This window comes from Peromyscus maniculatus, chromosome 11, assembly GCF_049852395.1.
Source record: "Peromyscus maniculatus bairdii isolate BWxNUB_F1_BW_parent chromosome 11, HU_Pman_BW_mat_3.1, whole genome shotgun sequence".
NCBI classification, from domain to species: Eukaryota; Metazoa; Chordata; class Mammalia; order Rodentia; family Cricetidae; genus Peromyscus; species Peromyscus maniculatus.
In genome coordinates, this window is record NC_134862.1 from 1,529,828 (window position 1) to 1,601,916 (window position 72,089).

Sequence of the window (72,089 nt, forward strand, 5' to 3'; positions counted from 1 at the left end):
AAGTTCTAGCAGCAAGTGTTCATTCAGGCTAAGAATAGAACACTTGTGCTATTCTGGCCATATACAGTGCAAATAGCATTCGCGTCTGTTCCCAGCCAGTACAGTGTATTGGACTGAAGAGAAGCTCCTGTTTTACTCAGTTTCGAATACTGAGTTGAACTAGATGTGCCCCGTTTGTGTAGGAAGCACAGTTCTTTTGTTCTGATCTAGCTCACTTACGGGCCCTATTGGAAACACAGTAGAGGGAAAGAATTCTGTTTTCTCTAAAACAGAGTGTTTTTCTTGCATGGCACACTAGGGTTCAATTAAACTTCCTAAACAGAGTTGAATCACGTTGAGATTCAAGTTCTAGCAGCAAGTGTTCATTCAGGCTAAGAACAGGACACTTGTGCTATTCTGGCCATATACAGTGCAAATAGCATTCGCGTCTGTTCCCAGCCAGTACAGTTTATTGGACTGATGAGAAGCTCCTGTTTTACTCAGTTTCCAATACTGAGTTGAACTAGATATGCCCCGTTTGTGTAGGAAGCACAGTTCTTTTGTTCTGAGCTAGGTCACTTACGGGCCCTATAGGAAACACAGTAGAGGGAACGAATTCTGTTTTCTCTAAAACAGAGTGTTTTTCTTGCATGGCACACTAGGGTTCAATTAAACTTCCTAAACGGAGTTTAATCACGTTGAGATTCAAGTTCTAGCAGCAAGTGTTCATTCAGGCTAAGAACAGCACACTTGTGCTATTCTGGCCATATACAGTGCAAATAGCATTCGCGTCTGTTCCCAGCCAGTACAGTGTATTGGACTGAAGAGAAGCTCCTGTTTTACTCAGTTTCCAATACTGAGTTGAACTAGATATGCCCCGTTTGTGTAGGAAGCACAGTTCTTTTGTTCTGAGCTAGCTCACTTACGGGCCCTATAGGAAACACAGTAGAGTGAAAGAATGCTGTTTTCTCTAAAACAGAGTGTTTTTCTTTCATGGCACACTAGGGTTCAATTAAACTTCCTAAACGGAGTTGAATCACGTTGAGATTCAAGTTTTAGCAGCAAGTGTGCATTCAGGCTAAGAACAGCACACTTTGCTATTCTGGCCTTATATAGTGCAAATAGCATTCGCGTCTGTTCCCAGCCAGTACAGTGTATTGGACTGATGCGAAGCTAATGTTTTACTCAGTTTCCAATACTGAGTTGAACTAGATATGCCCCGTTTGTATTGGAAACACAGTTCTTTTGTTCTGAGCTAGCTCACATACGGGCCCTATAGGAAACACAGCAGAGTTAAAGAATGCTGTTTTCTCTAAAACAGAGTGTTTTTCTTTCATGGCACACTAGAGTTCATTTGAAATTCCTAAACGGAGTTGAAACACGTTGAGATTCAATTTCTAGCAGCAAGTGTTCATTCAGGCTAAGAACAGCACACTTGTGCTATTCTGGCCATATACAGTACAAATAGCTTTCGCGTCTGTTCCCAGCCTGTACAGTGTATTGGACTGAAGAGAAGCTCCTGTTTTACTCAGTTTCCAATACTGAGTTGAACTCGATATGCCCTGTTTGTGTAGGAAGCACATTTCTTTTGTTCTGAGCTAGCTCACATACGGGCCCTATAGGAAACACAGTATAGTGAAAGAATGCTGTTTTCTCTAAAACAGAGTGTTTTTCTTGCATGGCAAACTAGGGTTTAATTAAACTTCCTAAACGGAGTTGAAACACGTTGAGATTCAAGTTCTAGCAGCAAGTTTGCATTCAGGCTAAGAACAGCACCCTTGTGCTCTTCTGGCCATATTCAGTGCAAATAGCATTCGCGTCTGTTCCCAGCCAGTACAGTGTATTGGACTGATGAGAAGCTCCTGTTTTACTGAGGTTCTAATACTGACTTGAACTAGACATGCCCCGTTTGTGTAGGAAGCACAGTTCTTTTGTTCTGAGCTAGCTCACTGTACGTACCCTATAGAAACACAGTAGAGTGAAAGAATGCTGTTTTCTCTAAAACAGAGTGTTTTTCTTGCATGGCACAGTACGGTTCAATTAAACTTCCTAAACGGAGTTGAATCACGTTGAGGTTCAAGTTCTAGCAGCAAGTGTTCATTCAGGCTAAGAACAGCACAATTGTGCTATTCTGGCCATATACAGTGAAAATAGCATTCGCGTCTGTTCCCAGCCAGTACAGTGTATTGGACTGATGAGAAGCTCCTGTTTTACTTAGTTTCCAATACTGAGTTGAACTAGATATGCCCCGTTTGTGTAGGAAGCACAGTTTTTTTTTTCTGAGCTAGCTCACTTATGGGCCCTATAGGAAACACAGTAGAGGGAAAGAATGCTGTTTTCTCTAAAACAGAGTGTTTTTCTTGCATGGCAAAGGGTTCAATTAAACTTCCTAAACGGAGTTGAATCACGTTGAGATTCAAGTTCTAGCAGCAAGTGTTCATTCAGGCTAAGCATAGCACACTTGTGCTATTCTGGCCATATACAGTGCAAATAGCATTCGCGTCTGTTCCCAGCCAGTACAGTGTATTGGACTGAAGAGAAGCTCCTGTTTTACTCAGTTTCGAATACTGAGTTGAACTAGATATGCCCCGTTTGTGTAGGAAGCACAGATCTTTTGTTCTGATCTAGCTCACTTACGGGTCCTATAGGAAACACAGTAGAGGGAAAGAATTCTGTTTTCTCTAAAACAGAGTGTTTTTCTTTCATGGCACACTAGGGTTCAATTAAACTTCCTAAACGGAGTTGAAACACGTTGAGATTCAAGTTCTAGCAGCAAGTGTTCATTCAGGCTAAGAACAGCACACTTGTGCTATTCTGGCCATATAGAGTGCAAATAGCATTCGCGTCTGTTCCCAGCCAGTACAGTGTATTGGACTGAAGAGAAGCTCCTGTTTTACTCAGTTTCCAATACTGAGTTGAACTAGATATGCCCCGTTTGTGTAGGAAGCACAGTTCTTTTGTTCTGAGCTAGCTCACTGTACGTGCCCTATAGAAACACAGTAGAGTGAAAGAATGCTGTTTTCTCTAAAACAGAGTGTTTTTCTTGCATGGCACAGTAGGGTTCAATTAAACTTCCTAAACGGAGTTGAATCACATTGAGGTTCAAGTTCTAGCAGCAAGTGTTCATTCAGGCTAAGAACAGCACAATTGTGCTATTCTGGCCATATACAGTGCAAATAGCATTCGCGTCTGTTCCCAGCCAGTACAGTGTATTGGACTGATGAGAAGCTCCTGTTTTACTTAGTTTCCAATACTGAGTTGAACTAGATATGCCCAGTTTGTGTAGGAAGCACAGTTTTTTTTTTCTGAGCTAGCTCACTTATGGGCCCTATAGGAAACACAGTAGAGGGAAAGAATGCTGTTTTCTCTAAAACAGAGTGTTTTTCTTGCATGGCAAAGGGTTCAATTAAACTTCCTAAACGGAGTTGAATCACGTTGAGATTCAAGTTCTAGCAGCAAGTGTTCATTCAGACTAAGAATAGCACACTTGTGCTATTCTGGCCATATACAGTGCAAATAGCATTCGCGTCTGTTCCCAGCCAGTACAGTGTATTGGACTGAAGAGAAGCTCCTGTTTTACTCAGTTTCCAATACTGAGTTGAACTAGATATGCCCCGTTTGTGTAGGAAGCACAGTTCTTTTGTTCTGATCTAGCTCACTTACAGGCCCTATAAGAAACACAGTAGAGGGAAAGAATTCTGTTTTCTCTAAAACAGAGTGTTTTTCTTGCATGGCACACTAGGGTTCAATTAAACTTCCTAAACGGAGTTGAATCACGTTGAGATTCAAGTTCTAGCAGCAAGTGTTCATTCAGGCTAAGAACAGGACACTTGTGCTATTCTGGCCATATACAGTGCAAATAGCATTCGCGTCTGTTCCCAGCCAGTACAGTGTATTGGACTGATGAGAAGCTCCTGTTTTACTCAGTTTCCAATACTGAGTTGAACTAGATATGCCCCGTTTGTGTAGGAAGCACAGTTCTTTTTTCTGAGCTAGGTCACTTACGGGCCCTATAGGAAACACAGTAGAGGGAACGAATTCTGTTTTCTCTAAAACAGAGTGTTTTTCTTGCATGGCACACTAGGGTTCAATTAAACTTCCTAAACGGAGTTGAATCACGTTGAGAATCAAGTTCTAGCAGCAAGTGTTCATTCAGGCTAAGAACAGCACACTTGTGCTATTCTGGCCATATACAGTGCAAATAGCATTCGCGTCTGTTCCCAGCCAGTACAGTGTATTGGACTGATGAGAAGCTCCTGTTTTACTGAGGTTCTAATACTGACTTGAACTAGACATGCCCCGTTTGTGTAGGAAGCACATTTCTTTTGTTCTGAGCTAGCTCACTTACGGGCCCTATAGGAAACACAGTAGAGTGAAAGAATGCTGTTTTCTCTAAAACAGAGTGTTTTTCTTTCATGGTACACTAGGGTTCAATTAAACTTCCTAAACGGAGTTGAATCACGTTGAGATTCAAGTTCTAGCAGCAAGTGTTCATTCAGGCTAAGAACAGCACAATTGTGCTATTCTGGCCATATACAGTGCAAATAGCATTCGCGTCTGTTCCCAGCCAGTACAGTGTATTGGACTGATGAGAAGCTCCTGTTTTACTTAGTTTCCAATAATGAGTTGAACTAGATATGCCCAGTTTGTGTAGGAAGCACAGTTTTTTTTTTCTGAGCTAGCTCACTTATGGGCCCTATAGGAAACACAGTAGAGGGAAAGAATGCTGTTTTCTCTAAAACAGAGTGTTTTTCTTGCATGGCAAAGGGTTCAATTAAACTTCCTAAACGGAGTTGAATCACGTTGAGATTCAAGTTCTAGCAGCAAGTGTTCATTCAGGCTAAGAATAGCACACTTGTGCTATTCTGGCCATATACAGTGCAAATAGCATTCGCGTCTGTTCCCAGCCAGTACAGTGTATTGGACTGAAGAGAAGCTCCTGTTTTACTCAGTTTCCAATACTGAGTTGAACTAGATATGCCCCGTTTGTGTAGGAAGCACAGTTCTTTTGTTCTGATCTAGCTCACTTACAGGCCCTATAAGAAACACAGTAGAGGGAAAGAATTCTGTTTTCTCTAAAACAGAGTGTTTTTCTTGCATGGCACACTAGGGTTCAATTAAACTTCCTAAACGGAGTTGAAACACGTTGAGATTCAAGTTCTAGCAGCAAGTGTTCATTCAGGCTAAGAACAGCACACTTGTGCTATTCTGGCCATATAGAGTGCAAATAGCATTCGCGTCTGTTCCCAGCCAGTACAGTGTATTGGACTGAAGAGAAGCTCCTGTTTTACTCAGTTTCCAATACTGAGTTGAACTAGATATGCCCCGTTTGTGTAGGAAGCACAGTTCTTTTGTTCTGAGCTAGCTCACTGTACGTGCCCTATAGAAACACAGTAGAGTGAAAGAATGCTGTTTTCTCTAAAACAGAGTGTTTTTCTTGCATGGCACAGTAGGGTTCAATTAAACTTCCTAAACGGAGTTGAATCACGTTGAGGTTCAAGTTCTAGCAGCAAGTGTTCATTCAGGCTAAGAACAGCACAATTGTGCTATTCTGGCCATATACAGTGCAAATAGCATTCGCGTCTGTTCCCAGCCAGTACAGTGTATTGGACTGATGAGAAGCTCCTGTTTTACTTAGTTTCCAATACTGAGTTGAACTAGATATGCCCAGTTTGTGTAGGAAGCACAGTTTTTTTTTTCTGAGCTAGCTCACTTATGGGCCCTATAGGAAACACAGTAGAGGGAAAGAATGCTGTTTTCTCTAAAACAGAGTGTTTTTCTTGCATGGCAAAGGGTTCAATTAAACTTCCTAAACGGAGTTGAATCACGTTGAGATTCAAGTTCTAGCAGCAAGTGTTCATTCAGGCTAAGAATAGCACACTTGTGCTATTCTGGCCATATACAGTGCAAATAGCATTCGCGTCTGTTCCCAGCCAGTACAGTGTATTGGACTGAAGAGAAGCTCCTGTTTTACTCAGTTTCCAATACTGAGTTGAACTAGATATGCCCCGTTTGTGTAGGAAGCACAGTTCTTTTGTTCTGATCTAGCTCACTTACAGGCCCTATAAGAAACACAGTAGAGGGAAAGAATTCTGTTTTCTCTAAAACAGAGTGTTTTTCTTGCATGGCACACTAGGGTTCAATTAAACTTCCTAAACGGAGTTGAATCACGTTGAGATTCAAGTTCTAGCAGCAAGTGTTCATTCAGGCTAAGAACAGGACACTTGTGCTATTCTGGCCATATACAGTGCAAATAGCATTCGCGTCTGTTCCCAGCCAGTACAGTGTATTGGACTGATGAGAAGCTCCTGTTTTACTCAGTTTCCAATACTGAGTTGAACTAGATATGCCCCGTTTGTGTAGGAAGCACAGTTCTTTTTTCTGAGCTAGGTCACTTACGGGCCCTATAGGAAACACAGTAGAGGGAACGAATTCTGTTTTCTCTAAAACAGAGTGTTTTTCTTGCATGGCACACTAGGGTTCAATTAAACTTCCTAAACGGAGTTGAATCACGTTGAGATTCAAGTTCTAGCAGCTAGTGTTCATTCAGGCTAAGAACAGCACACTTGTGCTATTCTGGCCATATACAGTGCAAATAGCATTCGCGTCTGTTCCCAGCCAGTACAGTGTATTGGACTGATGAGAAGCTCCTGTTTTACTGAGGTTCTAATACTGACTTGAACTAGACATGCCCCGTTTGTGTAGGAAGCACATTTCTTTTGTTCTGAGCTAGCTCACTTACGGGCCCTATAGGAAACACAGTAGAGTGAAAGAATGCTGTTTTCTCTAAAACAGAGTGTTTTTCTTTCATGGTACACTAGGGTTCAATTAAACTTCCTAAACGGAGTTGAATCACGTTGAGATTCAAGTTCTAGCAGCAAGTGTTCATTCAGGCTAAGAACAGCACAATTGTGCTATTCTGGCCATATACAGTGCAAATAGCATTCGCGTCTGTTCCCAGCCAGTACAGTGTATTGGACTGATGAGAAGCTCCTGTTTTACTTAGTTTCCAATACTGAGTTGAACTAGATATGCCCAGTTTGTGTAGGAAGCACAGTTTTTTTTTTCTGAGCTAGCTCACTTATGGGCCCTATAGGAAACACAGTAGAGGGAAAGAATGCTGTTTTCTCTAAAACAGAGTGTTTTTCTTGCATGGCAAAGGGTTCAATTAAACTTCCTAAACGGAGTTGAATCACGTTGAGATTCAAGTTCTAGCAGCAAGTGTTCATTCAGGCTAAGAATAGCACACTTGTGCTATTCTGGCCATATACAGTGCAAATAGCATTCCCGTCTGTTCCCAGCCAGTACAGTGTATTGGACTGAAGAGAAGCTCCTGTTTTACTCAGTTTCCAATACTGAGTTGAACTAGATATGCCCCGTTTGTGTAGGAAGCACAGTTCTTTTGTTCTGATCTAGCTCACTTACAGGCCCTATAAGAAACACAGTAGAGGGAAAGAATTCTGTTTTCTCTAAAACAGAGTGTTTTTCTTGCATGGCACACTAGGGTTCAATTAAACTTCCTAAACGGAGTTGAATCACGTTGAGATTCAAGTTCTAGCAGCAAGTGTTCATTCAGGCTAAGAACAGGACACTTGTGCTATTCTGGCCATATACAGTGCAAATAGCATTCGCGTCTGTTCCCAGCCAGTACAGTGTATTGGACTGATGAGAAGCTCCTGTTTTACTCAGTTTCCAATACTGAGTTGAACTAGATATGCCCCGTTTGTGTAGGAAGCACAGTTCTTTTTTCTGAGCTAGGTCACTTACGGGCCCTATAGGAAACACAGTAGAGGGAACGAATTCTGTTTTCTCTAAAACAGAGTGTTTTTCTTGCATGGCACACTAGGGTTCAATTAAACTTCCTAAACGGAGTTGAATCACGTTGAGATTCAAGTTCTAGCAGCAAGTGTTCATTCAGGCTAAGAACAGCACACTTGTGCTATTCTGGCCATATACAGTGCAAATAGCATTCGCGTCTGTTCCCAGCCAGTACAGTGTATTGGACTGATGAGAAGCTCCTGTTTTACTGAGGTTCTAATACTGACTTGAACTAGACATGCCCCGTTTGTGTAGGAAGCACATTTCTTTTGTTCTGAGCTAGCTCACTTACGGGCCCTATAGGAAACACAGTAGAGTGAAAGAATGCTGTTTTCTCTAAAACAGAGTGTTTTTCTTTCATGGTACACTAGGGTTCAATTAAACTTCCTAAACGGAGTTGAATCACGTTGAGATTCAAGTTCTAGCAGCAAGTGTTCATTCAGGCTAAGAATAGCACACTTGTGCTATTCTGGCCATATACAGTGCAAATAGCATTCGCGTCTGTTCCCAGCCAGTACAGTGTATTGGACTGAAGAGAAGCTCCTGTTTTACTCAGTTTCGAATACTGAGTTGAACTAGATATGCCCCGTTTGTGTAGGAAGCACAGATCTTTTGTTCTGATCTAGCTCACTTACGGGCCCTATAGGAAACACAGTAGAGGGAAAGAATTCTGTTTTCTCTAAAATAGAGTGTTTTTCTTTCATGGCACACTAGGGTTCAATTAAACTTCCTAAACGGAGTTGAAACACGTTGAGATTCAAGTTCTAGCAGCAAGTGTTCATTCAGGCTAAGAACAGCACACTTGTGCTATTCTGGCCATATACAGTGCAAATAGCATTCGCGTCTGTTCCCAGCCAGTACAGTGTATTGGACTGAAGAGAAGCTCCTGTTTTACTCAGTTTCCAATACTGAGTTGAACTAGATATGCCCCGTTTGTGTAGGAAGCACAGTTCTTTTGTTCTGAGCTAGCTCACTGTACGTGCCCTATAGAAACACAGTAGAGTGAAAGAATGCTGTTTTCTCTAAAACAGAGTGTTTTTCTTGCATGGCACAGTAGGGTTCAATTAAACTTCCTAAACGGAGTTGAATCACGTTGAGGTTCAAGTTCTAGCAGCAAGTGTTCATTCAGGCTAAGAACAGCACAATTTTGCTATTCTGGCCATATACAGTGCAAATAGCATTCGCGTCTGTTCCCAGCCAGTACAGTGTATTGGACTGATGAGAAGCTCCTGTTTTACTTAGTTTCCAATACTGAGTTGAACTAGATATGCCCAGTTTGTGTAGGAAGCACAGTTTTTTTTTCTGAGCTAGCTCACTTATGGGCCCTATAGGAAACACAGTAGAGGGAAAGAATGCTGTTTTCTCTAAAACAGAGTGTTTTTCTTGCATGGCAAAGGGTTCAATTAAACTTCCTAAACGGAGTTGAATCACGTTGAGATTCAAGTTCTAGCAGCAAGTGTTCATTCAGGCTAAGAATAGCACACTTGTGCTATTCTGGCCATATACAGTGCAAATAGCATTCGCGTCTGTTCCCAGCCAGTACAGTGTATTGGACTGAAGAGAAGCTCCTGTTTTACTCAGTTTCCAATACTGAGTTGAACTAGATATGCCCCGTTTGTGTAGGAAGCACAGTTCTTTTGTTCTGATCTAGCTCACTTACAGGCCCTATAAGAAACACAGTAGAGGGAAAGAATTCTGTTTTCTCTAAAACAGAGTGTTTTTCTTGCATGGCACACTAGGGTTCAATTAAACTTCCTAAACGGAGTTGAATCACGTTGAGATTCAAGTTCTAGCAGCAAGTGTTCATTCAGGCTAAGAACAGGACACATGTGCTATTCTGGCCATATACAGTGCAAATAGCATTCGCGTCTGTTCCCAGCCAGTACAGTGTATTGGACTGATGAGAAGCTCCTGTTTTACTCAGTTTCCAATAATGAGTTGAACTAGATATGCCCCGTTTGTGTAGGAAGCACAGTTCTTTTTTCTGAGCTAGGTCACTTACGGGCCCTATAGGAAACACAGTAGAGGGAACGAATTCTGTTTTCTCTAAAACAGAGTGTTTTTCTTGCATGGCACACTAGGGTTCAATTAAACTTCCTAAACGGAGTTGAATCACGTTGAGATTCAAGTTCTAGCAGCAAGTGTTCATTCAGGCTAAGAACAACACACTTGTGCTATTCTGGCCATATACAGTGCAAATAGCATTCGCGTCTGTTCCCAGCCAGTACAGTGTATTGGACTGATGAGAAGCTCCTGTTTTACTGAGGTTCTAATACTGACTTGAACTAGACATGCCCCCTTTGTGTAGGAAGCACATTTCTTTTGTTCTGAGCTAGCTCACTTACGGGCCCTATAGGAAACACAGTAGAGTGAAAGAATGCTGTTTTCTCTAAAACAGAGTGTTTTTCTTTCATGGTACACTAGGGTTCAATTAAACTTCCTAAACGGAGTTGAAACACGTTGAGATTCAAGTTCTAGCAGCAAGTGTTCATTCAGGCTAAGAACAGCACACTTGTGCTATTCTGGCCATATAGAGTGCAAATAGCATTCGCGTCTGTTCCCAGCCAGTACAGTGTATTGGACTGATGAGAAGCTCCTGTTTTACTTAGTTTCCAATACTGAGTTGAACTAGATATGCCCCGTTTGTGTAGGAAGCACAGTTTTTTTTTTCTGAGCTAGCTCACTTATGGGCCCTATAGGAAACACAGTAGAGGGAAAGAATGCTGTTTTCTCTAAAACAGAGTGTTTTTCTTGCATGGCACACTAGGGTTCAATTAAACTTCCTAAACGGAGTTGAATCACGTTGAGATTCAAGTTCTAGCAGCAAGTGTTCATTCAGGCTAAGAACAGCACACTTGTGCTATTCTGGCCATATACAGTGCAAATAGCATTCGCGTCTGTTCCCAGCCAGTACAGTGTATTGGACTGATGAGAAGCTCCTGTTTTACTCAGTTTCCAATACTGAGTTGAACTAGATATGCCCCGTTTGTGTAGGAAGCACAGTTCTTTTTTCTGAGCTAGGTCACTTACGGGCCCTATAGGAAACACAGTAGAGGGAACGAATTCTGTTTTCTCTAAAACAGAGTGTTTTTCTTGCATGGCACACTAGGGTTCAATTAAACTTCCTAAACGGAGTTGAATCACGTTGAGATTCAAGTTCTAGCAGCAAGTGTTCATTCAGGCTAAGAACAGCACACTTGTGCTATTCTGGCCATATACAGTGCAAATAGCATTCGCGTCTGTTCCCAGCCAGTACAGTGTATTGGACTGAAGAGAAGCTCCTGTTTTACTCAGTTTCCAATAGTGAGTTGAACTAGATATGCCCCGTTTGTGTAGGAAGCACAGTTCTTTTGTTCTGAGCTAGCTCACTTACGGGCCCTATAGGAAACACAGTAGAGTGAAAGAATGCTGTTTTCTCTAAAACAGAGTGTTTTTCTTTCATGGCACACTAGGGTTCAATTAAACTTCCTAAATGGAGTTGAAACACATTGAGAATCATGTTCTAGCAGGAAGTGTGCATTCAGGCTAAGAACAGCACACTTGTGCTATTCTGGCCATATACAGTGCAAATAGCATTCGTGTCTGTTCCCAGCCAGTACAGTGTATTGGACTGATGAGAAGCTCCTGTTTTACTCAGTTTCCAATACTGAGTTGAACTAGATATGCCCCGTTTGTGTAGGAAGCACAGTTCTTTTGTTCTGAGCTAGCTCACATACGGGCCCTATAGGAAACACAGTAGAGTGAAAGAATATTGTTTTCTCTAAAACAGAGTGTTTTTCTTGCATGGCACACTAGGGTTCAATTAAACTTCCTAAACGGAGTTGAAACATGTTGAGATTCAAGTTCTAGCAGCAAGTGTTCATTCAGGCTAAGAACAGCACACCTGTGCTATTCTGGCCATATACAGTGCAAATAGCATTCGCGTCTGTTCCCAGCCAGTACAGTGTATTGGACTGATGAGAAGCTCCTGTTTTACTCAGTTTCCAATACTGAGTTGAACTAGATATGCCCCGTTTGTGTAGGAAGCACATTTCTTTTGTTCTGAGCTAGCTCACTTAAGGGCCCTATAGGAAACACAGTAGAGTGAAAGAATGCTGTTTTCTCTAAAACAGAGTGTTTTTCTTTCATGGTACACTAGGGTTCAATTAAACTTCCTAAACGGAGTTGAATCACGTTGAGATTCAAGTTCTAGCAGCAAGTGTTCATTCAGGCTAAGAACAGCACACTTGTGCTTTTCTGGCCAAATACAGTGCAAATAGCATTCGCGTCTGTTTCCAGCCAGTACAGTGTATTGGACTGAAGAGAAGCTCCTCTTTTACTCAGTTTCCAATGCTGAGTTGAACTAGATATGCCCCGTTTGTGTAGGAAGCACAGTTCTTTTGTTCTGATCTAGCTCACTTACGGGCCCTATAGGAAACACAGTAGAGGGAAAGAATTCTGTTTTCTCTAAAACAGAGTGTTTTTCTTGCATGGCACACTAGGGTTCAATTAAACTTCCTAAACGGAGTTGAATCACGTTGAGATTCAAGTTCTAGCAGCAAGTGTTCATACAGGCTAAGAACAGCACACTTGTGCTATTCTGGCCATATACAGTGCAAATAGCATTCGCGTCTGTTCCTAGCCAGTACAGTGTATTGGACTGAAGAGAAGCTCCTGTTTTACTCAGGTTCCAATACTGAGTTGAACTAGATATGCCCCGTTTGTTTAGGAAGCACAGTTCTTTTGTTCTGACCTAGCTCACTTACGGGCCCTATAGGAAACACAGTAGAGTGAAAGAATGCTGTTTTCTCTAAAACAGAGTGTTTTTCTTTCATGGTACACTAGGGTTCAATTAAACTTCCTAAACGGAGTTGAAACACGTTGAGATTAAAGTTCTAGCAGCAAGTGTGCATTCAGGCTAAGAACAGCACACTTGTGCTATTCTGGCCATATACAGTGCAAATAGCATTCGCGTCTGTTCCCAGCCAGTACAGTGTATTGGACTGATGAGAAGCTCCTGTTTTACTTAGTTTCCAATACTGAGTTGAACTAGATATGCCCCGTTTGTGTAGGAAGCACAGTTTTTTTTTTCTGAGCTAGCTCACTTATGGGCCCTATAGGAAACACAGTAGAGGGAAAGAATGCTGTTTTCTCTAAAACAGAGTGTTTTTCTTGCATGGCACACTAGGGTTCAATTAAACTTCCTAAACGGAGTTGAATCACGTTGAGATTCAAGTTCTAGCAGCAAGTGTTCATTCAGGCTAAGAACAGGACACTTGTGCTATTCTGGCCATATACAGTGCAAATAGCATTCGCGTCTGTTCCCAGCCAGTACAGTGTATTGGACTGATGAGAAGCTCCTGTTTTACTCAGTTTCCAATACTGAGTTGAACTAGATATGCCCCGTTTGTGTAGGAAGCACAGTTCTTTTTTCTGAGCTAGGTCACTTACGGGCCCTATAGGAAACACAGTAGAGGGAACGAATTCTGTTTTCTCTAAAACAGAGTGTTTTTCTTGCATGGCACACTAGGGTTCAATTAAACTTCCTAAACGGAGTTGAATCACGTTGAGATTCAAGTTCTAGCAGCAAGTGTTCATACAGGCTAAGAACAGCACACTTGTGCTATTCTGGCCATATACAGTGCAAATAGCATTCGCGTCTGTTCCTAGCCAGTACAGTGTATTGGACTGAAGAGAAGCTCCTGTTTTACTCAGGTTCCAATACTGAGTTGAACTAGATATGCCCCGTTTGTTTAGGAAGCACAGTTCTTTTGTTCTGACCTAGCTCACTTACGGGCCCTATAGGAAACACAGTAGAGTGAAAGAATGCTGTTTTCTCTAAAACAGAGTGTTTTTCTTTCATGGTACACTAGGGTTCAATTAAACTTCCTAAACGGAGTTGAAACACGTTGAGATTAAAGTTCTAGCAGCAAGTGTGCATTCAGGCTAAAAACAGCACACTTGTGCTATTCTGGCCATATACAGTGCAAATAGCATTCGCGTCTGTTCCCAGCCAGTACAGTGTATTGGACTGATGAGAAGCTCCTGTTTTACTCAGTTTCCAATACTGAGTTGAACTAGATATGCCCCGTTTGTGTAGGAAGCACAGTTCTTTTGTTCTGAGCTAGCTCACATACGGGCGCTATAGGAAACACAGTAGAGTGAAAGAATATTGTTTTCTCTAAAACAGAGTGTTTTTCTTGCATGGCACACTAGGGTTCAATTAAACTTCCTAAACGGAGTTGAAACACGTTGAGAGTCAAGTTCTAGCAGCAAGTGTTCATTCAGGCTAAGAACAGCACACTTGTGCAATTCTGGCCATATACAGTGCAAATAGCATTCCTGTCTGTTCCCAGCCAGTACAGTGTATTGGACTGAAGAGAAGATCTGTTTTACTCAGTTTCCAATACTGAGTTGAACTAGATATGCCCCGTTTGTGTAGGAAGCACAGTTCTTTTGTTCTGAGCTAGCTCACTTACGGGCCCTATAGGAAACACAGTAGAGTGAAAGAATGCTGTTTTCTCTAAAACAGAGTGTTTTTCTTTCATGGCACACTAGGGTTCAATTAAACTTCCTAAACGGAGTTGAAACACGTTGAGATTAAAGTTCTAGCAGTAAGTAAGCATTCAGGCTAAAAACAGCACACTTGTGCTATTCTGGCCATATACAGTGCAAATAGCATTCGCGTCTGTTCCCAGCCAGTACAGTGTATTGGACTGATGAGAAGCTCCTGTTTTACTCAGTTTCCAATACTGAGTTGAACTAGATATGCCCCGTTTGTGTAGGAAGCACAGTTCTTTTGTTCTGAGCTAGCTCACTTACGGGCGCTATAGGAAACACAGTAGAGTGAAAGAATATTGTTTTCTCTAAAACAGAGTGTTTTTCTTGCATGGCACACTAGGGTTCAATTAAACTTCCTAAACGGAGTTGAAACACGTTGAGATTCAAGTTCTAGCAGCAAGTGTTCATTCAGGCTAAGAACAGCACACTTGTGCAATTCTGGCCATATACAGTGCAAATAGCATTCGTGTCTGTTCCCAGCCAGTACAGTGTATCGGACTGAAGAGAAGATCTGTTTTACTCAGTTTCCAATACTGAGTTGAACTAGATATGCCCCGTTTGTGTAGGAAGCACAGTTTTTTTTTTCTGAGCTAGCTCACTTATGGGCCCTATAGGAAACACAGTAGAGGGAAAGAATGCTGTTTTCTCTAAAACAGAGTGTTTTTCTTGCATGGCACACTAGGGTTCAATTAAACTTCCTAAACGGAGTTGAATCACGTTGAGATTCAAGTTCTAGCAGCAAGTGTTCATTCAGGCTAAGAATAGCACACTTGTGCTATTCTGGCCATATACAGTGCAAATAGCATTCGCGTCTGTTCCCAGCCAGTACAGTGTATTGGACTGAAGAGAAGCTCCTGTTTTACTCAGTTTCCAATACTGAGTTGAACTGGATATGCCCCGTTTGTGTAGGAAGCACAGTTCTTTTGTTCTGATCTAGCTCACTTACGGGCCCTATAGGAAACACAGTAGAGGGAAAGAATTCTGTTTTGTCTAAAACAGAGTGTTTTTCTTGCATGGCACACTATGGTTCAATTAAACTTCCTAAACGGAGTTGAATCACGTTGAGATTCAAGTTCTAGCAGCAAGTGTTCATTCAGGCTAAGAACAGGACACTTGTGCTATTCTGGCCATATACAGTGCAAATAGCATTCGCGTCTGTTCCCAGCCAGTACAGTGTATTGGACTGATGAGAAGCTCCTGTTTTACTCAGTTTCCAACACTGAGTTGAACTAGATATGCCCCGTTTGTGTAGGAAGCACAGTTTTTTTGTTCTGAGCTAGGTCACTTACGGGCCCTATAGGAAACACAGTAGAGGGAACGAATTCTGTTTTCTCTAAAACAGAGTGTTTTTCTTGCATGGCACACTAGGGTTCAATTAAACTTCCTAAACGGAGTTTAATCACGTTGAGATTCAAGTTCTAGCAGCAAGTGTTCATTCAGGCTAAGAACAGCACACTTGTGCTATTCTGGCCATATACAGTGCAAATAGCATTCGCGTCTGTTCCCAGCCAGTACAGTGTATTGGACTGAAGAGAAGCTCCTGTTTTACTCAGTTTCCAATACTGAGTTGAACTAGATATGCCCCGTTTGTGTAGGAAGCACAGTTCTTTTGTTCTGAGCTAGCTCACTTACGGGCCCTATAGGAAACACAGTAGAGTGAAAGAATGCTGTTTTCTCTAAAACAGAGTGTTTTTCTTTCATGGCACACTAGGGTTCAATTAAACTTCCTAAACGGAGTTGAAACACATTGAGATTCAAGTTCTAGCAGGAAGTGTGCATTCAGGCTACGAACAGCACACTTGTGCTATTCTGGCCATATACAGTGCAAATAGCATTCGCGTCTGTTCCCAGCGAGTACAGTGTATTGGACTGATGAGAAGCTCCTGTTTTACTCAGTTTACAATACTGAGTTGAACTAGATATGCCCCGTTTGTGTAGGAAGCACATTTCTTTTGTTCTGAGCTAGCTCACTTAAGGGCCCTATAGGAAACACAGTAGAGGGAAAGAATGCTGTTTTCTCTAAATCAGAGTGTTTTTCTTTCATGGCACACTAGGGTTCAATTAAACTTCCTAAACGGAGTTGAAACACGTTGAGATTAAAGTTCTAGCAGCAAGTGTGCATTCAGGCTAAAAACAGCACACTTGTGCTATTCTGGCCATATACAGTGCAAATAGCATTCGCGTCTGTTCCCAGCCAGTACAGTGTATTGGACTGATGAGAAGCTCCTGTTTTACTCAGTTTCCAATACTGAGTTGAACTAGATATGCCCCGTTTGTGTAGGAAGCACAGTTCTTTTGTTCTGAGCTAGCTCACATACGGGCGCTATAGGAAACACAGTAGAGTGAAAGAATATTGTTTTCTCTAAAACAGAGTGTTTTTCTTGCATGGCACACTAGGGTTCAATTAAACTTCCTAAACGGAGTTGAAACACGTTGAGATTCAAGTTCTAGCAGCAAGTGTGCATTCAGGCTAAGAACAGCACACTTGTGCTTTTCTGGCCAAATACAGTGCAAATAGCATTCGCGTCTGTTTCCAGCCTGTACAGTGTATTGGACTGAAGAGAAGCTCCTGTTTTACTCAGTTTCCAATACTGAGTTGAACTAGATATGCCCCGTTTGTGTAGGAAGCACAGTTCTTTTGTTCTGAGCTAGCTCAATTACGGGCCCTATAGGAAACACAGTAGAGGGAAAGAATGCTGTTTTCTCTAAAACAGAGTGTTTTTCTTGCATGGCACACTAGGGTTCAATTAAACTTCCTAAACGGAGTTGAAAAACGTTGAGATTCAAGTTCTAGCAGCAAGTGTGCATTCAGGCTATGAACAGCACACTTGTGCTATTCTGGCCATATACAGTGCAAATAGCATTCGCGTCTGTTCCCAGCCAGTACAGTGTATTGGACTGATGAGAAGCTCCTGTTTTACTAAGTTTCCAATACTGAGTTGAACTAGATATGCCCCGTTTGTGTAGGAAGCACATTTCTTTTGTTCTGAGCTGGCTCACTTAAGGGCCCTATAGGAAACACAGTAGAGGGAAAGAATGCTGTTTTCTCTAAATCAGAGTGTTTTTCTTTCATGGCACACTAGGGTTCAATTAAACTTCCTAAACGGAGTTGAATCACGTTGAGATTCAAGTACTAGCAGCAAGTGTTCATTCAGGCTAAGAACAGCACACTTGTGCTTTTCTGGCCAAATACAGTGCAAATAGCATTCGCGTCTGTTTCCAGCCAGTACAGTGTATTGGACTGAAGAGAAGCTCCTGTTTTACTCAGTTTCCAATGCTGAGTTGAACTAGATATGCCCCGTTTGTGTAGGAAGCACAGTTCTTTTATTCTGATCTAGCTCACTTACGGGCCCTATAGGAAACACAGTAGAGGGAAAGAATTCTGTTTTCTCTAAAACAGAGTGTTTTTCTTGCATGGCACACTAGGGTTCAATTAAACTTCCTAAACGGAGTTGAATCACGTTGAGATTCAAGTTCTAGCAGCAAGTGTTCATTCAGGCTAAGAACAGCACACTTGTGCTATTCTGGCCATATACAGTGCAAATAGCATTCGCGTCTGTTCCTAGCCAGTACAGTGTATTGGACTGAAGAGAAGCTCCTTTTTTACTCAGTTTCCAATACTGAGTTGAACTAGATATGCCCCGTTTGTGTAGGAAGCACAGTTCTTTTGTTCTGAGCTAGCTCACTTACGGGCCCTATAGGAAACACAGTAGAGTGAAAGAATGCTGTTTTCTCTAAAACAGAGTGTTTTTTTTCATGGCACACTAGGGTTCAATTAAACTTCCTAAACGGAGTTGTATCCCGTTGAGATTCAAGTTATAGCAGCAAGTGTTCATTCAGGCTAAGAACAGCACACTTGTGCTATTCTGGCCATATACAGTGCAAATAGCATTCGCGTCTGTTCCCAGCCAGTACAGTGTATTGGACTGAAGAGAAGCTCCTGTTTTACTCAGTTTCCAATACTGAGTTGAACTAGATATGCCCCGTTTGTGTAGGAAGCACAGTTCTTTTGTTCTGAGCTAGCTCAATTACGGGCCCTATAGGAAACACAGTAGAGGGAAAGAATGCTGTTTTCTCTAAAACAGAGTGTTTTTCTTGCATGGCACACTAGGGTTCAATTAAACTTCCTAAACGGAGTTGAAAAACGTTGAGATTCAAGTTCTAGCAGCAAGTGTGCATTCAGGCTATGAACAGCACACTTGTGCTATTCTGGCCATATACAGTGCAAATAGCATTCGCGTCTGTTCCCAGCCAGTACAGTGTATTGGACTGAAGAGAAGCTCCTGTTTTACTCAGTTTCCAATACTGAGTTGAACTAGATATGCCCCGTTTGTGTAGGAAGCACAGTTCTTTTGTTCTGAGCAAGCTCACTTACGGGCCCTATAGGAAACACAGTAGAGGGAAAGAATGCTGTTTTCTCTAAAACAGAGTGTTTTTCTTGCATGGCACACTAGGGTTCAATTAAACTTCCTAAACGGAGTTGAAACACGTTGAGATTCAAGTTCTAGCAGCAAGTGTTCATTCAGGCTAAGAACAGGACACTTGTGCTATTCTGGCCATATACAGTGCAAATAGCATTCGCGTCTGTTCCCAGCCAGTACAGTGTATTGGACTGAAGAGAAGCTCCTCTTTTACTCAGTTTCCAATACTGAGTTGAACTAGATATGCCCCGTTTGTGTAGGAAGCACAGTTCTTTTGTTCTGAGCTAGCTCAATTACGGGCCCTATAGGAAACACAGTAGAGTGAAAGAATGCTGTTTTCTCTAAAACAGAGTGTTTTTTTTCATGGCACACTAGGGTTCAATTAAACTTCCTAAACGGAGTTGTATCCCGTTGAGATTCAAGTTATAGCAGCAAGTGTTCATTCAGGCTAAGAACAGCACACTTGTGCTATTCTGGCCATATACAGTGCAAATAGCATTCGCGTCTGTTCCCAGCCAGTACAGTGTATTGGACTGAAGAGAAGCTCCTGTTTTACTCAGTTTCCAATACTGAGTTGAACTAGATATGCCCCGTTTGTGTAGGAAGCACAGTTCTTTTGTTCTGAGCTAGCTCAATTACGGGCCCTATAGGAAACACAGTAGAGGGAAAGAATGCTGTTTTCTCTAAAACAGAGTGTTTTTCTTGCATGGCACACTAGGGTTCAATTAAACTTCCTAAACGGAGTTGAAAAACGTTGAGATTCAAGTTCTAGCAGCAAGTGTGCATTCAGGCTATGAACAGCACACTTGTGCTATTCTGGCCATATACAGTGCAAATAGCATTCGCGTCTGTTCCCAGCCAGTACAGTGTATTGGACTGAAGAGAAGCTCCTGTTTTACTCAGTTTCCAATACTGAGTTGAACTAGATATGCCCCGTTTGTGTAGGAAGCACAGTTCTTTTGTTCTGAGCAAGCTCACTTACGGGCCCTATAGGAAACACAGTAGAGGGAAAGAATGCTGTTTTCTCTAAAACAGAGTGTTTTTCTTGCATGGCACACTAGGGTTCAATTAAACTTCCTAAACGGAGTTGAAACACGTTGAGATTCAAGTTCTAGCAGCAAGTGTTCATTCAGGCTAAGAACAGGACACTTGTGCTATTCTGGCCATATACAGTGCAAATAGCATTCGCGTCTGTTCCCAGCCAGTACAGTGTATTGGACTGAAGAGAAGCTCCTCTTTTACTCAGTTTCCAATACTGAGTTGAACTAGATATGCCCCGTTTGTGTAGGAAGCACAGTTCTTTTGTTCAGAGCTAGCTCACTGTACGTGCCCTATAGAAACACAGTAGAGTGAAAGAATGCTGTTTTCTCTAAAACAGAGTGTTTTCCTTGCATGGCACACTAGGGTTCAATTAAACTTCCTAAACGGAGTTGAATCACGTTGAGATTCAAGTTCTAGCAGCAAGTGTTCATTCAGGCTAAGAACAGCACACTTGTGATATTCTGGCCATATACAGTGCAAATAGCATTCGCGTCTGTTCCCAGCCAGTACAGTGTATTGGACTGATGAGAAGCTCCTGTTTTACTCAGTTTCCAATACTGAGTTGAACTAGATATGCCCCGTTTGTGTAGGAAGCACAGTTCTTTTGTTCTGAGCTAGCTCAATTACGGGCCCTATAGGAAACACAGTAGAGTGAAAGAATGCTGTTTTCTCTAAAACAGAGTGTTTTTCTTTCATGGCACACTAGGGTTCAATTAAACTTCCTAAACGGAGTTGAAACACGTTGAGATTCAAGTTCTAGCAGCAAGTGTGCATTCAGGCTAAAAACAGCACACTTGTGCTATTCTGGCCATATACAGTGCAAATAGCATTCGCGTCTGTTCCCAGCCAGTACAGTGTATTGGACTGATGAGAAGCTCCTGTTTTACTCAGTTCCCAATACTGAGTTGAACTAGATATGCCCCGTTTGTGTAGGAAGCACAGTTCTTTTGTTCTGAGCTAGCTCACATACGGGCCCTATAGGAAACACAGTAGAGGGAAAGAATATTGTTTTCTCTAAAACAGAGTGTTTTTCTTGCATGGCACACTAGGGTTCAATTAAACTTCCTAAACGGAGTTGAATCACGTTGAGATTCAAGTTCTAGCAGCAAGTGTTCATTCAGGCTAAGAACAGCACACTTGTGCTATTCTGGCCATATACAGTGCAAATAGCATTTGCGTCTGTTCCCAGCCAGTACAGTGTATGGGACTGAAGAGAAGCTCCTGTTTTACTCAGTTTCCAATACTGAGTTGAACTAGATATGCCCCGTTTGTGTAGGAAGCACAGTTCTTTGTTCTGAGCTAGCTCACTGTACCTGCCCTATAGAAACACAGTAGAGTGAAAGAATGCTGTTTTCTCTAAAACAGAGTGTTTTTCTTGCATGGCACACTAGGGTTCAATTAAACTTCCTAAACGGAGTTGAATCACGTTGAGATTCAAGTTCTAGCAGCAAGTGTTCATTCAGGCTAAGAACAGCACACTTGTGCTTTTCTGGCCATAGACAGTGCAAATAGCATTCGCGTCTGTTCCAGCCAGTACAGTGTATTGGACTGAAGAGAAGCTCCTGTTTTACTCAGTTTCCAATACTGAGTTGAACTAGATATGCCCCGTTTGTGTAGGAAGCACAGTTCTTTTGTTCTGAGCTAGCTCACTTACGGGCCCTATAGGAAACACAGTAGAGGGAAAGAATGCTGTTTTCTCTAAAACAGTGTGTTTTTCTTGCATGGCACACTAGGGTTCAATTAAACTTCCTAAACGGAGTTGAATAACGTTGAGATTCAAGTTCTAGCAGCAAGTGTTCATTCAGGCTAAGAACAGCACACTTGTGCTATTTTGGCCATATACAGTGCAAATAGCATTCGCGTCTGTTCCCAGCCAGTACAGTGTATTGGACTGAAGAGAAGCTCCTGTTTTACTCAGTTTCCAATACTGAGTTGAACTAGATATGCCCCATTTGTGTAGGAAGCACAGTTCTTTTGTTCTGAGCTAGCTCACTTACGGGCCCTATAGGAAACACAGTAGAGGGAAGGAATGCTGTTTTCTCTAAAACAGATTGTTTTTCTTGCATGGCACACTAGGGTTCAATTAAACTTCCTAAACGGAGTTGAATCACGTTGAGATTCAAGTTCTAGCAGCAAGTGTTCATTCAGGCTAAGAACAGAACACTTGTGCTTTTCTGGCCATATACAGTGCAAATAGCATTCGCGTCTGTTTCCAGCCAGTACAGTGTATTGGACTGAAGAAAAGCTCCTGTTTTACTCAGTTTCCAATACTGAGTTGAACTAGATATGCCCCGTTTGTGTAGGAAGCACAGTTCTTTTGTTCTGATCTAGCTCACTTACGGGCCCTATAGGAAACACAGTAGAGTGAAAGAATTCTGTTTTCTCTAAAACAGAGTGTTTTTCTTGCATGGCACACTAAGGTTCAATTAAACTTCCTAAAAGGAGTTGAATTACGTTGAGATTCAAGTTCTAGCAGCAAGTGTTCATTCAGGCTAAGAACAGCACACTTGTGCTATTCTGGCCATATACAGTGCAAATAGCATTCGTGTCTGTTCCCAGCCAGTATAGTGTATTGGACTGATGAGAAGCTCCTGTTTTACTCAGTTTCCAATACTGAGTTGAACTAGATATGCCCCGTTTGTGTAGGAAGCACAGTTCTTTTGTTCTGAGCTAGCTCACTTACGGGCCCTATAGGAAACACAGTAGAGGGAAAGAATGCTGTTTTCTCTAAAACAGAGTGTTTTTCTTGCATGGCACACTAGGGTTCAATTAAACTTCCTAAACGGAGTTGAAACACGTTGAGATTCAAGTTCTAGCAGCAAGTGTGCATTCAGGCTAAGAACAGCACACTTGTGCTATTCTGGCCATATACAGTGCAAATAGCATTCGCGTCTGTTCCCAGCCAGTACAGTGTATTGGACTGAAGAGAAGCTCCTGTTTTACTCAGTTTCCAATACTGAGTTGAACTAGATATGCCCCGTTTGTGTAGGAAGCACAGTTCTTTTGTTCTGAGCTAGCTCACATACGGGCCCTATAGGAAACACAGTAGAGGGAAAGAATGCTGTTTTCTCTAAAACAGAGTGTTTTTCTTGCATGACACACTAGGGTTCAATTAAACTTCCTATGGAGTTGAAACACGTTGAGATTCAAGTTCTAGCAGCAAGTGTTCATTCAGGATAAGAACAGCACACTTGTGCAATTCTGGCCATATACAGTGCAAATAGCATTCGCGTCTGTTCTCAGCCAGTACAGTGTATTGGACTGATGAGAAGCTCCTGTTTTACTCAGTTTCCAATACTGAGTTGAACTAGATATGCACCGTTTGTGTAGGAAGCACAGTTCTTTTGTTCTGAGCTAGCTCACATACGGGCCCTATAGGAAACACAGTAGAGTGATAGAATGCTGTTTTCTCTAAAACAGAGTGTTTTTCTTGCATGGCACACTAGGGTTCAATTAAACTTCCTAAACGGAGTTGAAACACGTTGAGATTCAAGTTCTAGCAGCAAGTGTTCATTCAGGATAAGAACAGCACACTTGTGCTATTCTGGCCATATACAGTGCAAATAGCATTCGCGTCTGTTCCCAGCCAGTACAGTGTATTGGACTGAAGAGAAGATCTGTTTTACTCAGTTTCCAATACTGAGTTGAACTAGATATGCCCCGTTTGGTTCGGAAGCACAGTTCTTTTGTTCTGAGCTAGCTCACTGTACGTGCCCTATAGGAAACACAGTGGAGTGAATGAATGCTGTTTTCTCTAAAACAGAGTGTTTTTCTTTCATGGCACACTAGGGTTCAATTAAACTTCCTAAACGGAGTTGAATCACGTTGAGATTCAAGTCTAGCAGCAAGTGTTCATTCAGGCTAAGAACAGCACACTTGTGCTTTTCTGGCCAAATACAGTGCAAATAGCATTCGCGTCTTTTTCCAGCCAGTACAGTGTATTGGACTGATGAGAAGCTCCTGTTTTACTAAGTTTCCAATACTGAGTTGAACTAGATATGCCCCGTTTGTGTAGGAAGCACAGTTCTTTTGTTCTGAGCTAGCTCACTTACGGGCCCTATAGGAAACACAGTAGAGGGAAAGAATGCTGTTTTCTCTAAAACAGAGTGTTTTTCTAGCATGGCACACTAGGGTTCAATTAAACTTCCTAAACGGAGTTGAATCACGTTGAGATTCAAGTTCTAGCAGCAAGTGTTCATTCAGGCTAAGAACAGCACTCTTTGGCTATTCTGGCCATATACAGTGCAAATAGCATTCGCGTCTGTTCCCAGCCAGTACAATGTATTGGACTGAAGAAAAGCTCCTGTTTTACTCAGTTTCCAATACTGAGTTGAACTAGAAATGCCCCGTTTGTGTAGGAAGCACAGTTCTTTTGTTCTGAGCTAGCTCACTTACGGGCCCTATAGGAAACACAGTAGAGTGAAAGAATGCTGTTTTCTCTAAAACAGAGTGTTTTTCTTACATGGCACACTAGGGTTCAATTAAACTTCCTAAACGGAGTTGAATCACGTTGAGATTCAAGTTCTAGCAGCAAGTGTTCATTCAGGCTAAGAACAGCACACTTGCGCTATTCTGGCCATATACAGTGCAAATAGCATTCGCGTCTGTTCCCAGCCAGTACAGTGTATTGGACTGAAGAGAAGCTCCTGTTTTACTCAGTTTCCAATACTGAGTTGAACTAGATATGCCCCGTTTGTGTAGGAAGCACAGTTCTTTTGTTCTGAGCTAGCTCACTTACGGGCCCTATAGGAAACACAGTAGAGGGAAGGAATGCTTTTTTCTCTAAAACAGAGTGTTTTTCTTGCATGGCACACTAGGGTTCAATTAAACTTCCTAAACGGAGATGAAACACGTTGAGATTCAAGTTCTAGCAGCAAGTGTTCATTCAGGCTAAGAACAGCACACTTGTGCTATTCTGGCCATATACAGTGCAAATAGCATTCGCGTCTGTTCCCAGCCAGTACAGTGTATTGGACTGAAGAGAAGCTCCTGTTTTACTCAGTTTCCAATACTGAGTTGAACTAGATATGCCCCGTTTGTGTAGGAAGCACAGTTCTTTTTTTCTGAGCTAGCTCACTTATGGGCCCTATAGGAAACACAGTAGAGGGAAAGAATGCTGTTTTCTCTAAAACAGAGTGTTTTTCTTGCATGGCACACTAGGGTTCAATTAAACTTCCTAAACGGAGTTGAATCACGTTGAGATTCAAGTTCTAGCAGCAAGTGTTCATTCAGGCTAAGAACAGAACACTTGTGCTATTCTGGCCATATACAGTGCAAATAGCATTCGCGTGTGTTCCCAGCCAGTACAGTGTATTGGATTGAAGAGAAGCTCCTGTTTTACTCAGTTTCCAATACTGAGTTGAACTAGAAATGCCCCGTTTGTGTAGGAAGCACAGTTCTTTGTTCTGAGCTAGCTCACATACGGGCCTTATAGGAAACACAGTAGAGTGAAAGAATATTGTTTTCTCTAAAACAGAGTGTTTTTCTTGCATGGCACACTAGGGTTCAATTAAACTTCCTAAACGGAGTTGAATCACGTTGAGATTCAAGTTCTAGCAGCAAGTGTTCATTCAGGCTAGAACAGCACACTTGTGCAATTCTGGCCATATACAGTGCATATAGCATTCGCGTCTGTTCCCAGCCAGTACTGTGTATTGGACTGAAGAGAAGATCTGTTTTACTCAGTTTCCAATACTGAGCTGAACTAGATATGCCCCGTTTGGTTCGGAAGCACAGTTCTTTTGTTCTGAGCTAGCTCACTGTACGTGCCCTATAGGAAACACAGTAGAGTGAATGAATGCTGTTTTCTCTAAAACAGAGTGTTTTTCTTTCATGGCACACTAGGGTTCAATTAAACTTCCTAAATGGAGTTGAATCACGTTGAGATTCAAGTTCTAGCAGCAAGTGTGCATTCAGGCTAAGAACAACACACTTGTGCTATTCTGGCCATATACAGTGCAAATATCATTCGCGTCTGTTTCCAGCCAGTACAGTGTATTGGACTGAAGAGAAGCTCCTGTTTTACTCAGTTTCCAATACTGAGTTGAACTAGATATGCCCCGTTTGTGTAGGAAGCACAGTTCTTTTGTTCTGAGCTAGCTCAATTACGGGCCCTATGGGAAACACAGTAGAGGGAAAGAATGCTGTTTTCTCTAAAACAGAGTGTTTTTCTTGCATGGCACACTAGGGTTCAATTAAACTTCCTAAACGGAGTTGAAAAACGTTGAGATTCAAGTTCTAGCAGCAAGTGTTCATTCAGGCTAAGAACAGCACACTTGTGCTATTCTGGCCATATACAGTGCAAATAGCATTCGCGTCTATTCCCAGCCAGTACAGTGTATTGGACTGAAGAGAAGCTCCTGTTTTACTCAGTTTCCAATACTGAGTTGAACTACATATGCCCCGTTTGGTTAGGTAGCACAGTTCTTTTGTTCTGAGCTAGCTCACCGTACGTTCCCTATAGGAAACACAGTAGAGGGAAAGAATGCTGTTTTCTCTAAAACAGAGTGTTTTTCTTTCATGGCACACTAGGGTTCAATTAAACTTCCTAAACGGAGTTGAAACACGTTGAGATTCAAGTTCTAGCAGCAAGTGTGCATTCAGGCTAAGAACAGCACACTTGTGCTATTCTTGCCATATACAGTGCAAATAGCATTCGCGTCTGGTCCAGCCAGTACAGTGTATTGGACTGATGAGAAGCTCCTGTTTTACTAAGTTTCCAATACTGAGTTGAACTAGATATGCCCCGTTTGTGTAGGAAGCACAGTTCTTTTGTTCTGAGCTAGCTCACTTACGGGCCCTATAGGAAACACAGTAGAGGGAAAGAATGCTGTTTTCTCTAAAACAGAGTGTTTTTCTAGCATGGCACACTAGGGTTCAATTAAACTTCCTAAACGGAGTTGAATCACGTTGAGATTCAAGTTCTAGCAGCAAGTGTTCATTCAGGCTAAGAACTGCACTCTTTTGCTATTCTGGCCATATACAGTGCAAATAGCATTCGCGTCTGTTCCCAGCCAGTACAGTGTATTGGACTGAAGAAAAGCTCCTGTTTTACTCAGTTTCCAATACTGAGTTGAACTAGAAATGCCCCGTTTGTGTAGGAAGCACAGTTCTTTTGTTCTGAGCTAGCTCACTTACGGGTCCTATAGGAAACACAGTAGAGTGAAAGAATGCTGTTTTCTCTAAAACAGAGTGTTTTTCTTACATGGCACACTAGGGTTCAATTAAACTTCCTAAACGGAGTTGAATCACGTTGAGATTCAAGTTCTAGCAGCAAGTGTTCATTCAGGCTAAGAACAGCACACTTGTGCTATTCTGGCCATATACAGTGCAAATAGCATTCGCGTCTGTTCCCAGCCAGTACAGTGTATTGGACTGAAGAGAAGCTCCTGTTTTACTCAGTTTCCAATACTGAGTTGAACTAGATATGCCCCGTTTGTGTAGGAAGCACAGTTCTTTTGTTCTGAGCTAGCTCACTTACGGGCCCTATAGGAAACACAGTAGAGGGAAAGAATGCTGTTTTCTCTAAAACAGAGTGTTTTTCTTTCATGGCACACTAGGGTTCAATTAAACTTCCTAAACGGAGTTGAAACACGTTGAGATTCAAGTTCTAGCAGCAAGTGTTCATTCAGGTTAAGAACAGCACACTTGTGCTATTCTGGCCATATACAGTGCAAATAGCATTCGCGTCTGTTCCCAGCCAGTACAGTGTATTGGACTGAAGAGAAGCTCCTGTTTTACTCAGTTTCCAATACTGAGTTGAACTAGATATGCCCCGTTTGTGTAGGAAGCACAGTTCTTTTGTTCTGAGCTTGCTCACTTACAGGCCCTATAGGAAACACAGTAGAGGGAAAGAATGCTGTTTTTTCTAAAACAGAGTGTTTTTTTTGCATGGCACACTCGGGTTCAATTAAACTTCCTAAACGGAGTTGAAACACGTTGAGATTCAAGTTCTAGCCACAAGTGTTCATTCAGGCTAAGAACAGCACACTTGTGCTATTCTGGCCATATACAGTGCAAATAGCATTCGCGTCTGTTCCCAGCCAGTACAGTGTATTGGACTGATGAGAAGCTCCTGTTTTACTCAGTTTCCAATACTGAGTTGAACTAGATATGCCCCGTTTGTGTAGGAAGCACAGTTCTTTTGTGCTGAGCTAGCTCAATTACGGGCCCAATAGGAAACACAGTAGAGGGAAAGAATGTTGTTTTCACTAAAACAGAGTGTTTTTCTTGCATGGCACACTAGGGTTCAATTAAACTTCCTAAACGGAGTTGAAACACATTGAGATTCAAGTTCTAGCAGCAAGTGTGCATTCAGGCTAAGAACAGCACACTTGTGCAATTCTGGCCATATACAGTGCAAATAGCATTCGCGTCTGTTCCAGCCAGTACAGTGTATTGGACTGATGAGAAGCTCCTGTTTTACTCAGTTTCCAATACTGAGTTGAGCTAGATATGCCCCGTTTGTGTAGGAAGCACAGTTCTTTTGTTCTGAGCTAGCTCACTTACGGGCCCTATAGGAAACACAGTAGAGGGAAAGAATGCTGTTTTCTCTAAAACAGAGTGTTTTTCTTGCATGGCACACTAGGGTTCAATTAAACTTCCTAAACGGAGTTGAAACACGTTGAGATTCAAGTTCTAGCAGCAAGTGTTCATTCAGGCTAAGAACAGCACACTTGTGCTATTCTGGCCATATACAGTGCAAATAGAATTCGCGTCTGTTCCCAGCCAGTACAGTGTATTGGACTGAAGAGAAGCTCCTGTTTTACTCAGTTTCCAATACTGAGTTGAACTAGATATGCCCCGTTTGTGTAGGAAGCACAGTTCTTTTGTTCTGAGCTAGCTCACTTAGGGGCCCTATAGGAAACACAGTAGAGGGAAAGAATGCTGTTTTCTCTAAAACAGAGTGTTTTTTTGCATGGCACACTCGGGTTCAATTAAACTTCCAAACGGAGTTGAAACACGTTGAGATTCAAGTTCTAGCCACAAGTGTTCATTCAGGCTAAGAACAGCACACTTGTGCTATTGTGGCCATATACAGTGCAAATAGCATTCGCGTCTGTTCCCAGCCAGTACAGTGTATTGGACTGAAGAGAAGCTCCTGTTTTACTCAGTTTCCAATACTGACTTTAACTAGATATGCCCCGTTTGTGTAGGAAGCACAGTTCTTTTGTTCTGAGCTAGCTCACTTACGGGCCCTATAGGAAACACAGTAGAGGGAAAGAATGCTGTTTTCTCTAAAACAGAGTGTTTTTCTTACATGACACACTAGGGTTCAATTAAACTTCCTAAACCGCGTTGAATCACATTGAGATTCAAGTTTTAGCAGCAAGTGTTCTTTCAGGCTAAGAACAGCACACTTGTGCTTTTCTGGCCATATACAGTGCAGATGGCATTCGCGTCTGTTCCCTACCAGTACAGTGTATTGGACTGAAGAGAAGATTCTGTTTTACTCAGTTTCCAATACTGAGATGAAGTAGATATGCCGCGTTTGTGTAGGAAGCACAGTTCTTTTGTTCTGAGCTAGCTCACTGTACGTGCCCTATAGTTAACACTGCAGAGTGAAACAATGCTGTTTTCTCTAAAACAGAGTGTTTTTCTTGCATGGCACACTAGGGTTCAATTAAACTTCCTAAACGGAGTTGAATCACGTTGAGATTCAAGTTCTAGCAGCAAGTGTTCATTCAGGCTAAGAACAGAACTCTTGTGCTATTCTGGCGATATACAGTGCAAATAGCATTCGCGTCTGTTTCCAGCCAGTAGAGTGTATTGGACTGAAGAGAAGATCCTGTTTTACTCAGTTGCCAATACTGAGTTGAACTCGATATGCCCCGTTTGTGTAGGAAGCACAGTTCTTTTGTGCTGAGCTAGCTCACTGTTCGTGCCATATAGGAAACACAGTAGAGTGAAAGAATGCTGTTTTCTCTAAAACAGAGTGTTTTTCTTGCATGGCACACTAGGGTTCAATTAAACTTCCTAAACGGAGTTGAATCACGTTGAGATTCAAGTTCTAGCAGCAAGTGTTCTAGCACACTTGTGCTTTTCTGGCCATATACAGTGCAAATAGCATTCGCGTCTGTTCCAGCCAGTACAGTGTATTGGACTGATGAGAAGCTCCTGTTTTACTAAGTTTCCAATACTGAGTTGAACTAGATATGCCCCGTTTGTGTAGGAAGCACAGTTCTTTTGTTCTGAGCTAGCTCACTTACAGGCCCTATTGGAAACACAGTAGAGGGAAAGAATGCTGTTTTCTCTAAAACAGACTGTTTTTCTTGCATGGCACACTCGGGTTCAATTAAACTTCCTAAACGGAGTTGAAACACGTTGAGATTCAAGTTCTAGCCACAAGTGTTCATTCAGGCTAAGAACAGCACACTTGTGCTATTCTGGCCATATACAGTGCAAATAGCATTCGCGTCTGTTCCCAGCCAGTACAGTGTATTGGACTGAAGAGAAGCTCCTGTTTTACTCAGTTTCCAATACTGAGTTGAGCTAGATATGCCCTGTTTGTGTAGGAAGCACAGTTCTTTAGTTCTGAGCTTGCTCACTGTACGTGCCATATAGGAAACACAGTAGAGGGAAAGAATGCTGTTTCCTCTAAAACAGAGTGTTTTTCTTGCATGGCACACTAGGGTTCAATTAAACTTCCTAAACGGAGTTGAATCCCGTTGAGATTCATGTTCTAGCAGCAAGTGTTCATTCAGGCTAAGAACAGCACACTTGTGCTATTCTGGCCATATACAGTGCAAATAGCATTCGCGTCTGTTCCAGCCAGTACAGTGTATTGGACTGATGAGAAGCTCCTGTTTTACTAAGTTACCAATACTGAGTTGAAATAGATATGCCCCGTTTGTGTAGGAAGCACAGTTCTTTTGTGCTGAACTAGCTCACTTACGGGCCCTATAGGAAACACAGTAGAGGGAATGAATGCTGTTTTCTCTAAAACAGAGTGTTTTTCTTGCATGTCACACTAGGGTTCAATTAAAATTCCTAAACGGAGTTGAATCACGTTGAGATTCATGTTCTAGCAGCAAGTGTTCATTCAGGCTAAGAACAGCACACTTGTTCTTTTCTGGCCATATACAGTGCAAATGGCATTCGCCTCTGTTCCCTACCAGTACAGTGTATTGGTCTGAAGAGAAGATCCTGTTTTACTCAGTTTCCAATACTGAGTTGAAGTAGATATGCCGAGTTTGTGTAGGAAGCACAGTTCTTTTGTTCTGAGCTAGCTCACTTACTTGCCCTATAGGAAACACAGTAGAGGGAAAGAATGCTGTTTTCTCTAAAACAGAGTGTTTTTCTTGCATGGCACACTAGGGTTCAATTAAACTTCCTAAACGGAGTTGAATCACGTTGAGATTCAAGTTCTAGCAGCAAGTGTTCATTGAGGCTAAGAACAGCACTCTTGTGCTATTCTGGCCATATACAGTGCAAATAGCATTCGCGTCTGTTTCCAGCCAGTAGAGTGTATTGGACTGAAGAGAAGATCCTGTTTTACTCAGTTTCCAATACTGAGTTGTACAAGATATGCCCCGTTTGTTTAGGAAGCACATTTCTTTGTTCTGAGCTTGCTCACTTACGGGCCCTATTGGAAACACAGTAGAGGGAAAGAATGCTGTTTTCTCTAAAACAGAGTGTTTTTCTTGCATGGCACACAAGGGTTCAATTAAACTTCCTAAACGGAGTTGAATCACGTTGAGATTCAAGTTCTAGCAGCAAGTGTTCATTCAGGCTTAGAACAGCACTCTTGTGCTTTTCTGGCCATATACAGTGCTAATAGCATTCGCGTCTGTTCCCAGCCAGTACAGTGTATGGGACTGAAGAGAAGCTCCTGTTTTACTCAGTTTCCAATACTGAGTTGAGCTAGATATGCCCCGTTTGTGTAGGAAGCACAGTTCTTTTGTTCTGAGCTTGCTCACTGTACGTGCCCTATAGGAAACACAGTAGAGTGAAAGAATGATGTTTTCTCTAAAACACAGCGTTTTACTTGCATGGCACACCAGGGTTCAATTAAACTTCCTAAACGGAGTTGAATTTCGTTGAGATTCAAGTTCTAGCAGCAAGTGTTCATTCAGGCTAAGAACAGCACACTTGTGCTTTTCTGGCCATAAACAGTACAAATAGCATTCGCGTCTGTTCCCGAGTACAGTGTATTGGACTGAAGAGAAGCTCCTGTTTTACTCAGTTTCCAATACTGAGTTGAGTTAGATATGCCACGTTTGTGTAGGAAGCACAGGTCTTTAGTTCTGAGCTAGCTCACTTACAGGCCCTATAGGAAACACAGTAGAGGGAAAGAATGCTGTTTTCTCTAAAACAGAGTGTTTTTCTTGCATGGCACACAAGGGTTCAATTAAACTTCCTAAACGGAGTTGAATCACGTTGAGATTCAAGTTCTAGCAGCAAGTGTTCATTCAGGCTAAGAACAGCACACTTGTGCTATTCTGGCCATATACAGTGCAAATAGCATTCGCGTCTGTTCCCAGCCAGTACAGTGTATTGGCCTGAAGAGAAGCTCCTCTTTTACTCAGTTTCTAATACTGAGTTGAGTTAGATATGCCCCGTTTGTGTAGGAAGCACAGTTCTTTTGTTCTGAGCTTGCTCACTTACGGGCCCTATAGGAAACACAGTAGAGGGAAAGAATGCTGTTTTCTCTAAAACAGAGTTTTTCTTGCATGGCACACTAGGGTTCAAATAAACTTCCTAAACGGAGTTGAATCACGTTGAGATTCAAGTTCTAGCAGCAAGTGTTCATTCAGGCTAAGAACAGCACTCTTGTGCTTTTCTGGCCATATATAGTGCAAATAGCATTCGCGTCTGTTCCCAGCCAGAACAGTGTACTGTACTGAAGAGAAGCTCCTGTTTTACTCAGTTTCCAATACTGAGTTGAACTAGACATGCCCCGTTTGTGTAGGAAGCACAGTTCTTTTGTTCTGAGCTAGCTCACTGTTCGTGCCATATAGGAAACACAGTAGAGTGAAAGAATGCTGTTTTCTCTAAAACAGAGTGTTTTTCTTGCATGGCACACTAGGGTTCAATTAAACTTCCTAAACGGAGTTGAATCACGTTGAGATTAAAGTTCTAGCAGCAAGTGTTCATTCAGGCTAAGAACAGCACACTAGTGCTATTCTGGCCATATACAGTGCAAATAGCATTCGCGTCTGTTCCCAGCCAGTACAGTGTATTGGACTGAAGACAAGCTCCTGTTTTACTCAGTTTCCAATACTGAGTTGAACTAGATATGTCCCGTTTTTGTAAGAAGCACAGTTATTTTGTACTGAGCTAGCTCACTGTACTTGCCCTATAGGAAACACAGCGGAGTGAAAGAAGGCTGTTTTCTCTAAAACAGAGTGTTTTTCTTGCATGGCACACTAGGGTTCAATTAAACTTCCTAAACGGAGTTGAATCACGTTGAGATTCAAGTTCTAGCAGCAAGTGTTCATTCAGGCTAAGAACAGCACACTTGTGCTTTTCTGGCCATAAACAGTACAAATAGCATTCGCGTCTGTTCCCAACCAGTACAGTGTATGGGACTGATGAGAAGCTCCTGTTTTACTCAGTTTCCAATACTGAGTTGAGCGAGATATGCCCCGTTTGTGTAGGAAGCACAGTTCTTTTGTTCTGAGCTTGCTCACTGTACGTGCCCTATAGGAAACACAGTAGAGTGAAAGAATGCTGTTTTCTCTAAAACAGAGCGTTTTTTTGCATGGCACACCAGGGTTCAATTAAACTTCCTAAACGGATTTGAATCACGTTTAGATTCAAGTTCTAGCAGCAAGTGTTCATTCAGGCTAAGAACAGCACACTTGTGCTATTCTGGCCATATACAGTGAAAATAGCATTCGCGTCTGTTCCCAGCCAGTACAGTGTATTGGACTGAAGAGAAGCTCCTGTTTTACTCAGTTTCCAATACTGACTTTAACTAGATATGCCCCGTTTGTGTAGGAAGCACAGTTCTTTTGTTCTGAGCTAGCTCACTTACGGGCCCTATAGGAAACACAGTAGAGGGAAAGAATGCTGTTTTCTCTAAAACAGAGTGTTTTTCTTACATGGCACACTAGGGTTCAATTAAACTTTCTAAACCGCGTTGAATCACATTGAGATTCAAGTTTTAGCAGCAAGTGTTCTTTCAGGCTAAGAACAGCACACTTGTGCTTTTCTGGCCATATACAGTGCAGATGGCATTCGCGTCTGTTCCCTACCAGTACAGTGTATTGGACTGAAGAGAAGATTCTGTTTTACTCAGTTTCCAATACTGAGATGAAGTAGATATGCCGCGTTTGTGTAGGAAGCACAGTTCTTTTGTTCTGAGCTAGCTCACTTACGGGCCCTATAGGAAACACAGTAGAGGGAAAGAATGCTGTTTTCTCTAAAACAGAGTGTTTTTCTTGCATGGCACACTAGGGTTCAATTAAACTTCCTAAACGGAGTTGAATCACGTTGAGATTCAAGTTCTAGCAGCAAGTGTTCATTCAGGCTAAGAACAGAACTCTTGTGCTATTCTGGCGATATACAGTGCAAATAGCATTCGCGTCTGTTTCCAGCCAGTAGAGTGTATTGGACTGAAGAGAAGATCCTGTTTTACTCAGTTGCCAATACTGAGTTGAACTCGATATGCCCCGTTTGTGTAGGAAGCACAGTTCTTCTGTGCTGAGCTAGCTCACTGTTCGTGCCCTATAGGAAACACAGTAGAGTGAAAGAATGCTGTTTTCTCTAAAACAGAGTGTTTTTCTTGCATGGCACACTAGGGTTCAATTAAACTTCCTAAACGGAGTTGAATCACGTTGAGATTCAAGTTCTAGCAGCAAGTGTTCTAGCACACTTGTGCTATTCTGGGCATATACAGTGCAAATAGCATTCGCGTCTAGTCCCAGCCAGTACAGTGTATTGGACTGAGGAGAAGCTCAAGTTTTACTCAGTTTCCAATACTGAGTTAAACTAGATATGCCCCGTTTGTGTAAGAAGCACAGTTCTTTTGTTCTGAGCTAGCTCACTGTACGTGCCCTATAGGAAACACAGCGGAGTGAAAGAATGCTGTTTTCTCTAAAACAGAGTGTTTTTCTTGCATGGCACACTAGGGTTCAATTAAACTTCCTAAACGGAGTTGAATCACGTTGAGATTCAAGTTCTAGCAGCAAGTGTTCATTCAGGCTAAGAACAGCACACTTGTGCTTTTCTGGCCATAAACTGTACAAATAGCATTCGCGTCTCTCCCAGGCAGTACAGTGTATTGGACTGAAGAGAAGCTCCTGTTTTACTCAGTTTCCAATACTGAGTTGAGCTAGATATGCCCCGTTTGTGTAGGAAGCACAGTTCTTTAGTTCTGAGCTTGCTCACTGTACGTGCCCTATTGGAAACACAGTAGAGGGAAAGATGCTGTTTTCTCTAAAACAGAGTGTTTTTCTTGCATGGCACACTAGGATTCAATTAAACATCCTAAACGGAGTTGAATCACGTTGAGATTCAAGTTCTAGCAGCAAGTGTTCATTCAGTCTAAGAACAGCACACTTGTGCTTTTCTGGCCATAAACAGTACAAATAGCATTCGCGTCTGTTCCCAACCAGTACAGTGTATTGGAATGAAGAGAAGCTTCTGTTTTACTCAGTTTTCAATACTGAGTTGAGCTAGATATGCCCCGTTTGTGTAGGAAGCACAGTTCTTTTCTTCTGAGCTAGCTCACTTACGGGCCCTATAGGAAACACAATAGAGGGAAAGAATGCTGTTTTCTCTAAAACAGAGTGTTTTTCTTGCATGGCACACTAGGGTTCAATTAAAATTCCTAAACGGAGTTGAATCACGTCGAGATTGAAGTTCTAGCAGCAAGTGTTCATTCAGGCTAAGAACAGCACACTTGTGCTATTCTGGCCATATACAGTGCAAATAGCATTCGCGTCTGTTCCCAGCCAGTACAGTGTATTGGCCTGAAGAGAAGCTCCTGTTTTACTCAGTTTCCAATACTGAGTTGAACTAGATATGCCCCGTTAGTGTAGGAAGCACAGTTCGTTTGTTCTGAGCTAGCTCATTTATGGGCCCTATAGGAAACACAGTAGAGGGAAAGAATGCTGTTTTCTCTAAAACAGAGTGTTTTTCTTGCATGGCACACTAGGGTTCAATTAAACTTCCTAAACGGAGTTGAATCACGTTGAGATTCAAGTTCTAGCAGCAAGTGTTCATTCAGGCTAAGACCAGCACACTTGTGCTATTCTGGCCATATACAGTGCAAATAGCATTCGCGTCTGTTCCCAGCCAGTACAGTGTATTGTACTGAAGAGAAGCTCCTGTTTTACTCAGTTTCCAATACTGAGTTGAGCTAGATATGCCCCGTTTGTGTAGGAAGCACAGTTCTTTTGTTCTGAGCTAGCTCACTGTACCTGCCCTATAGGAAACACAGTAGAGGGAAAGAATGCTGTTTTCTCTAAAACAGAGTGTTTTTCTTGCATGGCACACTAGGGTTCAATTAAACTTCCTAAACGGAGTTGAATCACGTTGAGATTCAAGTTCTAGCAGCAAGTGTTCATTCAGGCTAAGAACAGCAAACTTGTGCTTTTCTGGCCATATACAGTGCAAATAGCATTCGCGTCAGTTCCCAACCAGTACAGTGTATTGGACTGAAGAGAAGCTCCTGTTTTACTCAGTTTCCAATACTGAGTTGAACTAGATATGCCCCGTTTGTGTAGGAAGCACAGTTCTTTTGTTCTGAGCTAGCTCACTTACGGGCCCTATAGGAAACACAATAGAGGGAAAGAATGCTGTTTTCTCTAAAACAGAGTGTTTTTCTTGCATGGCACACTAGGGTTCAATTAAACTTCCTAAACGGAGTTGAATCATGTTGAGATTCAAGTTCTAGCAGCAAGTGTTCATTCAGGCTAACAACAGCACTCTTGTGCTTTTCTGGCCATATACAGTGCAAATAGCATTTGCGTCTGTTTCCAGCCAGTACAGTGTATTGGACTGAAGAGAAGCTCCTGTTTTACTCTGTTTCCAATACTGAGTTGAGCTAGATATGCCCCGTTTGTGTAGGAAGCACAGTTCTTTTGTTCTGAGCTAGCTCACTATACGTGCCCTATAGGGAACACAGTTGAGTGAAAGAATGCTGTTTTCTCTAAAACAGAGCATTTTTCTTGCATGTCACACTAGGGATCAATTAAACTTCCTAAACGGAGTTGAATCTCGATGATATTCAAGTTCTAGCAGCAAGTGTTCATTCAGGCTAAGAACAGCACTCTTTTGCTTTTCTGGCCATATACAGTGCAAATAGCATTCGCGTCTGTTCCCAGCCAGTACAGTGTATTGGACTGAAGAGAAGCTCCTGTTTTACTCAGTTTCCAATACTGAGTTGAACAAGATATGCCCCGTTTGTGTAGGAAGCACAGTTCTTTTGTTCTGAGCTAGCTCACATACGGGCCCTATAGGAAACACTGTAGAGGGAAAGAATGCTGTCTTCTCTAAAACAGAGTGTTTTTCTTGCATGGCACACTAGGGTTCAACTAAACTTCCTAAACGGAGTTGAAACACGTTGAGATTCAAGTTCTAGCAGCAAGTGTTCATTCAGGCTAAGAACAGCACACTTGTGCTATTCTGGCCATATACAGTGCAAATAGCATTCGCATCTGTTCCCAGCCTGTACAGTGTATTGGACTGAAGAGAAGCTTCTGTTTTACTCAGTTTCCAATACTGAGTTGAGCTAGATATGCCCCGTTTGTGTAGGAAGCACAGTTCTTTTGTTCTGAGCTAGCTCACTGTACGTGCCCTATAGGAAACACAGTAGAGTGAAAGAATGCTGTTTTCTCTAAAACAGTTTGTTTTTCTTGCATGGCACACTAGGGTTCAATTAAACTTCCTAAACGGAGTTGAATCACGTTGAGATTCAAGTTCTAGCAGCCAGTTTTCATTCAGGCTAAGAACAGCACACTTGGGCTTTTCTGGCCATATACAGTGCAAATAGCATTCGCGTCTGTTCCCAACCAGTACAGTGTATCGGACTGAAGAGAAGCTCCTGTGTTACTCAGTTTCCAATCCTGAGTTGAACTAGATATGCCCCGTTTGTGTAGGAAGCACAGTTCTTTTGTTCTGAGCTAGCTCACTGTACGTGCCCTATAGTTAACACAGCAGAGTGAAACAATGCTGTTTTCTCTAAAACAGAGTGTTTTTCTTGCATGGCACACTAGGGTTCAATTAAACTTCCTAAACGGAGTTGAATCACGTTGAGATTCAAGTTCTAGCAGCAAGTGTTCATTCAGGCTAAGAACAGCACACTTGTGCTATTCTGGCCATATACAGTGCAAATAGCATTCGCATCTGTTCCCAGCCAGTACAGTGTATTGGACTGAAGAGAAGCTTCTGTTTTACTCAGTTTCCAATACTGAGTTGAGCTAGATATGCCCCGTTTGTGTAGGAAGCACAGTTCTTTTGTTCTGAGCTAGCTCACTGTACGTGCCCTATAGGAAACACAGTAGAGTGAAAGAATGCTGTTTTCTCTAAAACAGTTTGTTTTTCTTGCATGGCACACTAGGGTTCAATTAAACTTCCTAAACGGAGTTGAATCACGTTGAGATTCAAGTTCTAGCAGCAAGTTTTCATTCAGGCTAAGAACAGCACACTTGGGCTTTTCTGGCCATATATAGTGCAAATAGCATTCGCGTCTGTTCCCAACCAGTACAGTGTATCGGACTGAAGAGAAGCTCCTGTGTTACTCAGTTTCCAATACTGAGTTGAACTAGATATGCCCCGTTTGTGTAGGAAGCACAGTTCTTTTGTTCTGAGCTAGCTCACTGTACGTGCCCTATAGTTAACACAGCAGAGTGAAACAATGCTGTTTTCTCTAAAACAGAGTGTTTTTCTTGCATGGCACACTAGGGTTCAATTAAACTTCCTAAACGGAGTTGAATCCCGTTGAGATTCAAGTTCTAGCAGCAAGTGATCATTCAGGATAACAACAGCACACTTGTGCTATTCTGGTCATAAACAGTGCAAATAGCATTCGCTCTGTTCCCAGCCAGTACAGTGTATTGGACTGAAGAGAAGCTCTTGTTTTACTCTGTTTCCAATACTGAGTTGAACTAGATATGCCCCGTTTGTGTAGGAAGCACAGTTCTTTTGTTTTGAGCTAGCTCACTGTACGTGCCATATAGGAATCACAGTAGAGTGAAAGAATGCTGTTTTCTCTAAAACAGAGAGTTTTTCTTGCATGGCACACTAGGGTTCAATTAAACTTCCTAAACGGAGTTGAATCACGTTGAGTCAAGTTCTAGCAGCACGTGTTCATTCAGGCTAAGAACAGCACACTTGTGCTATTCTGGCCATATACAGTGCAAATAGCATTCGCGTCTGTTCCCAGCCAGTACAGTGTATTGGACTGAAGAGAAGCTCCTGTTTTACTCAGTTTCCAATACTGAGTTGAACTAGATATGCCCCGTTTGTGTAGGAACCACAGTTCTTTTGTTCTGAGCTAGCTCACTGTACGTGCCCTAGAGGAAACACAGTAGAGTGAAAGAATGCTGTTTTCTCTAAAACAGAGCGTTTTTCTTGCATGGCACACTAGGGTTCAATTAAACTTCCTAAACGGAGTTGAATCACGTTGAGATTCAAGTTCTAGCAGCAAGTGTTCATTCAGGCTAAGAACAGCACACTTGTGCTTTTCTGGACATATACAGTGCAAATAGCATTCGCGTCTCTCCCAGGCAGTACAGTGTATTGGACTGAAGAGAAGCTCCTGTTTTACTCAGTTTCCAATACTGAGTTGAACTAGATATGCCCCGTTTGTGTAGGAAGAACAGTTCTTTTGTTCTGAGCTAGCTCACTGTACGTGCCCTATAGGAAACACAGCGGAGTGAAAGAATGCTGTTTTCTCTAAAACAGAGTGTTTTTCTTGCATGGCACAGTAGGGTTCAATTAAACTTCCTAAACGGAGTTGAATCACGTTGAGATTCAAGTTCTAGCAGCAAGTGTTCATTCAGGCTAAGAACAGCACACTTGTGCTTTTCTGGACATATACAGTGCAAATAGCATTCGCGTCTCTCCCAGGCAGTACAGTGTATTGGACTGAAGAGAAGCTCCTGTTTTACTCAGTTTCCAATACTGAGTTGAACTAGATATGCCCCGTTTGTGTAGGAAGAACAGTTCTTTTGTTCTGAGCTAGCTCACTGTACGTGCCCTATAGGAAACACAGCGGAGTGAAAGAATGCTGTTTTCTCTAAAACAGAGTGTTTTTCTTGCATGGCACAGTAGGGTTCAATTAAACTTCCTAAACGGAGTTGAATCACGTTGAGATTCAAGTTCTAGCATCAAGTGTTCATTCAGGCTAAGAACAGCACACTTGTGCTATTCTGGCCATATACAGTGCAAATAGCATTCGCGTCTGTTCCCAGCCAGTACAGTGTATTGGACTGAAGAGAAGCTCCTGTTTTACTCAGTTTCCAATACTGAGTTGAACTAGATATGCGCCGTTTGTGTAGGAAGCACAGTTCTTTTGTTCTGAGCTAGCTCACTGTACGTGCCCTATAGGAAACACAGCGGAGTGACAGAATGCTGTTTTCTCTAAAACAGAGTGTTTTTCTTGCATGGCACACTAGGGTTCAATTAAACTTCCTAAACGGAGTTGAATCACGTTGAGAATCAAGTTCTAGCAGCAAGTGTTCATTCAGGCTAAGAACAGCACACTTGTGCTATTCTGGCCATATACAGTGCAAATAGCATTCGCATCTGTTCCCAGCCAGTACAGTGTATTGGACTGAAGAGAAGCTTCTGTTTCACTCAGTTTCCAATACTGAGTTGAGCTAGATATGCCCCGTTTGTGTAGGAAGCACAGTTCTTTTGTTCTGAGCTAGCTCACTGTACGTGCCCTATAGGAAACACAGTAGAGTGAAAGAATGCTGTTTTCTCTAAAACAGTTTGTTTTTCTTGCATGGCACACTAGGGTTCAATTAAACTTCCTAAACGGAGTTGAATCACGTTGAGATTCAAGTTCTAGCAGCAAGTTTTCATTCAGGCTAAGAACAGCACACTTGGGCTTTTCTGGCCATATATAGTGCAAATAGCATTCGCGTCTGTTCCCAACCAGTACAGTGTATCGGACTGAAGAGAAGCTCCTGTGTTACTCAGTTTCCAATACTGAGTTGAACTAGATATGCCCCGTTTGTGTAGGAAGCACAGTTCTTTTGTTCTTAGCTAGCTCACTGTACGTGCCCTATAGTTAACACAGCAGAGTGAAACAATGCTGTTTTCTCTAAAACAGAGTGTTTTTCTTGCATGGCACACTAGGGTTCAATTAAACTTCCTAAACGGAGTTGAATCACGTTGAGATTCAAGTTCTAGCAGCAAGTGATCATTCAGGATAACAACAGCACACTTGTGCTATTCTGGTCATAAACAGTGCAAATAGCATTCGCTCTGTTCCCAGCCAGTACAGTGTATTGGACTGAAGAGAAGCTCTTGTTTTACTCTGTTTCCAATATTGAGTTGAACTAGATATGCCCCGTTTGTGTAGGAAGCACAGTTCTTTTGTTCTGAGCTAGCTCACTGTACGTGCCATATAGGAATCACAGTAGAGTGAAAGAATGCTGTTTTCTCTAAAACAGAGAGTTTTTCTTGCATGGCACACTAGGGTTCAATTAAACTTCCTAAACGGAGTTGAATCACGTTGAGTCAAGTTCTAGCAGCACGTGTTCATTCAGGCTAAGAACAGCACACTTGTGCTATTCTGGCCATATACAGTGCAAATAGCATTCGCGTCTGTTCCCAGCCAGTACAGTGTATTGGACTGAAGAGAAGCTCCTGTTTTACTCAGTTTCCAATACTGAGTTGAACTAGATATGCCCCGTTTGTGTAGGAACCACAGTTCTTTTGTTCTGAGCTAGCTCACTGTACGTGCCCTAGAGGAAACACAGTAGAGTGAAAGAATGCTGTTTTCTCTAAAACAGAGCGTTTTTCTTGCATGGCACACTAGGGTTCAATTAAACTTCCTAAACGGAGTTGAATCACGTTGAGATTCAAGTTCTAGCAGCAAGTGTTCATTCAGGCTAAGAACAGCACACTTGTGCTTTTCTGGACATATACAGTGCAAATAGCATTCGCGTCTCTCCCAGGCAGTACAGTGTATTGGACTGAAGAGAAGCTCCTGTTTTACTCAGTTTCCAATACTGAGTTGAACTAGATATGCCCCGTTTGTGTAGGAAGAACAGTTCTTTTGTTCTGAGCTAGCTCACTGTACGTGCCCTATAGGAAACACAGCGGAGTGAAAGAATGCTGTTTTCTCTAAAACAGAGTGTTTTTCTTGCATGGCACAGTAGGGTTCAATTAAACTTCCTAAACGGAGTTGAATCACGTTGAGATTCAAGTTCTAGCAGCAAGTGTTCATTCAGGCTAAGAACAGCACACTTGTGCTATTCTGGCCATATACAGTGCAAATAGCATTCGCGTCTGTTCCCAGCCAGTACAGTGTATTGGACTGAAGAGAAGCTCCTGTTTTACTCAGTTTCCAATACTGAGTTGAACTAGATATGCCCCGTTTGTGTAGGAAGCACAGTTCTTTTGTTCTGAGCTAGCTCACTGTACGTGCCCTATAGGAAACACAGCGGAGTGAAAGAATGCTGTTTTCTCTAAAACAGAGTGTTTTTCTTGCATGGCACACTAGGGTTCAATTAAACTTCCTAAACGGAGTTGAATCACGTTGAGATTCAAGTTCTAGCAGCAAGTGTTCATTCAGGCTAAGAACAGCACACTTGTGCTATTCTGGCCATATACAGTGCAAATAGCATTCGCGTCTGTTTCCAGCCAGTACAGTGTATTGGAATGAAGAGAAGCTCCTGTTTTACTCAGTTTCCAATACTGAGTTGAGCTAGATATGCCCCGTTTGTGTAGGAAGCACAGTTCTTTTGTTCTGAGCTTGCTCACTGTACGTGCCCTATAGGAAACACAGTAGAGTGAAAGAATGCTGTTTTCTCTAAAACAGAGTGTTTTTCTTGCATGGCACACTAGGGTTCAATTAAACTTCCTAAACGGAGTTGAATCACGTTGAGATTCAAGTTCTAGCAGCAAGTGTTCATTCAGGCTAAGAGCAGCACACTTGTGCTTTTCTGGCCATATACAGTGCAAATAGCATTCGCGTCTGTTCCCAGCCAGTACAGTGTATTGGACTGAAGAGAAGCCCCTGTTTTACTCAGTTTCCAATACTGAGTTGAACTAGATATGCCCCGTGTGTGTAGGAAGCACAGTTCTTTTGTTCTGAGCTAGCTCACTTACTGGTCCTATAGGAAACACAGTAGAGGGAAAGAATGCTGTTTTCTCTAAAACAGAGTGTTTTTCTTGCATGGCACACTAGTGTTCAATTAAACTTCCTAAAAGGAATTGAAACACGTTGAGATTCAAGTTCTAGCAGCAAGTGTGCATTCAGGCTAAGAACAGCACACTTGTGCTATTCTGGCCATATACAGTGCAAATAGCATTCGCGTCTGTTTCCAGCCAGTACAGTGTATTGGACTGATGAGAAGCTCCTGTTTTACTCAGTTTCCAATACTGAGATGAAATAGATATGCCCCGTTTGTGTAGGAAGCACAGTTCTTTTGTTCTGAGCTAGCTCACTTACGGGACCTATAGGAAACACAGTAGAGGGAAAGAATGCTGTTTTATCTAAAACAGATTGTTTTTCTTGCATGGCACACTAGAGTTCAATTAAACTTCCTAAACGGAGTTGAATCACGTTGAGATTCAAGTTCTAGCAGCAAGTGTTCATTCAGGCTAAGAGCAGCACACTTGTGCTATTCTGGCCATATACATTGCAAATAGCATTCGCGTCTGTTCCCAAACTGTACAGTGTATTGGACTGAAGAGAAGCTCCTGTTTTACTCAGTTTCCAATACTGAGTTGAACTAGATATGCCCCGTTTGTGTAGGAACCACAGTTCTTTTGTTCTGAGCTAGCTCACTGTACGTGCCCTAGAGGAAACACAGTAGAGTGAAAGAATGCTGTTTTCTCTAAAACAGAGCGTTTTTCTTGCATGGCACACTAGGGTTCAATTAAACTTCCTAAACGGAGTTGAATCACGTTGAGATTCAAGTTCTAGCAGCAAGTGTTCATTCAGGCTAAGAACAGCACACTTGTGCTTTTCTGGACATATACAGTGCAAATAGCATTCGCGTCTCTCCCAGGCAGTACAGTGTATTGGACTGAAGAGAAGCTCCTGTTTTACTCAGTTTCCAATACTGAGTTGAACTAGATATGCCCCGTTTGTGTAGGAAGAACAGTTCTTTTGTTCTGAGCTAGCTCACTGTACGTGCCCTATAGGAAACACAGCGGAGTGAAAGAATGCTGTTTTCTCTAAAACAGAGTGTTTTTCTTGCATGGCACAGTAGGGTTCAATTAAACTTCCTAAACGGAGTTGAATACGTTGAGATTCAAGTTCTAGCAGCAAGTGTTCATTCAGGCTAAGAACAGCACACTTGTGCTATTCTGGCCATATACAGTGCAAATAGCATTCGCGTCTGTTCCCAGCCAGTACAGTGTATTAGACTGAAGAGAAGCTCCTGTTTTACTCAGTTTCCAATACTGAGTTGAACTAGATATGCGCCGTTTGTGTAGGAAGCACAGTTCTTTTGTTCTGAGCTAGCTCACTGTACGTGCCCTATAGGAAACACAGCGGAGTGACAGAATGCTGTTTTCTCTAAAACAGAGTGTTTTTCTTGCATGGCACACTAGGGTTCAATTAAACTTCCTAAACGGAGTTGAATCACGTTGAGATTCAAGTTCTAGCAGCAAGTGTTCATTCAGGCTAAGAACAGCACACTTGTGCTATTCTGGCCATATACAGTGCAAATAGCATTCGCATCTGTTCCCAGCCAGTACAGTGTATTGGACTGAAGAGAAGCTTCTGTTTCACTCAGTTTCCAATACTGAGTAGAGCTAGATATGCCCCGTTTGTGTAGGAAGCACAGTTCTTTTGTTCTGAGCTAGCTCACTGTACGTGCCCTATAGGAAACACAGTAGAGTGAAAGATTGCTGTTTTCTCTAAAACAGTTTGTTTTTCTTGCATGGCACACTAGGGTTCAATTAAACTTCCTTAACGGAGTTGAATCACGTTGAGATTCAAGTTCTAGCAGCAAGTTTTCATTCAGGCTAAGAACAGCACACTTGGGCTTTTCTGGCCATATATAGTGCAAATAGCATTCGCGTCTGTTCCCAACCAGTACAGTGTATCGGACTGAAGAGAAGCTCCTGTGTTACTCAGTTTCCAATACTGAGTTGAACTAGATATGCCCCGTTTGTGTAGGAAGCACAGTTCTTTTGTTCTTAGCTAGCTCACTGTACGTGCCCTATAGTTAACACAGCAGAGTGAAACAATGCTGTTTTCTCTAAAACAGAGTGTTTTTCTTGCATGGCACACTAGGGTTCAATTAAACTTCCTAAACGGAGTTGAATCACGTTGAGATTCAAGTTCTAGCAGCAAGTGATCATTCAGGATAACAACAGCACACTTGTGCTATTCTGGTCATAAACAGTGCAAATAGCATTCGCTCTGTTCCCAGCCAGTACAGTGTATTGGACTGAAGAGAAGCTCTTGTTTTACTCTGTTTCCAATATTGAGTTGAACTAGATATGCCCCGTTTGTGTAGGAAGCACAGTTCTTTTGTTCTGAGCTAGCTCACTGTACGTGCCATATAGGAATCACAGTAGAGTGAAAGAATGCTGTTTTCTCTAAAACAGAGAGTTTTTCTTGCATGGCACACTAGGGTTCAATTAAACTTCCTAAACGGAGTTGAATCACGTTGAGTCAAGTTCTAGCAGCACGTGTTCATTCAGGCTAAGAACAGCACACTTGTGCTATTCTGGCCATATACAGTGCAAATAGCATTCGCGTCTGTTCCCAGCCAGTACAGTGTATTGGACTGAAGAGAAGCTCCTGTTTTACTCAGTTTCCAATACTGAGTTGAACTAGATATGCCCCGTTTGTGTAGGAACCACAGTTCTTTTGTTCTGAGCTAGCTCACTGTACGTGCCCTAGAGGAAACACAGTAGAGTGAAAGAATGCTGTTTTCTCTAAAACAGAGCGTTTTTCTTGCATGGCACACTAGGGTTCAATTAAACTTCCTAAACGGAGTTGAATCACGTTGAGATTCAAGTTCTAGCAGCAAGTGTTCATTCAGGCTAAGAACAGCACACTTGTGCTTTTCTGGACATATACAGTGCAAATAGCATTCGCGTCTCTCCCAGGCAGTACAGTGTATTGGACTGAAGAGAAGCTCCTGTTTTACTCAGTTTCCAATACTGAGTTGAACTAGATATGCCCCGTTTGTGTAGGAAGAACAGTTCTTTTGTTCTGAGCTAGCTCACTGTACGTGCCCTATAGGAAACACAGCGGAGTGAAAGAATGCTGTTTTCTCTAAAACAGAGTGTTTTTCTTGCATGGCACAGTAGGGTTCAATTAAACTTCCTAAACGGAGTTGAATCACGTTGAGATTCAAGTTCTAGCAGCAAGTGTTCATTCAGGCTAAGAGCAGCACACTTGTGCTATTCTGGCCATATACATTGCAAATAGCATTCGCGTCTGTTCCCAAACTGTACAGTGTATTGGACTGAAGAGAAGCTCCTGTTTTACTCAGTTTCCAATACTGAGTTGAACTAGATATGCCCCGTTTGTGTAGGAACCACAGTTCTTTTGTTCTGAGCTAGCTCACTGTACGTGCCCTAGAGGAAACACAGTAGAGTGAAAGAATGCTGTTTTCTCTAAAACAGAGCGTTTTTCTTGCATGGCACACTAGGGTTCAATTAAACTTCCTAAACGGAGTTGAATCACGTTGAGATTCAAGTTCTAGCAGCAAGTGTTCATTCAGGCTAAGAACAGCACACTTGTGCTTTTCTGGACATATACAGTGCAAATAGCATTCGCGTCTCTCCCAGGCAGTACAGTGTATTGGACTGAAGAGAAGCTCCTGTTTTACTCAGTTTCCAATACTGAGTTGAACTAGATATGCCCCGTTTGTGTATGAAGAACAGTTCTTTTGTTCTGAGCTAGCTCACTGTACGTGCCCTATAGGAAACACAGCGGAGTGAAAGAATGCTGTTTTCTCTAAAACAGAGTGTTTTTCTTGCATGGCACAGTAGGGTTCAATTAAACTTCCTAAACGGAGTTGAATCACTTTGAGATTCAAGTTCTAGCAGCAAGTGTTCATTCAGGCTAAGAACAGCACACTTGTGCTATTCTGGCCATATACAGTGCAAATAGCATTCGCGTCTGTTCCCAGCCAGTACAGTGTATTAGACTGAAGAGAAGCTCCTGTTTTACTCAGTTTCCAATACTGAGTTGAACTAGATATGCGCCGTTTGTGTAGGAAGCACAGTTCTTTTGTTCTGAGCTAGCTCACTGTACGTGCCCTATAGGAAACACAGCGGAGTGACAGAATGCTGTTTTCTCTAAAACAGAGTGTTTTTCTTGCATGGCACACTAGGGTTCAATTAAACTTCCTAAACGGAGTTGAATCACGTTGAGATTCAAGTTCTAGCAGCAAGTGTTCATTCAGGCTAAGAACAGCACACTTGTGCTATTCTGGCCATATACAGTGCAAATAGCATTCGCATCTGTTCCCAGCCAGTACAGTGTATTGGACTGAAGAGAAGCTTCTGTTTCACTCAGTTTCCAATACTGAGTTGAGCTAGATATGCCCCGTTTGTGTAGGAAGCACAGTTCTTTTGTTCTGAGCTAGCTCACTGTACGTGCCCTATAGGAAACACAGTAGAGTGAAAGAATGCTGTTTTCTCTAAAACAGTTTGTTTTTCTTGCATGGCACACTAGGGTTCAATTAAACTTCCTAAACGGAGTTGAATCACGTTGAGATTCAAGTTCTAGCAGCAAGTTTTCATTCAGGCTAAGAACAGCACACTTGGGCTTTTCTGGCCATATATAGTGCAAATAGCATTCGCGTCTGTTCCCAACCAGTACAGTGTATCGGACTGAAGAGAAGCTCCTGTGTTACTCAGTTTCCAATACTGAGTTGAACTAGATATGCCCCGTTTGTGTAGGAAGCACAGTTCTTTTGTTCTTAGCTAGCTCACTGTACGTGCCCTATAGTTAACACAGCAGAGTGAAACAATGCTGTTTTCTCTAAAACAGAGTGTTTTTCTTGCATGGCACACTAGGGTTCAATTAAACTTCCTAAACGGAGTTGAATCACGTTGAGATTCAAGTTCTAGCAGCAAGTGATCATTCAGGATAACAACAGCACACTTGTGCTATTCTGGTCATAAACAGTGCAAATAGCATTCGCTCTGTTCCCAGCCAGTACAGTGTATTGGACTGAAGAGAAGCTCTTGTTTTACTCTGTTTCCAATATTGAGTTGAACTAGATATGCCCCGTTTGTGTAGGAAGCACAGTTCTTTTGTTCTGAGCTAGCTCACTGTACGTGCCATATAGGAATCACAGTAGAGTGAAAGAATGCTGTTTTCTCTAAAACAGAGAGTTTTTCTTGCATGGCACACTAGGGTTCAATTAAACTTCCTAAACGGAGTTGAATCACGTTGAGTCAAGTTCTAGCAGCACGTGTTCATTCAGGCTAAGAACAGCACACTTGTGCTATTCTGGCCATATACAGTGCAAATAGCATTCGCGTCTGTTCCCAGCCAGTACAGTGTATTGGACTGAAGAGAAGCTCCTGTTTTACTCAGTTTCCAATACTGAGTTGAACTAGATATGCCCCGTTTGTGTAGGAACCACAGTTCTTTTGTTCTGAGCTAGCTCACTGTACGTGCCCTAGAGGAAACACAGTAGAGTGAAAGAATGCTGTTTTCTCTAAAACAGAGCGTTTTTCTTGCATGGCAAACTAGGGTTCAATTAAACTTCCTAAACGGAGTTGAATCACGTTGAGATTCAAGTTCTAGCAGCAAGTGTTCATTCAGGCTAAGAACAGCACACTTGTGCTTTTCTGGACATATACAGTGCAAATAGCATTCGCGTCTCTCCCAGGCAGTACAGTGTATTGGACTGAAGAGAAGCTCCTGTTTTACTCAGTTTCCAATACTGAGTTGAACTAGATATGCCCCGTTTGTGTAGGAAGAACAGTTCTTTTGTTCTGAGCTAGCTCACTGTACGTGCCCTATAGGAAACACAGCGGAGTGAAAGAATGCTGTTTTCTCTAAAACAGAGTGTTTTTCTTGCATGGCACAGTAGGGTTCAATTAAACTTCCTAAACGGAGTTGAATCACGTTGAGATTCAAGTTCTAGCAGCAAGTGTTCATTCAGGCTAAGAACAGCACACTTGTGCTATTCTGGCCATATACAGTGCAAATAGCATTCGCGTCTGTTCCCAGCCAGTACAGTGTATTGGACTGAAGAGAAGCTCCTGTTTTACTCAGTTTCCAATACTGAGTTGAACTAGATATGCGCCGTTTGTGTAGGAAGCACAGTTCTTTTGTTCTGAGCTAGCTCACTGTACGTGCCCTATAGGAAACACAGCGGAGTGAAAGAATGCTGTTTTCTCTAAAACAGAGTGTTTTTCTTGCATGGCACACTAGGGTTCAATTAAACTTCCTAAACGGAGTTGAATCACGTTGAGATTCAAGTTCTAGCAGCAAGTGTTCATTCAGGCTAAGAACAGCACACTTGTGCTATTCTGGCCATATACAGTGCAAATAGCATTCGCGTCTGTTTCCAGCCAGTACAGTGTATTGGAATGAAGAGAAGCTCCTGTTTTACTCAGTTTCCAATACTGAGTTGAGCTAGATATGCCCCGTTTGTGTAGGAAGCACAGTTCTTTTGTTCTGAGCTTGCTCACTGTACGTGCCCTATAGGAAACACAGTAGAGTGAAAGAATGCTGTTTTCTCTAAAACAGAGTGTTTTTCTTGCATGGCACACTAGGGTTCAATTAAACTTCCTAAACGGAGTTGAATCACGTTGAGATTCAAGTTCTAGCAGCAAGTGTTCATTCAGGCTAAGAGCAGCACACTTGTGCTTTTCTGGCCATATACAGTGCAAATAGCATTCGCGTCTGTTCCCAGCCAGTACAGTGTATTGGACTGAAGAGAAGCCCCTGTTTTACTCAGTTTCCAATACTGAGTTGAACTAGATATGCCCCGTGTGTGTAGGAAGCACAGTTCTTTTGTTCTGAGCTAGCTCACTTACTGGTCCTATAGGAAACACAGTAGAGGGAAAGAATGCTGTTTTCTCTAAAACAGAGCGTTTTTCTTGCATGGCACACTAGGGTTCAATTAAACTTCCTAAACGGAGTTGAATCACGTTGAGATTCAAGTTCTAGCAGCAAGTGTTCATTCAGGCTAAGAACAGCACACTTGTGCTTTTCTGGACATATACAGTGCAAATAGCATTCGCGTCTCTCCCAGGCAGTACAGTGTATTGGACTGAAGAGAAGCTCCTGTTTTACTCAGTTTCCAATACTGAGTTGAACTAGATATGCCCCGTTTGTGTAGGAAGAACAGTTCTTTTGTTCTGAGCTAGCTCACTGTACGTGCCCTATAGGAAACACAGCGGAGTGACAGAATGCTGTTTTCTCTAAAACAGAGTGTTTTTCTTGCATGGCACACTAGGGTTCAATTAAACTTCCTAAACGGAGTTGAATCACGTTGAGATTCAAGTTCTAGCAGCAAGTGTTCATTCAGGCTAAGAACAGCACACTTGTGCTATTCTGGCCATATACAGTGCAAATAGCATTCGCATCTGTTCCCAGCCAGTACAGTGTATTGGACTGAAGAGAAGCTTCTGTTTCACTCAGTTTCCAATACTGAGTTGAGCTAGATATGCCCCGTTTGTGTAGGAAGCACAGTTCTTTTGTTCTGAGCTAGCTCACTGTACGTGCCCTATAGGAAACACAGTAGAGTGAAAGATTGCTGTTTTCTCTAAAACAGTTTGTTTTTCTTGCATGGCACACTAGGGTTCAATTAAACTTCCTAAACGGAGTTGAATCACGTTGAGATTCAAGTTCTAGCAGCAAGTTTTCATTCAGGCTAAGAACAGCACACTTGGGCTTTTCTGGCCATATATAGTGCAAATAGCATTCGCGTCTGTTCCCAACCAGTACAGTGTATTGGACTGAAGAGAAGCTCCTGTGTTACTCAGTTTCCAATACTGAGTTGAACTAGATATGCCCCGTTTGTGTAGGAAGCACAGTTCTTTTGTTCTTAGCTAGCTCACTGTACGTGCCCTATAGTTAACACAGCAGAGTGAAACAATGCTGTTTTCTCTAAAACAGAGTGTTTTTCTTGCATGGTACACTAGGGTTCAATTAAACTTCCTAAACGGAGTTGAATCACGTTGAGATTCAAGTTCTAGCAGCAAGTGATCATTCAGGATAACAACAGCACACTTGTGCTATTCTGGTCATAAACAGTGCAAATAGCATTCGCTCTGTTCCCAGCCAGTACAGTGTATTGGACTGAAGAGAAGCTCTTGTTTTACTCTGTTTCCAATATTGAGTTGAACTAGATATGCCCCGTTTGTGTAGGAAGCACAGTTCTTTTGTTCTGAGCTAGCTCACTGTACGTGCCATATAGGAATCACAGTAGAGTGAAAGAATGCTGTTTTCTCTAAAACAGAGAGTTTTTCTTGCATGGCACACTAGGGTTCAATTAAACTTCCTAAACGGAGTTGAATCACGTTGAGTCAAGTTCTAGCAGCACGTGTTCATTCAGGCTAAGAACAGCACACTTGTGCTATTCTGGCCATATACAGTGCAAATAGCATTCGCGTCTGTTCCCAGCCAGTACAGTGTATTGGACTGAAGAGAAGCTCCTGTTTTACTCAGTTTCCAATACTGAGTTGAACTAGATATGCCCCGTTTGTGTAGGAACCACAGTTCTTTTGTTCTGAGCTAGCTCACTGTACGTGCCCTAGAGGAAACACAGTAGAGTGAAAGAATGCTGTTTTCTCTAAAACAGAGCGTTTTTCTTGCATGGCAAACTAGGGTTCAATTAAACTTCCTAAACGGAGTTGAATCACGTTGAGATTCAAGTTCTAGCAGCAAGTGTTCATTCAGGCTAAGAACAGCACACTTGTGCTTTTCTGGACATATACAGTGCAAATAGCATTCGCGTCTCTCCCAGGCAGTACAGTGTATTGGACTGAAGAGAAGCTCCTGTTTTACTCAGTTTCCAATACTGAGTTGAACTAGATATGCCCCGTTTGTGTAGGAAGAACAGTTCTTTTGTTCTGAGCTAGCTCACTGTACGTGCCCTATAGGAAACACAGCGGAGTGAAAGAATGCTGTTTTCTCTAAAACAGAGTGTTTTTCTTGCATGGCACAGTAGGGTTCAATTAAACTTCCTAAACGGAGTTGAATCACGTTGAGATTCAAGTTCTAGCAGCAAGTGTTCATTCAGGCTAAGAACAGCACACTTGTGCTATTCTGGCCATATACAGTGCAAATAGCATTCGCGTCTGTTCCCAGCCAGTACAGTGTATTGGACTGAAGAGAAGCTCCTGTTTTACTCAGTTTCCAATACTGAGTTGAACTAGATATGCGCCGTTTGTGTAGGAAGCACAGTTCTTTTGTTCTGAGCTAGCTCACTGTACGTGCCCTATAGGAAACACAGCGGAGTGAAAGAATGCTGTTTTCTCTAAAACAGAGTGTTTTTCTTGCATGGCACACTAGGGTTCAATTAAACTTCCTAAACGGAGTTGAATCACGTTGAGATTCAAGTTCTAGCAGCAAGTGTTCATTCAGGCTAAGAACAGCACACTTGTGCTATTCTGGCCATATACAGTGCAAATAGCATTCGCGTCTGTTTCCAGCCAGTACAGTGTATTGGAATGAAGAGAAGCTCCTGTTTTACTCAGTTTCCAATACTGAGTTGAGCTAGATATGCCCCGTTTGTGTAGGAAGCACAGTTCTTTTGTTCTGAGCTTGCTCACTGTACGTGCCCTATAGGAAACACAGTAGAGTGAAAGAATGCTGTTTTCTCTAAAACAGAGTGTTTTTCTTGCATGGCACACTAGGGTTCAATTAAACTTCCTAAACGGAGTTGAATCACGTTGAGATTCAAGTTCTAGCAGCAAGTGTTCATTCAGGCTAAGAGCAGCACTCTTGTGCTTTTCTGGCCATATACAGTGCAAATAGCATTCGCGTCTGTTCCCAGCCAGTACAGTGTATTGGACTGAAGAGAAGCCCCTGTTTTACTCAGTTTCCAATACTGAGTTGAACTAGATATGCCCCGTGTGTGTAGGAAGCACAGTTCTTTTGTTCTGAGCTAGCTCACTTACTGGTCCTATAGGAAACACAGTAGAGGGAAAGAATGCTGTTTTCTCTAAAACAGAGCGTTTTTCTTGCATGGCACACTAGGGTTCAATTAAACTTCCTAAACGGAGTTGAATCACATTGAGATTCAAGTTCTAGCAGCAAGTGTTCATTCAGGCTAAGAACAGCACACTTGTGCTTTTCTGGACATATACAGTGCAAATAGCATTCGCGTCTCTCCCAGGCAGTACAGTGTATTGGACTGAAGAGAAGCTCCTGTTTTACTCAGTTTCCAATACTGAGTTGAACTAGATATGCCCCGTTTGTGTAGGAAGAACAGTTCTTTTGTTCTGAGCTAGCTCACTGTACGTGCCCTATAGGAAACACAGCGGAGTGAAAGAATGCTGTTTTCTCTAAAACAGAGTGTTTTTCTTGCATGGCACAGTAGGGTTCAATTAAACTTCCTAAACGGAGTTGAATCACGTTGAGATTCAAGTTCTAGCAGCAATTGTTCATTCAGGCTAAGAACAGCACACTTGTGCTATTCTGGCCATATACAGTGCAAATAGCATTCGCGTCTGTTCCCAGCCAGTACAGTGTATTAGACTGAAGAGAAGCTCCTGTTTTACTCAGTTTCCAATACTGAGTTGAACTAGATATGCGCCGTTTGTGTAGGAAGCACAGTTCTTTTGTTCTGAGCTAGCTCACTGTACGTGCCCTATAGGAAACACAGCGGAGTGACAGAATGCTGTTTTCTCTAAAACAGAGTGTTTTTCTTGCATGGCACACTAGGGTTCAATTAAACTTCCTAAACGGAGTTGAATCACGTTGAGATTCTAGTTCTAGCAGCAAGTGTTCATTCAGGCTAAGAACAGCACACTTGTGCTTTTCTGGACATATACAGTGCAAATAGCATTCGCGTCTCTCCCAGGCAGTACAGTGTATTGGACTGAAGAGAAGCTCCTGTTTTACTCAGTTTCCAATACTGAGTTGAACTAGATATGCCCCGTTTGTGTAGGAAGAACAGTTCTTTTGTTCTGAGCTAGCTCACTGTACGTGCCCTATAGGAAACACAGCGGAGTGAAAGAATGCTGTTTTCTCTAAAACAGAGTGTTTTTCTTGCATGGCACAGTAGGGTTCAATTAAACTTCCTAAACGGAGTTGAATCACGTTGAGATTCAAGTTCTAGCAGCAAGTGTTCATTCAGGCTAAGAACAGCACACTTGTGCTATTCTGGCCATATACAGTGCAAATAGCATTCGCGTCTGTTCCCAGCCAGTACAGTGTATTGGACTGAAGAGAAGCTCCTGTTTTACTCAGTTTCCAATACTGAGTTGAACTAGATATGCGCCGTTTGTGTAGGAAGCACAGTTCTTTTGTTCTGAGCTAGCTCACTGTACGTGCCCTATAGGAAACACAGCGGAGTGAAAGAATGCTGTTTTCTCTAAAACAGAGTGTTTTTCTTGCATGGCACACTAGTGTTCAATTAAACTTCCTAAAAGGAATTGAAACACGTTGAGATTCAAGTTCTAGCAGCAAGTGTGCATTCAGGCTAAGAACAGCACACTTGTGCTATTCTGGCCATATACAGTGCAAATAGCATTCGCGTCTGTTCCCAAACTGTACAGTGTATTGGACTGAAGAGAAGCTCCTGTTTTACTCAGCTTCCAATACTGAGTTGAGCTAGATATGCCCTGTTTGTGTAGGAAGCACAGTTCTTTTGTTCTGAGCTAGCTCACTGTACATGCCCTATAGGAAACACAGTAGAGTGAAAGAATGCTGTTTTCTCTAAAACAGAGTGTTTTTCTTGCATGGCACACTAGGGTTCAATTAAACTTCCTAAACGGAGTTGAATCACGTTGAGATTCAAGTTCTAGCAGCAAGTGTTCATTCAGGCTAAGAACAGCACACTTGTGCTTTTCTGGCCATATACAGTGCAAATAGCATTCGCGTCTGTTCCCAACCAGTACAATGTATTGGACTGAAGAGAAGCTCCTGTGTTACTCACTTTCCAATACTGAGTTGAACTAGATATGCCCCGTTTGTGTAGGAAGCACAGTTCTTTTGTTCTGAGCTAGCTCACTGTACGTGCCCTATAGTTAACACAGCGGAGTGAAAGAATGCTGTTTTCTCTAAAACAGAGTGTTTTTCTTGCATGGCACACTAGGGTTTAATTAAACTTCCTAAACGGAGTTGAATCAGGTTGAGATTCATGTTCTAGCAGCAAGTGTTCATTCAGGCTAAGAACAGCACTCTTGTGCTATTCTGGCCATAAACAGTGCAAATAGCATTTGCGTCTGTTCCCAGCCAGTACAGTGTATTGGACTGAAGAGAAGCTCCTGTTTTACTCAGTTTCCAATACTGATTTGAAATAGATATGCCCCGTTTGTGTAGGAAGCACAGTTCTTTTGTTCTGAGCTAGCTCACTTACGGGCCCTATAGGAAACACAGTAGAGTGAAAGAATGCTGTTTTCTCTAAAACAGAGAGTTTTTCTTGCATGGCACACTAGGGTTCAATTAAACTTCCTAAACGGAGTTGAATCACGTTGAGATTCAAGTTCTAGCAGCAAGTGTTCATTCAGGCTAAGAACAGCACACTTGTGCTATTCTGGCCATATACAGTGCAAATAGCATTCGCGTCTGTTTCCAGCCAGTACAGTGTATTGGACTGATGAGAAGCTCCTGTTTTACTCAGTTCCCAATACTGAGTTGATCTAGATATGCCCCGTTTGTGTAGGAAGCACAGTTCTTTTGTTCTGAGCTAGCTCACTGTACGTGCCCTATAGGAAACACAGTAGAGGGAAAGAATGCTGTTTTCTCTAAAACAGAGTGTTTTTCTTGCATGGAAAACTAGGGTTCAATTAAACATCCTAAACGGAGTTGAAACACGTTGAGATTCAAGTTCTAGCAGCAAGTGTTCATTCAGGCTAAGAACAGCACACTTTTGCTTTTCTGTCCATATACAGTGCAAAGAGCATTCGCGTCTCTCCCAGGCAGTACAGTGTATTGGACTGAAGAGAAGCTCCTGTTTTACTCAGTTTGCAATACTGAGTTGAACTAGATATGCCCCGTTTGTGTAGGAAGCACAGTTCTTTTGTTCTGAGCTAGCTCACTTACGGGCCCTATAGGAAACACAGTAGAGTGAAAGAATGCTGTTTTCTCTAAAACAGAGAGTTTTTCTTGCATGGCACACTAGGGTTCAATTAAACTTCCTTAACGGAGTTGAATCACGTTGAGATTCAAGTTCTTTCAGCACGTGTTTATTCAGGCTAAGAACAGCACACTTGTGCTATTCTGGCCATATACAGTGCAAATAGCATTCGCGTCTGTTCCCAGCCAGTACAGTGTATTGGAATGAAGAGAAGCTCCTGTTTTACTCAGTTTCCAATACTGAGTTGAACTAGATATGCCACGTTTGTGTAGGAAGCACAGTTCTTTTGTTCTGAGCTAGCTCACTGTACGTGCCCTATAGGAAACACAGTAGAGTGAAAGAATGCTGTTTCCTCTAAAACAGAGCGTTTTTCTTGCATGGCACACTAGGGATCAATTATACTTCCTAAACGGAGTTGAATCACGTTGAGATTAAAGTTCTAGCAGCAAGTGTTCATTCAGGCTAAGAACAGCACACTTGTGCTTTTCTGGCCATATACAGTGCAAATAGCATTCGCGTCTCTCCCAACCAGTACAATGTATTGGACTGCAGAGAAGCTCCTGTGTTACTCACTTTCCAATACTGAGTTGAACTAGATATGCCCCGTTTGTGTAGGAAGCACAGTTCTTTTGTTCTGAGCTAGCTCACTGTATGTGCCCTATAGTTAACACAGCAGAGTGAAAGAGTGCTGTTTTCTCTAAAATAGAGTGTTTTTATTGCATGGCACACTAGGGTTTAATTAAACTTCCTAAACGGAGTTGAATCACGTTGAGATTCATGTTCTAGCAGCAAGTGTTCATTCAGGCTAAGAACAGCACTCTTGTGCTATTCTGGCCATAAACAGTGCAAATAGCATTCACGTCTGTTCCCAGCCAGTACAGTGTATTGGAGTGAAGAGAAGCTCCTGTTTTACTCAGTTTCCAATACTGAGTTGAACTAGATATGCCCCGTTTGTGTAGGAAGCACAGTTCTTTTGTTCTGAGCTAGCTCACTTACGGGCCCTATAGGAAACACAGTAGAGGGAAAGAATGCTGTTTTCTCTAAAACAGAGTGTTTTTCTTGCATGGCACACTAGGGTTCAATTAAACTTCCTAAACGGAGTTGAAACACGTTGAGATTCAAGTTCTAGCAGCAAGTGTTCATTCAGGCTAAGAACAGCACACTTGTGCTTTTCTGTCCATATACAGTGCAAATAGCATTCGCGTCTCTCCCAGGCAGTACAGTGTATTGGACTGAAGAGAAGCTCCTGTTTTACTCAGTTTCCAATACTGAGTTGAACTAGATATGCCCCGTTTGTGTAGGAAGCACAGTTCTTTTGTTCTGAGCTAGCTCACTTACGTGCCCTATAGTTAACACAGCAGAGTGAAAGAATGCTGTTCTCTCTAAAACAGAGTGTTTTTCTTGCATGGCACACTAGGGTTTATAAACTTCCTAAACGGAGTTGAATCACGTTGAGCTTCATGTTCTAGCAGCAAGTGTACATTCAGGCTAAGAACAGCACTCTTGTGCTATTCTTGCTATAAACAGTGCAAATAGCATTCGCGTCTGTTCCCAGCCAGTACAGTGTATTGGACTGAAGAGAAGCTCCTGTTTTACTCAGTTTCCAATACTGAGTTGAACTAGATATGCCCCGTTTGTGTAGGAAGCACAGTTCTTTTGTTCTGAGCTAGCTCACTGTACGTGCCCTATAGGAAACACAGTAGAGGGAAAGAATGCTGTTTTCTCTAAAACAGAGTGTTTTTCTTGCATGGAAAACTAGGGTTCAATTAAACATCCTAAGCGGAGTTGAAACACGTTGAGATTCCAGTTCTAGCAGCAAGTGTTCATTCAGGCTAAGAACAGCACACTTGTGCTTTTCTGGCCATATACAGTGCAAATAGCATTCGCGTCTCTCCCAGGCAGTACAGTGTATTGGACTGAAGAGAAGCTCCTGTTTTACTCAGTTTGCAATACTGAGTTGAACTAGATATGCCCCGTTTGTGTAGGAAGCACAGTTCTTTTGTTCTGAGCTAGCTCACTTACGGGCCCTATTGGAAACACAGTAGAGGGAAAGAATGCTGTTTTCTCTCAAACAGAGTGTTTTTCTTGCATGGCACACTAGGGTTCAATTAAACTTCCTAAACGGAGTTGAATCACGTTGAGATTCAAGTTCTAGCACCAAGTGTTCATTTAGGCTAAGAACAGCACACTTGTGCTATTCTGGCCATATACAGTGCAAACAGCATTCGTGTCTGTTCCCAGCCAGTACAGTGTATTGGACTGATGAGAAGCTCCTGTTTTACTCAGTTTCCAATACTGAGTTGAACTAGATATGCCCCGTTTGTGTAGGAAGCACAGTTCTTTTGTTCTGAGCTAGCTCACTTACGGGCCCTATAGGAAACACAGTAGAGTGAAAGAATGCTGTTTTCTCTAAAACAGAGAGTTTTTCTTGCATGGCACACTAGGGTTCAATTAAACTTCCTAAACGGCATTGAATCACGTTGAGATTCAAGTTCTAGCAGCACGTGTTTATTCAGGCTAAGAACAGCACACTTGTGCTATTCGGGCCATATACAGTGCAAATAGCATTCGCGTCTGTTCCCAGCCAGTACAGTGTATTGGACTGAAGAGAAGCTCCTGTTTTACTCAGTTTCCAATACTGAGTTGAACTAGATAGGCCCCGTTTGGGTAGGAAGCACAGTTCTTTTGTTCTGAGCTAGCTCACTTACATGCCCTATAGTTAACACAGCAGAGTGAAAGAATGCTGTTTTCTCTAAAACAGAGTGTTTTTCTTGCATGGCACACTAGGGTTTAATTAAACTTCCTAAACGGAGTTGAATCATGTTGAGATTCATGTTCTAGCAGCAAGTGTTCATTCAGGCTAAGAACAGCACTCTTGTGCTATTCTGGCCATAAACAGTGCAAATAGCATTCGCGTCTGTTCCCAGTCAGTACAGTGTATTGGACTGAAGAGAAGCTCCTGTTTTACTCAGTTTCCAATACTGAGTTGAACTAGATATGCCCCGTTTGTGTAGGAAGCACAGTTCTTTTGTTCTGAGCTAGCTCACTTACGGGCCCTATAGGAAACACAGTAGAGTGAAAGAATGCTGTTTTCTCTAAAACAGAGAGTTTTTCTTGCATGGGACACTAGGGTTCAATTAAACTTCCTAAACGGCATTGAATCACGTTGAGATTCAAGTTCTAGCAGCACGTGTTTATTCAGGCTAAGAACAGCACACTTGTGCTTTTCTGGCCATATACAGTGCAAATAGCATTCGCGTCTGTTCCCAGCCAGTACAGTGTATTGGACTGAAGAGAAGCTCCTGTTTTACTCAGTTTCCAATACTGAGTTGAACTAGATATGCCCCGTTTGTGTAGGAAGCACAGTTCTTTTGTTCTGAGCTAGCTCACTTACGTGCCCTATAGTTAACACAGCAGAGTGAAAGAATGCTGTTTTCTCTAAAACAGAGTGTTTTTCTTGCATGGCACACTAGGGTTTAATTAAACTTCCTAAACGGAGTTGAATCACGTTGAGATTCATGTTCTAGCAGCAAGTGTTCATTCAAGCTAAGAACAGCACTCTTGTGCTATTCTGGCCATAAACAGTGCAAATAGCATTCGCGTCTGTTCCCAGTCAGTACAGTGTATTGGACTGAAGAGAAGCTCCTGTTTTACTCAGTTTCCAATACTGAGTTGAACTAGATATGCCCCGTTTGTGTAGGAAGAACAGTTCTTTTGTTCTGAGCTAGCTCATTGTACGTGCCCTATAGGAAACACAGCGGAGTGAAAGAATGCTGTTTTCTCTAAAACAGAGTGTTTTTCTTGCATGGCACAGTAGGGTTCAATTAAACTTCCTAAACGGAGTTGAATCACGTTGAGATTCAAGTTCTAGCAGCAAGTGTTCATTCAGGCTAAGAACAGCACACTTGTGCTATTCTGGCCATATACAGTGCAAATAGCATTCGCGTCTGTTCCCAGCCAGTACAGTGTATTAGACTGATGAGAAGCTCCTGTTTTACTCAGTTTCCAATACTGAGTTGAACTAGATATGCCCCGTTTGTGTAGGAAGCACAGTTCTTTTTTTCTGAGCTAGCTCACTTACGGGACCTATAGGAAACACAGTAGAGGGAAAGAATGCTGTTTTTTCTAAAACAGATTGTTTTTCTTGCATGGCACACTAGGGTTCAATTAAACTTCCTAAACGGAGTTGAATCACGTTGAGATTCAAGTTCTAGCAGCAAGTGTTCATTCAGGCTAAGAGCAGCACACTTGTGCTATTCTGTCCATATACAGTGCAAATAGCATTCGCGTCTGTTCCCAAACTGTACAGTGTATTGGACTGAAGAGAAGCTCCTGTTTTACTCAGCTTCCAATACTGAGTTGAGCTAGATATGCCCTGTTTGTGTAGGAAGCACAGTTCTTTTGTTCTGAGCTAGCTCACTGTACATGCCCTATAGGAAACACAGTAGAGTGAAAGAATGCTGTTTTCTCTAAAACAGAGTGTTTTTCTTGCATGGCACACTAGGGTTCAATTAAACTTCCTAAACGGAGTTGAATCACGTTGAGATTCAAGTTCTAGCAGCAAGTGTTCATTCAGGCTAAGAACAGCACACTTGTGCTTTTCTGGCCATATACAGTGCAAATAGCATTCGCGTCTGTTCCCAACCAGTACAATGTATTGGACTGAAGAGAAGCTCCTGGGTTACTCACTTTCCAATACTGAGTTGAACTAGATATGCCCCGTTTGTGTAGGAAGCACAGTTCTTTTGTTCTGAGCTAGCTCACTGTACGTGCCCTATAGTTAACACAGCAGAGTGAAAGAATGCTGTTTTCTCTAAAACAGAGTGTTTTTCTTGCATGGCACACTAGGGTTTAATTAAACTTCCTAAACGGAGTTGAATCAGGTTGAGATTCATGTTCTAGCAGCAAGTGTTCATTCAGGCTAAGAACAGCACTCTTGTGCTATTCTGGCCATAAACAGTGCAAATAGCATTCGCGTCTGTTCCCAGCCAGTACAGTGTATTGGACTGAAGAGAAGCTCCTGTTTTACTCAGTTTCCAATACTGAGTTGAACTAGATATGCCCCGTTTGTGTAGGAAGCACAGTTCTTTTGTTCTGAGCTAGCTCACTTACGGGCCCTATAGGAAACACAGTAGAGTGAAAGAATGCTGTTTTCTCTAAAACAGAGAGTTTTTCTTGCATGGCACACTAGGGTTCAATTAAACTTCCTAAACGGAGTTGAATCACGTTGAGATTCAAGTTCTAGCAGCAAGTGTTCATTCAGGCTAAGAACAGCATACTTGTGCTATTCTGGCCATATACAGTGCAAATAGCATTCGCGTCTGTTTCCAGCCAGTACAGTGTATTGGACTGATGAGAAGCTCCTGTTTTACTCAGTTCCCAATACTGAGTTGATCTAGATATGCCCCGTTTGTGTAGGAAGCACAGTTCTTTTGTTCTGAGCTAGCTCACTTACGGGCCCTATAGGAAACACAGTAGAGGGAAAGAATGCTGTTTTCTCTAAAACAGAGTGTTTTTCTTGCATGGCACACTAGGGTTCAATTAAACTTCCTAAACGGAGTTGAAACACGTTGAGATTCAAGTTCTAGCAGCAAGTGTTCATTCAGGCTAAGAACAGCACACTTGTGCTTTTCTGTCCATATACAGTGCAAATAGCATTCGCGTCTCTCCCAGGCAGTACAGTGTATTGGACTGAAGAGAAGCTCCTCTTTTACTCAGTTTCCAATACTGAGTTGAACTAGATATGCCCCGTTTGTGTAGGAAGCACAGTTCTTTTGTTCTGAGCTAGCTCACTTACGTGCCCTATAGTTAACACAGCAGAGTGAAAGAATGCTGTTTTCTCTAAAACAGAGTGTTTTTCTTGCATGGCACACTAGGGTTTATAAACTTCCTAAACGGAGTTGAACCACGTTGAGCTTCATGTTCTAGCAGCAAGTGTACATTCAGGCTAAGAACAGCACTCTTGTGCTATTCTTGCTATAAACAGTGCAAATAGCATTCGCGTCTGTTCCCAGCCAGTACAGTGTATTGGACTGAAGAGAAGCTCCTGTTTTACTCAGTTTCCAATACTGAGTTGAACTAGATATGCCCCGTTTGTGTAGGAAGCACAGTTCTTTTGTTCTGAGCTAGCTCACAGTACGTGCCCTATAGGAAACACAGTAGAGGGAAAGAATGCTGTTATCTCTAAAACAGAGTGTTTTTCTTGCATGGAAAACTAGGGTTCAATTAAACATCCTAAACGGAGTTGAAACACGTTGAGATTCAAGTTCTAGCAGCAAGTGTTCATTCAGGCTAAGAGCAGCACACTTGTGCTTTTCTGTCCATATACAGTGCAAATAGCATTCGCGTCTCTCCCAGGCAGTACAGTGTATTTGACTGAAGAGAAGCTCCTGTTTTACTCAGTTTCCAATACTGAGTTGAACTAGATATGCCCCGTTTGTGTAGGAAGCACAGTTCTTTTGTTCTGAGCTAGCTCACTTACGGGCCCTATAGTTAACACAGCAGAGTGAAAGAATGCTGTTTTCTCTAAAACAGAGTGTTTTTCTTGCATGGCACACTAGGGTTTAATTAAACTTCCTAAACGGAGTTGAATCACGTTGAGATTCATGTTCTAGCAGCAAGTGTTCATTCAAGCTAAGAACAGCACTCTTGTGCTATTCTGGCCATAAACAGTGCAAATAGCATTCGCGTCTGTTCCCAGTCAGTACAGTGTATTGGACTGAAGAGAAGCTCCTGTTTTACTCAGTTTCCAATACTGAGTTGAACTAGATATGCCCCGTTTGTGTAGGAAGAACAGTTCTTTTGTTCTGAGCTAGCTCACTGTACGTGCCCTATAGGAAACACAGCGGAGTGAAAGAATGCTGTTTTCTCTAAAACAGAGTGTTTTTCTTGCATGGCACAGTAGGGTTCAATTAAACTTCCTAAACGGAGTTGAATCACGTTGAGATTCAAGTTCTAGCAGCAAGTGTTCATTCAGGCTAAGAACAGCACACTTGTGCTATTCTGGCCATATACAGTGCAAATAGCATTCGCGTCTGTTCCCAGCCAGTACAGTGTATTGGACTGATGAGAAGCTCCTGTTTTACTCAGTTTCCAATACTGAGTTGAACTAGATATGCCCCGTTTGTGTAGGAAGCACAGTTCTTTTGTTCTGAGCTAGCTCACTTACGGGACCTATAGGAAACACAGTAGAGGGAAAGAATGCTGTTTTTTCTAAAACAGATTGTTTTTCTTGCATGGCACACTAGGGTTCAATTAAACTTCCTAAACGGAGTTGAATCACGTTGAGATTCAAGTTCTAGCAGCAAGTGTTCATTCAGGCTAAGAGCAGCACACTTGTGCTATTCTGGCCATATACAGTGCAAATAGCATTCGCGTCTGTTCCCAAACTGTACAGTGTATTGGACTGAAGAGAAGCTCCTGTTTTACTCAGCTTCCAATACTGAGTTGAGCTAGATATGCCCTGTTTGTGTAGGAAGCACAGTTCTTTTGTTCTGAGCTAGCTCACTGTACATGCCCTATAGGAAACACAGTAGAGTGAAAGAATGCTGTTTTCTCTAAAACAGAGTGTTTTTCTTGCATGGCACACTAGGGTTCAATTAAACTTCCTAAACGGAGTTGAATCACGTTGAGATTCAAGTTCTAGCAGCAAGTGTTCATTCAGGCTAAGAACAGCACACTTGTGCTTTTCTGGCCATATACAGTGCAAATAGCATTCGCGTCTCTCCCAACCAGTACAATGTATTGGACTGCAGAGAAGCTCCTGTGTTACTCACTTTCCAATACTGAGTTGAACTAGATATGCCCCGTTTGTGTAGGAAGCACAGTTCTTTTGTTCTGAGCTAGCTCACTGTATGTGCCCTATAGTTAACACAGCAGAGTGAAAGAGTGCTGTTTTCTCTAAAATAGAGTGTTTTTATTGCATGGCACACTAGGGTTTAATTAAACTTCCTAAACGGAGTTGAATCACGTTGAGATTCATGTTCTAGCAGCAAGTGTTCATTCAGGCTAAGAACAGCACTCTTGTGCTATTCTGGCCATAAACAGTGCAAATAGCATTCACGTCTGTTCCCAGCCAGTACAGTGTATTGGAGTGAAGAGAAGCTCCTGTTTTACTCAGTTTCCAATACTGAGTTGAACTAGATATGCCCCGTTTGTGTAGGAAGCACAGTTCTTTTGTTCTGAGCTAGCTCACTTACGGGCCCTATAGGAAACACAGTAGAGGGAAAGAATGCTGTTTTCTCTAAAACAGAGTGTTTTTCTTGCATGGCACACTAGGGTTCAATTAAACTTCCTAAACGGAGTTGAAACACGTTGAGATTCAAGTTCTAGCAGCAAGTGTTCATTCAGGCTAAGAACAGCACACTTGTGCTTTTCTGTCCATATACAGTGCAAATAGCATTCGCGTCTCTCCCAGGCAGTACAGTGTATTGGACTGAAGAGAAGCTCCTGTTTTACTCAGTTTCCAATACTGAGTTGAACTAGATATGCCCCGTTTGTGTAGGAAGCACAGTTCTTTTGTTCTGAGCTAGCTCACTTACGTGCCCTATAGTTAACACAGCAGAGTGAAAGAATGCTGTTCTCTCTAAAACAGAGTGTTTTTCTTGCATGGCACACTAGGGTTTATAAACTTCCTAAACGGAGTTGAATCACGTTGAGCTTCATGTTCTAGCAGCAAGTGTACATTCAGGCTAAGAACAGCACTCTTGTGCTATTCTTGCTATAAACAGTGCAAATAGCATTCGCGTCTGTTCCCAGCCAGTACAGTGTATTGGACTGAAGAGAAGCTCCTGTTTTACTCAGTTTCCAATACTGAGTTGAACTAGATATGCCCCGTTTGTGTAGGAAGCACAGTTCTTTTGTTCTGAGCTAGCTCACTGTACGTGCCCTATAGGAAACACAGTAGAGGGAAAGAATGCTGTTTTCTCTAAAACAGAGTGTTTTTCTTGCATGGAAAACTAGGGTTCAATTAAACATCCTAAGCGGAGTTGAAACACGTTGAGATTCCAGTTCTAGCAGCAAGTGTTCATTCAGGCTAAGAACAGCACACTTGTGCTTTTCTGGCCATATACAGTGCAAATAGCATTCGCGTCTCTCCCAGGCAGTACAGTGTATTGGACTGAAGAGAAGCTCCTGTTTTACTCAGTTTGCAATACTGAGTTGAACTAGATATGCCCCGTTTGTGTAGGAAGCACAGTTCTTTTGTTCTGAGCTAGCTCACTTACGGGCCCTATTGGAAACACAGTAGAGGGAAAGAATGCTGTTTTCTCTCAAACAGAGTGTTTTTCTTGCATGGCACACTAGGGTTCAATTAAACTTCCTAAACGGAGTTGAATCACGTTGAGATTCAAGTTCTAGCACCAAGTGTTCATTTAGGCTAAGAACAGCACACTTGTGCTATTCTGGCCATATACAGTGCAAACAGCATTCGTGTCTGTTCCCAGCCAGTACAGTGTATTGGACTGATGAGAAGCTCCTGTTTTACTCAGTTTCCAATACTGAGTTGAACTAGATATGCCCCGTTTGTGTAGGAAGCACAGTTCTTTTGTTCTGAGCTAGCTCACTTACGGGCCCTATAGGAAACACAGTAGAGTGAAAGAATGCTGTTTTCTCTAAAACAGAGAGTTTTTCTTGCATGGCACACTAGGGTTCAATTAAACTTCCTAAACGGCATTGAATCACGTTGAGATTCAAGTTCTAGCAGCACGTGTTTATTCAGGCTAAGAACAGCACACTTGTGCTATTCGGGCCATATACAGTGCAAATAGCATTCGCGTCTGTTCCCAGCCAGTACAGTGTATTGGACTGAAGAGAAGCTCCTGTTTTACTCAGTTTCCAATACTGAGTTGAACTAGATAGGCCCCGTTTGGGTAGGAAGCACAGTTCTTTTGTTCTGAGCTAGCTCACTTACATGCCCTATAGTTAACACAGCAGAGTGAAAGAATGCTGTTTTCTCTAAAACAGAGTGTTTTTCTTGCATGGCACACTAGGGTTTAATTAAACTTCCTAAACGGAGTTGAATCATGTTGAGATTCATGTTCTAGCAGCAAGTGTTCATTCAGGCTAAGAACAGCACTCTTGTGCTATTCTGGCCATAAACAGTGCAAATAGCATTCGCGTCTGTTCCCAGTCAGTACAGTGTATTGGACTGAAGAGAAGCTCCTGTTTTACTCAGTTTCCAATACTGAGTTGAACTAGATATGCCCCGTTTGTGTAGGAAGCACAGTTCTTTTGTTCTGAGCTAGCTCACTTACGGGCCCTATAGGAAACACAGTAGAGTGAAAGAATGCTGTTTTCTCTAAAACAGAGAGTTTTTCTTGCATGGGACACTAGGGTTCAATTAAACTTCCTAAACGGCATTGAATCACGTTGAGATTCAAGTTCTAGCAGCACGTGTTTATTCAGGCTAAGAACAGCACACTTGTGCTTTTCTGGCCATATACAGTGCAAATAGCATTCGCGTCTGTTCCCAGCCAGTACAGTGTATTGGACTGAAGAGAAGCTCCTGTTTTACTCAGTTTCCAATACTGAGTTGAACTAGATATGCCCCGTTTGTGTAGGAAGCACAGTTCTTTTGTTCTGAGCTAGCTCACTTACGTGCCCTATAGTTAACACAGCAGAGTGAAAGAATGCTGTTTTCTCTAAAACAGAGTGTTTTTCTTGCATGGCACACTAGGGTTTAATTAAACTTCCTAAACGGAGTTGAATCACGTTGAGATTCATGTTCTAGCAGCAAGTGTTCATTCAAGCTAAGAACAGCACTCTTGTGCTATTCTGGCCATAAACAGTGCAAATAGCATTCGCGTCTGTTCCCAGTCAGTACAGTGTATTGGACTGAAGAGAAGCTCCTGTTTTACTCAGTTTCCAATACTGAGTTGAACTAGATATGCCCCGTTTGTGTAGGAAGAACAGTTCTTTTGTTCTGAGCTAGCTCATTGTACGTGCCCTATAGGAAACACAGCGGAGTGAAAGAATGCTGTTTTCTCTAAAACAGAGTGTTTTTCTTGCATGGCACAGTAGGGTTCAATTAAACTTCCTAAACGGAGTTGAATCACGTTGAGATTCAAGTTCTAGCAGCAAGTGTTCATTCAGGCTAAGAACAGCACACTTGTGCTATTCTGGCCATATACAGTGCAAATAGCATTCGCGTCTGTTCCCAGCCAGTACAGTGTATTAGACTGATGAGAAGCTCCTGTTTTACTCAGTTTCCAATACTGAGTTGAACTAGATATGCCCCGTTTGTGTAGGAAGCACAGTTCTTTTTTTCTGAGCTAGCTCACTTACGGGACCTATAGGAAACACAGTAGAGGGAAAGAATGCTGTTTTTTCTAAAACAGATTGTTTTTCTTGCATGGCACACTAGGGTTCAATTAAACTTCCTAAACGGAGTTGAATCACGTTGAGATTCAAGTTCTAGCAGCAAGTGTTCATTCAGGCTAAGAGCAGCACACTTGTGCTATTCTGTCCATATACAGTGCAAATAGCATTCGCGTCTGTTCCCAAACTGTACAGTGTATTGGACTGAAGAGAAGCTCCTGTTTTACTCAGCTTCCAATACTGAGTTGAGCTAGATATGCCCTGTTTGTGTAGGAAGCACAGTTCTTTTGTTCTGAGCTAGCTCACTGTACATGCCCTATAGGAAACACAGTAGAGTGAAAGAATGCTGTTTTCTCTAAAACAGAGTGTTTTTCTTGCATGGCACACTAGGGTTCAATTAAACTTCCTAAACGGAGTTGAATCACGTTGAGATTCAAGTTCTAGCAGCAAGTGTTCATTCAGGCTAAGAACAGCACACTTGTGCTTTTCTGGCCATATACAGTGCAAATAGCATTCGCGTCTGTTCCCAACCAGTACAATGTATTGGACTGAAGAGAAGCTCCTGGGTTACTCACTTTCCAATACTGAGTTGAACTAGATATGCCCCGTTTGTGTAGGAAGCACAGTTCTTTTGTTCTGAGCTAGCTCACTGTACGTGCCCTATAGTTAACACAGCAGAGTGAAAGAATGCTGTTTTCTCTAAAACAGAGTGTTTTTCTTGCATGGCACACTAGGGTTTAATTAAACTTCCTAAACGGAGTTGAATCAGGTTGAGATTCATGTTCTAGCAGCAAGTGTTCATTCAGGCTAAGAACAGCACTCTTGTGCTATTCTGGCCATAAACAGTGCAAATAGCATTCGCGTCTGTTCCCAGCCAGTACAGTGTATTGGACTGAAGAGAAGCTCCTGTTTTACTCAGTTTCCAATACTGAGTTGAACTAGATATGCCCCGTTTGTGTAGGAAGCACAGTTCTTTTGTTCTGAGCTAGCTCACTTACGGGCCCTATAGGAAACACAGTAGAGTGAAAGAATGCTGTTTTCTCTAAAACAGAGAGTTTTTCTTGCATGGCACACTAGGGTTCAATTAAACTTCCTAAACGGAGTTGAATCACGTTGAGATTCAAGTTCTAGCAGCAAGTGTTCATTCAGGCTAAGAACAGCATACTTGTGCTATTCTGGCCATATACAGTGCAAATAGCATTCGCGTCTGTTTCCAGCCAGTACAGTGTATTGGACTGATGAGAAGCTCCTGTTTTACTCAGTTCCCAATACTGAGTTGATCTAGATATGCCCCGTTTGTGTAGGAAGCACAGTTCTTTTGTTCTGAGCTAGCTCACTTACGGGCCCTATAGGAAACACAGTAGAGGGAAAGAATGCTGTTTTCTCTAAAACAGAGTGTTTTTCTTGCATGGCACACTAGGGTTCAATTAAACTTCCTAAACGGAGTTGAAACACGTTGAGATTCAAGTTCTAGCAGCAAGTGTTCATTCAGGCTAAGAACAGCACACTTGTGCTTTTCTGTCCATATACAGTGCAAATAGCATTCGCGTCTCTCCCAGGCAGTACAGTGTATTGGACTGAAGAGAAGCTCCTCTTTTACTCAGTTTCCAATACTGAGTTGAACTAGATATGCCCCGTTTGTGTAGGAAGCACAGTTCTTTTGTTCTGAGCTAGCTCACTTACGTGCCCTATAGTTAACACAGCAGAGTGAAAGAATGCTGTTTTCTCTAAAACAGAGTGTTTTTCTTGCATGGCACACTAGGGTTTATAAACTTCCTAAACGGAGTTGAACCACGTTGAGCTTCATGTTCTAGCAGCAAGTGTACATTCAGGCTAAGAACAGCACTCTTGTGCTATTCTTGCTATAAACAGTGCAAATAGCATTCGCGTCTGTTCCCAGCCAGTACAGTGTATTGGACTGAAGAGAAGCTCCTGTTTTACTCAGTTTCCAATACTGAGTTGAACTAGATATGCCCCGTTTGTGTAGGAAGCACAGTTCTTTTGTTCTGAGCTAGCTCACAGTACGTGCCCTATAGGAAACACAGTAGAGGGAAAGAATGCTGTTATCTCTAAAACAGAGTGTTTTTCTTGCATGGAAAACTAGGGTTCAATTAAACATCCTAAACGGAGTTGAAACACGTTGAGATTCAAGTTCTAGCAGCAAGTGTTCATTCAGGCTAAGAGCAGCACACTTGTGCTTTTCTGTCCATATACAGTGCAAATAGCATTCGCGTCTCTCCCAGGCAGTACAGTGTATTTGACTGAAGAGAAGCTCCTGTTTTACTCAGTTTCCAATACTGAGTTGAACTAGATATGCCCCGTTTGTGTAGGAAGCACAGTTCTTTTGTTCTGAGCTAGCTCACTTACGGGCCCTATAGTTAACACAGCAGAGTGAAAGAATGCTGTTTTCTCTAAAACAGAGTGTTTTTCTTGCATGGCACACTAGGGTTTAATTAAACTTCCTAAACGGAGTTGAATCACGTTGAGATTCATGTTCTAGCAGCAAGTGTTCATTCAAGCTAAGAACAGCACTCTTGTGCTATTCTGGCCATAAACAGTGCAAATAGCATTCGCGTCTGTTCCCAGTCAGTACAGTGTATTGGACTGAAGAGAAGCTCCTGTTTTACTCAGTTTCCAATACTGAGTTGAACTAGATATGCCCCGTTTGTGTAGGAAGAACAGTTCTTTTGTTCTGAGCTAGCTCACTGTACGTGCCCTATAGGAAACACAGCGGAGTGAAAGAATGCTGTTTTCTCTAAAACAGAGTGTTTTTCTTGCATGGCACAGTAGGGTTCAATTAAACTTCCTAAACGGAGTTGAATCACGTTGAGATTCAAGTTCTAGCAGCAAGTGTTCATTCAGGCTAAGAACAGCACACTTGTGCTATTCTGGCCATATACAGTGCAAATAGCATTCGCGTCTGTTCCCAGCCAGTACAGTGTATTGGACTGATGAGAAGCTCCTGTTTTACTCAGTTTCCAATACTGAGTTGAACTAGATATGCCCCGTTTGTGTAGGAAGCACAGTTCTTTTGTTCTGAGCTAGCTCACTTACGGGACCTATAGGAAACACAGTAGAGGGAAAGAATGCTGTTTTTTCTAAAACAGATTGTTTTTCTTGCATGGCACACTAGGGTTCAATTAAACTTCCTAAACGGAGTTGAATCACGTTGAGATTCAAGTTCTAGCAGCAAGTGTTCATTCAGGCTAAGAGCAGCACACTTGTGCTATTCTGGCCATATACAGTGCAAATAGCATTCGCGTCTGTTCCCAAACTGTACAGTGTATTGGACTGAAGAGAAGCTCCTGTTTTACTCAGCTTCCAATACTGAGTTGAGCTAGATATGCCCTGTTTGTGTAGGAAGCACAGTTCTTTTGTTCTGAGCTAGCTCACTGTACATGCCCTATAGGAAACACAGTAGAGTGAAAGAATGCTGTTTTCTCTAAAACAGAGTGTTTTTCTTGCATGGCACACTAGGGTTCAATTAAACTTCCTAAACGGAGTTGAATCACGTTGAGATTCAAGTTCTAGCAGCAAGTGTTCATTCAGGCTAAGAACAGCACACTTGTGCTTTTCTGGCCATATACAGTGCAAATAGCATTCGCGTCTGTTCCCAACCAGTACAATGTATTGGACTGAAGAGAAGCTCCTGTGTTACTCACTTTCCAATACTGAGTTGAACTAGATATGCCCCGTTTGTGTAGGAAGCACAGTTCTTTTGTTCTGAGCTAGCTCACTGTACGTGCCCTATAGTTAACACAGCAGAGTGAAAGAATGCTGTTTTCTCTAAAACAGAGTGTTTTTCTTGCATGGCACACTAGGGTTTAATTAAACTTCCTAAACGGAGTTGAATCAGGTTGAGATTCATGTTCTAGCAGCAAGTGTTCATTCAGGCTAAGAACAGCACTCTTGTGCTATTCTGGCCATAAACAGTGCAAATAGCATTCGCGTCTGTTCCCAGCCAGTACAGTGTATTGGACTGAAGAGAAGCTCCTGTTTTACTCAGTTTCCAATACTGAGTTGAACTAGATATGCCCCGTTTGTGTAGGAAGCACAGTTCTTTTGTTCTGAGCTAGCTCACTTACGGGCCCTATAGGAAACACAGTAGAGTGAAAGAATGCTGTTTTCTCTAAAACAGAGAGTTTTTCTTGCATGGCACACTAGGGTTCAATTAAACTTCCTAAACGGAGTTGAATCACGTTGAGATTCAAGTTCTAGCAGCAAGTGTTCATTCAGGCTAAGAACAGCACACTTGTGCTATTCTGGCCATATACAGTGCAAATAGCATTCGCGTCTGTTTCCAGCCAGTACAGTGTATTGGACTGATGAGAAGCTCCTGTTTTACTCAGTTCCCAATACTGAGTTGATCTAGATATGCCCCGTTTGTGTAGGAAGCACAGTTCTTTTGTTCTGAGCTAGCTCACTTACGGGCCCTATAGGAAACACAGTAGAGGGAAAGAATGCTGTTTTCTCTAAAACAGAGTGTTTTTCTTGCATGGCACACTAGGGTTCAATTAAACTTCCTAAACGGAGTTGAAACACGTTGAGATTCAAGTTCTAGCAGCAAGTGTTCATTCAGGCTAAGAACAGCACACTTGTGCTTTTCTGTCCATATACAGTGCAAATAGCATTCGCGTCTCTCCCAGGCAGTACAGTG